The 72,089-nt window shown below is 37.2% G+C and overlaps 2 protein-coding genes across 2 annotated transcripts; one reads left to right on the forward strand and one right to left on the reverse strand.

Moving 5' to 3' along the window:
* Positions 1-14,659: 14,659 nt before the first annotated feature.
* On the reverse strand, positions 14,660-18,498 carry LOC136201964 (cytokinin dehydrogenase 7). Its single transcript, XM_065992364.1, has 4 exons — positions 17,725-18,498; positions 17,332-17,607; positions 16,214-16,476; positions 14,660-15,136 (listed from the first exon to the last, which is right to left on the reverse strand). The coding sequence occupies exons 1-4, from the start codon at positions 18,412-18,414 to the stop codon at positions 14,818-14,820; spliced, it is 1,548 nt and encodes a 515-aa protein (XP_065848436.1). The 5' UTR covers positions 18,415-18,498; the 3' UTR covers positions 14,660-14,817.
* Positions 18,499-27,829: 9,331 nt separating this feature from the next.
* Positions 27,830-29,888, forward strand: LOC136203266 (uncharacterized). The gene is made up of 2 exons (XM_065994388.1): positions 27,830-29,191; positions 29,512-29,888. Exons 1-2 carry the CDS (start codon positions 28,126-28,128, stop codon positions 29,523-29,525), a joined length of 1,080 nt encoding a protein of 359 aa, XP_065850460.1. The 5' UTR covers positions 27,830-28,125; the 3' UTR covers positions 29,526-29,888.
* The last annotated feature ends 42,201 nt before the right edge of the window (positions 29,889-72,089 follow it).

Below are 72,089 nucleotides of genomic sequence, written 5' to 3' on the forward strand. Positions count from 1 at the left end.
GGAGAAGGAAGAATTGATTTATTTACAACGTGAATTATGCCTTAAGCGATACATTAAATCTAAATTAATCTCACTCCCCAAAAGAAAGTTTATTTACATGGTTCGTACCTTAATCGTCGTTGGAACGATTTAGATACGTTTCAAAACCCCGTTAATTTACATGCTTTTCACTCGAATCGCCGTTGGAACGACTCGAGTGTTTGAAAACGTGAAATAAGAAGTTTTAACCCAAAAAACGTGATTAAGCATACAAGTCCATTTATTTTCGTACAAAAACGTTTAGATAGGAAAACGATTCAAAACTCTATCATTTGCCGAAAAGCGTTTTTAATTACAAGGTTCGCTTAATCCGTCCTTGGAAAGGATTAAGGTTTCAAAACGTGATATTTTAGGAAGTCGTTTGAAAATGATAACGAACTGAACCCGTTTTATTTACATTAGAAACCTCTAAAAACCCTTAGTTTAAATAACCAAATTGGAATCTCTTTTTATGATTTGTTTTTCTCCTTTTTCACTCAATTAATCTTTACTTGAACATAATTACAACAATTAACAAATTAAGTCTAAATTCACCCAACCTAAATACATTCGAAATATATACATATAGAAAGTTCAAAAGGTGGATAAATATATATTTATATAAATATACGTTATGGTAAAAATGGTAATAATACCTATAGATTAAAAAATAAGGTAAAAAAAATAATAATAATATATATACTATAGTTATTAACAAGTAAAAATAGTAATAAATATAATACTAGATATGATACACTTTTATTTCAATTTAAAAAACATTTAAAAATAATGGATAAAGTTCATAAATAAGAAAACTACATTTAAACCAAAATAGTTTTTTACATAATAGACATATAGAGAATAACCCATCCAAAACAATAAATTGATATGATTTAAATGCCTTTAAGGAAAACATATATATATATATATATATATAGTCTTTACAAAACCAAACCAATGAAAATGATACCCAAAATATACAAAACAAGTAATTATTAGTTATATACCCCCAAAAATAATTTTAATAAATATATTACATAATCATATACACATATATATAAGCATAAATGTCAAAAAGTTAAGAAAAAGGGCTTAAAATGGTATTTTTTGGATTCCAGCAGCTTTACCGACGGAAAATCCGTCGCTAAACTGCTTTTAGTGACAGAAAGACAGATTTACAGAAACAGTCCTTATACTTTCCAGATTTATTAAAAAGCTTTAGATCTACTCTATTCTATCATTTTGGTCCCCGAACTACCCGAATCGAGTTATAGTCTATAGCGGAGCCTCCCAAAACGATGTTTTTATTTCAAAACGTTAATTAGGAAAAACACTTTTAAATTCTATATTTACAACGTTTTAGTCCCGAACTACCCTCAAACGGGGTCACGGTTCGTATGGGGACTTAAAACGAGGTTTTTTATTTCAAAACAAAACCAAACGTTTATTTAATACGAGACGGAAATTAAATAAATGCGAAAAAATAAATAAAAGTGATAAAATAAATACAATAAATAAAAGAACAAAACTATAAATAAAATAAATAAACGAAATAAATAAATTAAACAAGTCTAGTCCTCAGATGATACCTCAAGATCGGTATCGACAGTCGAAGTCGGTTGATTCCACGAGTTGCGATTTTTCGGTGTTTTTTTGTAAAATATTTAACTTTTGGAAATTTTCAATTTTTTAGAAAAAAAACGTTTTTTCCAAAAAAATTTACTTTTTCTCTTTAAAAATAATTTTTTTAGAAAGAGAAGTTCCCCCCTTCAATGCATGGGGATCCGTGCCTTTTATAGGCACAGATCCCGAGGTTGGGTGTGCGCCCAACCTCCGTTGGGCGGACGCCCAACGCTGTTTGGGCGATGCCCAACCTCAGTTGGGCGCACGCCCATCGTTCGTTAGGTGCCGCCCAACGAATTGGGCGTTCGCCCAACGTTCGTTTGGCGTTCGCCCAATGGGAGTTGAGTGGCCGCCTAACGAACGTCGGGCGTGCGTCAAACGCCCGCTGGACGAGCGTTTGACGCGTCGAGCGCCATGCCTGGCGTTCGTGGGACGCTCGCCTGCCAGGGGTCACCGTTAGCTGCCTGCTAACCGACACCCGACCTCCGGGTCCTTTTCGTGATTTTTTTTAAACTCATGGAATCAACCGCTTTAGCCGTTTATGGTAGATTTTCATCACAGGTCCTCCGACTCGGTGTCTATAGGCGTTTAATGGTGTGAACGATGGTGTATACGCCGATTTGTTCCTGGAAGCCATCCGTCTACCTCTGGAGGATGAATCGGGGAGTTTTTCTTTCTCCTTATCTCTCCTTCGGGATTCGCCTTTCCTTTTTTTGGGAGGAGAAGCAGATTCTCTTTGGATATCATCGACTTCCATGAAATCCTTGCATCTTTCCATCAAGTCTGCAGTGGTCCTAGGCTTGCGCCTGATCAGATCCTCTTGCAAGCTTTTGCAAGTCGTATTCTTTATCACTGCCTCAACAGCAGTGGAGACATCCACATCCACCACTCAGATGCATAACTTGTTAAACTTATTGACATAATCTCTGAGAGACTCATCCTCCTTTTGCTTTAACTCAAAGACCTTTCGCGATGAAACAACGGGCGGAATACTCCCTGCAAACTTTGCACAAAACTCGCTACTTAGCTGATCCCAACTACCAATTGACCCTGGCGGGAGAGATTGGAACCAATCATACGTCGGTCCTTTCAGTGTGGTTATGAACATTCAGCACAAGATTGCTTCACTAGCGCCGTTAATCGCAAGCAACATACAGTACTTCCTTGCATGGGCCTCAGGATTGTCATCCCCTGAATAGCTGGGTATGTTTGGAATTTTGAATTGCCTATCAGTTTCCACATCTTCGATCTGCCTTGTGAAGGGCGATTCTCTATTGGCAAAAGGATTGTGTCTTACATTCTCTTCATTATGCCTATGCATTTCCGCCCGGATCTACTCAGCTAAGAAATTGTGATCCATTCTCGGGCGTCTCCTACTATGGGATCTACTCCATTGAGAGGAGGACGAGCTAGATTCTGATGAAGGATCTGATGGTGACCTTCTACCACCTCTGCCCCGTCCTCTTGGTGGGGGACGTCCGCCTCCTCCTCGCTCTGGTGGTGGCAGTGGTATCTCCTGGCGAGGTGATCTAGTTTGGTGTCCGCCTCCTCCTTGCTCTGGCGGTGGTGGCGGCATTCCTTGGCGAGGTGATCTAGTTCGGCATCTACGGTGGGAGCGAGATCTAGATCTTCTCCACCCATGATATCTGGTCTGCCTTCTATGCCTGCGATCAATACGTCCGCCCTGCGGGTGACCAAGATCCGCAGCCTCATTGATTTGCCCTTGATCAGCCTGCGTTCCAGTTTGCACCGGAGAAATTCGAGGTCCGCCAATAGTGATTCTTGGATTCTTCGTATTCCTTAGGGGAGCCTGATTATTCCTCCGACTTCCTTCTGGATTGTCCTCAAATAATCTTCTATTTGTTGGTAAAGCACTTGCTAGCTCTGGGTTGGTGACCACCAAATCCGTAAGTTGTGAGAGCAAGAATGCTGAGCCGTGATGAGCCCCTAGTTTGAGAAAGGCGGCTTGCCATGCTGATGTGCTTGGCCTAGGCGGGTGACGGTTCAGAGGGGGATAGTCCCTATTGTGGGTCCACCTACAATGGGATTCTCCAGGTAGGCCCTCAATCGATCCGCCATAACTGTTCCATAAATGTTTCCCACTGCTCCTGCACAAATTTCTATGAAAGAATCATGCGACATTTCTCTTTCATCATGAATAATTGGTGCATCAGGATCTATATGGCCAGCATTTGTCCGGGGATTATTGACTGAAATTGGTATTGATGGTGTTGTTGTTCCAGTTGAGGGATTAGACCCTCCACTTGCCATTTTTGTGATTATGAACTAAGTCCTTTTTGGATTAGAACTTCCACGATCACTGCACCAATTGATGACTGGTGGTGAATTCTTGATTGGCGATCTTCCCTGCGGGGGGCACCGTTGGGATCGGCGGGGGGAAGCTCCGATGCTAAAGTCAGTATAATGTAGTAGAATAAACTGTAAGCACAAAGTAGGGTTAAGGAGAGCGTGAATGTGTACCTCAATAGCTTGGGATGCAAGCTATTTATAGTCATGTAGTTGTAACTCTTAGTAACTAGAAAGTCTCCATTAATGCATCATTAATGGCGGTTACTGATCTTATTCAAGTATGACCGTTAGCTCATTAATGGGTTATTAGTGGCCTTTATCGGGAATCGGCTCAGCTGTTCAGGGGGCGAATCGAGGCGTGATGGCGGGTCTCCCGTATGTTTGACTACGGATGGCGTATGGAGGAATCCATGTGATCTGCCATCCAGGTGACTTACTTGATACGCCATAGCTTTCCCGATTGTCTTAATACGCGATCGTTTGGTCAATTGCTCTTTTAGTCCCGTAAATAATATCTGGATGTTATCAGAAGCCCCCCTTAAAGTGTCGCTAAGTCCTTTAGGGCTTTTGATCTTCCTAGCGTGCCGTCAACAGGCGTTATATTGATGGCTGCTCTGTCCCAGGCCATTCACCGAGTGACAAGTGTCGGGGACACACCGTTCGAGGTAAGTGGCGCCTTTCTTCTAAAATTCCTCCATCTAGGTGACTTACTTGATACGTCATAGCTTTCCCAATTGTCTTAATACGCGGTCGTTTGGTCAATTGTTATTTTAGTCCCGTAAATAATATCTAGATGTTATCAAGGTAGATTCAAACTTACAACCACTTGATTGTGAAAAAGCTCTTAGCTACCACTTAGACCATATGTATAAGCTTAATTTTGTGTTATATATTCACATTATATGTATAAGTACTAATTTAATTGTTCTTGAAGGGCTGTTCACCGCTGAACCAATGTTCCTCAGGGGCGGTAGCAAAGACTGAGAGAGCTCCAACCCAATGAGCATTTACAAAAGAAAATGTGTCAAAAAAAAAGTATAATAAAAACAATTATTGAGTTAACCTTTTGTTGGATTAGTTGTATGAAACTTATGGTTGATTTAGAAGCAAAACGCACAATTTATCCAAGTATATGACATGATAGTTTGTTTGATGATAGCCGCATTATAATTCACCCAATTCTTCACAACCCAACATTTTATTTTGGCATTTAGTTGTTGGCTTTATTGTTTTTGTCGAATTTTCTTTTTCGTCCAATTGGAATTCCCACATAATATAGGACCCATGCACTAATTTTGACTACCACCAAAATAATACACATTAATAAGTAAAAAATAGTGATGAAAATACTACTAGGTATAATATGTTTTTATTCTAACTAAAAACATGTAAAGGAAATGAATGAGGTTCATAAACAAGAAAATAGAATTTAACCCCCAAAATGGTTTATGATGAATATGTATAGAAAATAACCCCTAATAACCCTAAAATAACAAATATGTATAGTTTAAATGAATTAAATGGAAAAATCTATATATATATACATATAACTTTATTAAACCAAATTAAATGAAAACAATATACAAACACATTGAGTAATATATATACAAAATATTTAAAAATAGCTTGAAAGTAAATATTACATAACTATACCTATATATATAAATGACCTAATGTCTAAAAGTTGAGAAAGGAGGACCAAAACAGCATTTTTTATATTCCAGCAGCTTTACCGACGGAAAATCCGTCGATAAACAGCCTTTACTGACGGAAAATGAGAAATTACAGACTTAGTCCAACAGTTTCCAGATTTATTCCAAAGCTTTAGATTAGATCTATTCTATCGTTTTGGGTCCCCAAACTACCAAAATTGGATCATAGTCTATAACGGAGATCCCTAAAACGACGTTTTATTTTTAAAACATTATTTAGAAATATTTTCAAAAACTTATAATTACAACGTTTTTTTAATTCCAAAACTACCTTTGAATCGGATCACGGTTCGTATTGGGATATTAAAACGAGGTTTTTATTTCAAAACAAAACCGTACGTTTATTTAACACGTGACGAAAATTAAATAAATACGGAATAATAAATAAAACGTGATAAATAAAAGACTAAATAAATAAAAAACTATAACATAAAAAATAAATAAAATAAAACGAGTCTAGTCCTCGGATAATACCTTAAGATCGGTATCTGACAGTCGAAGTCATTTGATTCCACGAGTTATGATTTTCCGGCGTTTTTTGTGTTTTCGATAAAATATTCAACTTTGGAAAATTTGGATTTTTTTGGGAAAAAAAATATTTTCTCCAAAAAATTAACTTTCTCTCTCTAAAAATGTCTAGAGTGAGAAAGCTCCAAAAATTTCCTCCCCTCAAATGCATGGGGATCCGTGCCTTATATAGGCACGGATCCCGGAGACTTTGGACGACGCCCGATTAAGATTGGGCATCGCCCAAAGCAGGTTGGGCGAACGCCCAACTTGCGTTGGGCGAACGCCCAACCTGGTTGGGCGAACGCCCAACTCTCGTTGGCGCGCGCCCAACAGGCGTTGGGCGTTCGCCCAACGCTGGTTGGGCGTTCGCCCAACGTCGTTGGGCGTCCGCCCAACGGACGTTGGGCGTCCGTCCAACGGCCGTCGGGCGCTCGCCCCACCTACGCTGGGCGTTTGCCCCACGTCATTGGGTGCTCACCCAACGGCCGTCAGGCGCGCGCGCCCAGCGGACGTCAAGCATGCGTCCCGCGCCGCCGGGCGCGCATCCAACTGTCATCGGACGCGCGTCGGCTACCGCTAAACGTTCGCACCACGTCGCTGAGCACTCGCGAGCCGTCCACTCAACGACCGCGACTCCCACTAACTTCTTCCCTTTTTATTATATATTTTTGTTTTAAAACTTCCGGAACCAACCGCTTTGACCGTCTTGTTACAGGTTTTCATCACAGGTCCTCCGACTCGGTGTCTACAGCTGGGGTCGACTCTTTCTCACATTCCTAATAAACACGTCCTAAGTCTACAAAACCTAGAATGGCTGCACACAATTCGGTTAGCATGTGACACTCTATATGGTATGACTGCAATGATTTGTTAAGCATAGGATGCATTATGACTTAAATCTGACTCGACTGATGTATAACCAGATATAAATCCATACGAACAAACTAGTTAGCGAAAATCGTACATAATGCGTAATTAGATCGCAATGAGAGAAAGAAAACGTCAGATAACAATCACAATTATCACATCATCTCTCTTCCATCCTTACTCCTCCACACACTCATTGGTCCAAGTCTCTTTCCTAGGATTTTTGCATGGGCTCACATTGCGGTCCAGAGGATGTGTGATGCCGTCGATTATTGCGGAAAAATAAATCATTCATCAAACAATACAATTCGTTCTGACGTATCGGCGTTTAGTGACTAAAATATCAACCAAATTGGATTGTCCTTTCGAATAACTCGTCTTTTGTTATTTCGCGAGATGCATTAGTTCGGGTTTTGACTCCCTTTGAGCGTATCTCGGATTCAGACGTGGTACGAGTTATTATTTTGGTTCAATCGTTCATTATTGATAATGATTCGTCCCCTTTTATTCGCGTGGGTTCGTGTCTCGATTTTTGGATTACGATGGGATCTTTTGGATCTATCGAGAGACGTAACCACGTGTTTGTTTAGTGATGATATCACTTTTGGATTTTATTTTAGGGAGCGGACTCATCGCGTAACGTGTTTGCTCTAGCGTCAAAACCCGCTGGCTCGTTTTGGCTACGTGAAAAGATGGTGAGTCTTATTCGAGCGCGCGATAATATTTAGCTAGTAACAACTCTTTATTTCTTCCAATTTACGGGATATATCATCTTAGTGTGGTTATAAAAAATTAACGTTTCGTTTAATCGCATGCTTATTCGAAGCAGGGATATTACCGTTCTTTTCATTTAGGCACGAGTTAAGAAAACACGCAAATCGGGCCATATTTCTTATAGCTTTGGTAACGGTCGAAATGATCGAGCCATTAGTCAAACCTACAGTCTCGTCCATATGGTGCAATTATGCGGTTTAGCTCACTTTGGCTTTATGATTTTGAGCGGCGTATATACCAGTTTGAGGCACGTATTTAACGACATTGGTTCATTTTCTTTAACTACTCTCGGGATGGACATATATCGTAGATACGGAATGACTTTGGTCGTTTTTATTTTCTTTTTATTTTCTTAGTCACTTTTGCGGATACGTCCATTTCTCCTTAGAACAACGCAATGCGTAACGTGAGAGCTCATTTTTTATTCGGAAGAGATAGGCCATGTTCGTGAAACTCTTTACATTACAACGGGGTCGTTCAAAATAGAGATGTTCTTCATTTTCGTTTTGTCATAATCTCGCTTCATCCCAACGTATTTAAAGAATGTGAATAACGGCTATCGTTAATATAGTCTTTTGAATCGAGATATAACTATCCTTAATACCAAACCGACTTGTACTAATACGTGCTTACGTCACAACGTATTTCCTGAACATGTGCCTTCTTCGAGACACAGAAAGGGACCAGGCGGGTCGCACAAGTTCATTCATACGAGGTGATTAAGTCGTCTTTAGGTTAAATCGTTTCGATGTTTTGGGGTAGTTTATATATCGGTTTAAGAGTATATATTAACGTATCGTTTCATTTCCTTTACGTATTTTAGGATTAGACACGTATCATGGCAATTTGAAAACACGAATTGATTCATTCATCACACCAAAAATAGTAACGGGTAATCCTATGGCAACTTCTAAGGCCACTATATGCTGACACAGCTGATCGTGGGACCTCACAAGACCGCACGAATTCGCCCCTAATGAATGGATGGGGACCCTTCGGTGCCTTACTGTAAGGGGGAACTTACACTAGCCTCTTTTGAGCGACGATGGACTCTCAATAGAGGTTTCGCAGAAATTACCCAAAAGGTTTGCAATAATGCTTATGAATGCATACGAAAAGAAATAATACGATCTGTCTCCGTTATGGGCTTAATACACGCCTTTCGGAATCAAATTTCTCGCTTCCCCAGCTGAGTCGCCAGTTGTAGGTGTCGCGGCCTCGCCCGAAAGACCCGGGGGGTGGACACCATTGATGATAGATGCTGTGATTGGTGCCGAAAGCAACCAATCGTGAAATCAAGCTGCTCGACAGGGCCGGAGCTCGGAGTATGGAAGAGTCGCCACCCACGAATGTGAAATGAACACTGATCCCTTGCGGGAGACCGGTGAGGGTTCGGGAAATTTGGGTACGAGCCGAGAAGGCTAGCTCCTTTCCGGAGAAAGGCTACTAGGCACCCCGACATCGCCCGGTTCTGAACCACTGACCTCCTACTTAGCATGTTAGGCGCTAACGGACTAATTGCATATTTCTTTAAGTTTAAAATTCATTTGAAACCTTTTCTTTCTCGTTTTGAAAGCCATTTTAAGCATATATTATGGAAAGCCATTTTAGTAAAGAATCACCCATTTACATGAATTAGGATATGTAGAAGAAAGAGGGAGAAGGAAGAATTGATTTATTTACAACGTGAATTATGCCTTAAGCGATACATTAAATCTAAATTAATCTCACTCCCCAAAAGAAAGTTTATTTACATGGTTCGTACCTTAATCGTCGTTGGAACGATTTAGATACGTTTCAAAACCCCGTTAATTTACATGCTTTTCACTCGAATCGCCGTTGGAACGACTCGAGTGTTTGAAAACGTGAAATAAGAAGTTTTAACCCAAAAAACGTGATTAAGCATACAAGTCCATTTATTTTCGTACAAAAACGTTTAGATAGGAAAACGATTCAAAACTCTATCATTTGCCGAAAAGCGTTTTTAATTACAAGGTTCGCTTAATCCGTCCTTGGAAAGGATTAAGGTTTCAAAACGTGATATTTTAGGAAGTCGTTTGAAAATGATAACGAACTGAACCCGTTTTATTTACATTAGAAACCTCTAAAAACCCTTAGTTTAAATAACCAAATTGGAATCTCTTTTTATGATTTGTTTTTCTCCTTTTTCACTCAATTAATCTTTACTTGAACATAATTACAACAATTAACAAATTAAGTCTAAATTCACCCAACCTAAATACATTCGAAATATATACATATAGAAAGTTCAAAAGGTGGATAAATATATATTTATATAAATATACGTTATGGTAAAAATGGTAATAATACCTATAGATTAAAAAATAAGGTAAAAAAAATAATAATAATATATATACTATAGTTATTAACAAGTAAAAATAGTAATAAATATAATACTAGATATGATACACTTTTATTTCAATTTAAAAAACATTTAAAAATAATGGATAAAGTTCATAAATAAGAAAACTACATTTAAACCAAAATAGTTTTTTACATAATAGACATATAGAGAATAACCCATCCAAAACAATAAATTGATATGATTTAAATGCCTTTAAGGAAAACATATATATATATATATATATATATAGTCTTTACAAAACCAAACCAATGAAAATGATACCCAAAATATACAAAACAAGTAATTATTAGTTATATACCCCCAAAAATAATTTTAATAAATATATTACATAATCATATACACATATATATAAGCATAAATGTCAAAAAGTTAAGAAAAAGGGCTTAAAATGGTATTTTTTGGATTCCAGCAGCTTTACCGACGGAAAATCCGTCGCTAAACTGCTTTTAGTGACAGAAAGACAGATTTACAGAAACAGTCCTTATACTTTCCAGATTTATTAAAAAGCTTTAGATCTACTCTATTCTATCATTTTGGTCCCCGAACTACCCGAATCGAGTTATAGTCTATAGCGGAGCCTCCCAAAACGATGTTTTTATTTCAAAACGTTAATTAGGAAAAACACTTTTAAATTCTATATTTACAACGTTTTAGTCCCGAACTACCCTCAAACGGGGTCACGGTTCGTATGGGGACTTAAAACGAGGTTTTTTATTTCAAAACAAAACCAAACGTTTATTTAATACGAGACGGAAATTAAATAAATGCGAAAAAATAAATAAAAGTGATAAAATAAATACAATAAATAAAAGAACAAAACTATAAATAAAATAAATAAACGAAATAAATAAATTAAACAAGTCTAGTCCTCAGATGATACCTCAAGATCGGTATCGACAGTCGAAGTCGGTTGATTCCACGAGTTGCGATTTTTCGGTGTTTTTTTGTAAAATATTTAACTTTTGGAAATTTTCAATTTTTTAGAAAAAAAACGTTTTTTCCAAAAAAATTTACTTTTTCTCTTTAAAAATAATTTTTTTAGAAAGAGAAGTTCCCCCCTTCAATGCATGGGGATCCGTGCCTTTTATAGGCACAGATCCCGAGGTTGGGTGTGCGCCCAACCTCCGTTGGGCGGACGCCCAACGCTGTTTGGGCGATGCCCAACCTCAGTTGGGCGCACGCCCATCGTTCGTTAGGTGCCGCCCAACGAATTGGGCGTTCGCCCAACGTTCGTTTGGCGTTCGTCCAATGGGAGTTGAGTGGCCGCCTAACGAACGTCGGGCGTGCGTCAAACGCCCGCTGGACGAGCGTTTGACGCGTCGAGCGCCATGCCTGGCGTTCGTGGGACGCTCGCCTGCCAGGGGTCACCGTTAGCTGCCTGCTAACCGACACCCGACCTCCGGGTCCTTTTCGTGATTTTTTTTAAACTCATGGAATCAACCGCTTTAGCCGTTTATGGTAGATTTTCATCACAGGTCCTCCGACTCGGTGTCTATAGGCGTTTAATGGTGTGAACGATGGTGTATACGCCGATTTGTTCCTGGAAGCCATCCGTCTACCTCTGGAGGATGAATCGGGGAGTTTTTCTTTCTCCTTATCTCTCCTTCGGGATTCGCCTTTCCTTTTTTTGGGAGGAGAAGCAGATTCTCTTTGGATATCATCGACTTCCATGAAATCCTTGCATCTTTCCATCAAGTCTGCAGTGGTCCTAGGCTTGCGCCTGATCAGATCCTCTTGCAAGCTTTTGCAAGTCGTATTCTTTATCACTGCCTCAACAGCAGTGGAGACATCCACATCCACCACTCAGATGCATAACTTGTTAAACTTATTGACATAATCTCTGAGAGACTCATCCTCCTTTTGCTTTAACTCAAAGACCTTTCGCGATGAAACAACGGGCGGAATACTCCCTGCAAACTTTGCACAAAACTCGCTACTTAGCTGATCCCAACTACCAATTGACCCTGGCGGGAGAGATTGGAACCAATCATACGTCGGTCCTTTCAGTGTGGTTATGAACATTCAGCACAAGATTGCTTCACTAGCGCCGTTAATCGCAAGCAACATACAGTACTTCCTTGCATGGGCCTCAGGATTGTCATCCCCTGAATAACTGGGTATGTTTGGAATTTTGAATTGCCTATCAGTTTCCACATCTTCGATCTGCCTTGTGAAGGGCGATTCTCTATTGGCAAAAGGATTGTGTCTTACATTCTCTTCATTATGCCTATGCATTTCCGCCCGGATCTACTCAGCTAAGAAATTGTGATCCATTCTCGGGCGTCTCCTACTATGGGATCTACTCCATTGAGAGGAGGACGAGCTAGATTCTGATGAAGGATCTGATGGTGACCTTCTACCACCTCTGCCCCGTCCTCTTGGTGGGGGACGTCCGCCTCCTCCTCGCTCTGGTGGTGGCAGTGGTATCTCCTGACGAGGTGATCTAGTTTGGTGTCCGCCTCCTCCTTGCTCTGGCGGTGGTGGCGGCATTCCTTGGCGAGGTGATCTAGTTCGGCATCTACGGTGGGAGCGAGATCTAGATCTTCTCCACCCATGATATCTGGTCTGCCTTCTATGCCTGCGATCAATACGTCCGCCCTGCGGGTGACCAAGATCCGCGGCCTCATTGATTTGCCCTTGATCAGCCTGCGTTCCAGTTTGCACCGGAGAAATTCGAGGTCCGCCAATAGTGATTCTTGGATTCTTCGTATTCCTTAGGGGAGCCTGATTATTCCTCCGACTTCCTTCTGGATTGTCCTCAAATAATCTTCTATTTGTTGGTAAAGCACTTGCTAGCTCTGGGTTGGTGACCACCAAATCCGTAAGTTGTGAGAGCAAGAATGCTGAGCCGTGATGAGCCCCTAGTTTGAGAAAGGCGGCTTGCCATGCTGATGTGCTTGGCCTAGGCGGGTGACGGTTCAGAGGGGGATAGTCCCTATTGTGGGTCCACCTACAATGGGATTCTCCAGGTAGGCCCTCAATCGATCCGCCATAACTGTTCCATAAATGTTTCCCACTGCTCCTGCACAAATTTCTATGAAAGAATCATGCGACATTTCTCTTTCATCATGAATAATTGGTGCATCAGGATCTATATGGCCAGCATTTGTCCGGGGATTATTGACTGAAATTGGTATTGATGGTGTTGTTGTTCCAGTTGAGGGATTAGACCCTCCACTTGCCATTTTTGTGATTATGAACTAAGTCCTTTTTGGATTAGAACTTCCACGATCACTGCACCAATTGATGACTGGTGGTGAATTCTTGATTGGCGATCTTCCCTGCGGGGGGCACCGTTGGGATCGGCGGGGGGAAGCTCCGATGCTAAAGTCAGTATAATGTAGTAGAATAAACTGTAAGCACAAAGTAGGGTTAAGGAGAGCGTGAATGTGTACCTCAATAGCTTGGGATGCAAGCTATTTATAGTCATGTAGTTGTAACTCTTAGTAACTAGAAAGTCTCCATTAATGCATCATTAATGGCGGTTACTGATCTTATTCAAGTATGACCGTTAGCTCATTAATGGGTTATTAGTGGCCTTTATCGGGAATCGGCTCAGCCGTTCAGGGGGCGAATCGAGGCGTGATGGCGGGTCTCCCGTATGTTTGACTACGGATGGCGTATGGAGGAATCCATGTGATCTGCCATCCAGGTGACTTACTTGATACGCCATAGCTTTCCCGATTGTCTTAATACGCGATCGTTTGGTCAATTGCTCTTTTAGTCCCGTAAATAATATCTGGATGTTATCAGAAGCCCCCCTTAAAGTGTCGCTAAGTCCTTTAGGGCTTTTGATCTTCCTAGCGTGCCGTCAACAGGCGTTATATTGATGGCTGCTCTGTCCCAGGCCATTCACCGAGTGACAAGTGTCGGGGACACACCGTTCGAGGTAAGTGGCGCCTTTCTTCTAAAATTCCTCCATCTAGGTGACTTACTTGATACGTCATAGCTTTCCCAATTGTCTTAATACGCGGTCGTTTGGTCAATTGTTATTTTAGTCCCGTAAATAATATCTAGATGTTATCAAGGTAGATTCAAACTTACAACCACTTGATTGTGAAAAAGCTCTTAGCTACCACTTAGACCATATGTATAAGCTTAATTTTGTGTTATATATTCACATTATAGGTATAAGTACTAATTTAATTGTTCTTGAAGGGCTGTTCACCGCTGAACCAATGTTCCTCAGGGGCGGTAGCAAAGACTGAGAGAGCTCCAACCCAATGAGCATTTACAAAAGAAAATGTGTCAAAAAAAAAAGTATAATAAAAACAATTATTGAGTTAACCTTTTGTTGGATTAGTTGTATGAAACTTATGGTTGATTTAGAAGCAAAACGCACAATTTATCCAAGTATATGACATGATAGTTTGTTTGATGATAGCCGCATTATAATTCACCCAATTCTTCACAACCCAACATTTTATTTTGGCATTTAGTTGTTGACTTTATTGTTTTTGTCGAATTTTCTTTTTCGTCCAATTGGAATTCCCACATAATATAGGACCCATGCACTAATTTTGACTACCACCAAAATAATTACTTACTTTGAATCATCTAATTAAATAAAAATGGATATAAAAATACAAAATTGTAGTATTAAGTAAATAGCTGTAGCTAGGATTGAGAAATCCTTGTAAATATTTTCTGTCCCGGTGCTAGGATAGCCTTGGGATCAAAACTATGCTTCCTATCAACAAAGGTGGACCATTGATTTCCAAAATGTCGTTGCCAATCCTCTTGTGAATGGTAGTGAGGTAAATACAACTTGAAATCAAACCCTTTCTTCACACATAATTTCACTATCTCTTGGTTTTGAGATACCATTTTATCGACACGAGATCCGTTCGGATATGGAACAGTGAATCTTAACAACGCAACTATGTAGAAGATTTCCCCTTTCTCTGGTATCACCGTCGACATGCGACTATCCCACCTGATAATATCAAAAATCCCACATTAAATAAATACTTTTCATTGTTACAAATATAATATATATATCTTTTTGAAATGAAGCTGAACCATTAATTTTTATTTTTTACTTTTCCTTTTTGTCAAAAACAGAAATCATTCTCGATAAAGAAACTATCCTCCACCCATTTTCAACTGTTGGTTCTTCTTCCTTTACATAATCATATTTTCTAGGTAGATTCAATTTAGGATTTATTACCCTTTTCTGACCTAACTTCACAATCACACACCAATGTCCACGTCAGTATTTGCCAACTGTCAGGGTAATTTCGTCCAAATCCCTTCCTTTAGCTAAGACAAATTATGGTGTCATTATTACTTGAGTTGGCGTATAAAATCCTTTTGTCGTTTCTGCAACGGCAACACTGACCATGAAAGTTACATCACTCCATATTTCCCATTTTCCACCTAATTAAAAAAATAAATACACTAATTTTCTAAATTACCTAATTGCCCCTCTTTTTTCTACCATCCTACTACTTAGTTTTTACCCCAGCAGAAGACTGTTTTGTTTTTACGACTAAGTGTGGGCCCCATCGTATCTTTGTCCCGCAAAAAGTTATCGATTTCTCACTTCTTTACTATCCTACGTTTTTCGCTTATACGCTAAAGTTCACCTACCGTGACGTGAAGTGGTGAATCTGTACCCATTTAACCATTGCATACATACTTTCACTATGGGAATAATCACCTGCGGCTCCGCGCACAGAATTGCAAGCATCCTAGGACCCACCTCCCCCATTAAATACACTTAATCTATTTGAATAGTCTCAAGTGCATTTGACAGGTAGGTATTTTCAAGAAATTATTATTTCTTTCAAATTATTGAGGTGTCAAGCTATGAGAGGCTCAGGTGATGGATATAATAAGCAGACAAGTGGTAGTGGGTCTATCATATAATACGTGTCGAAAGAAGAGGCTGTTAGCTTCTCTCACAGAAACCTGAGACTCTAATTAGCTTACACGTGGATGACATGCGGGGAACAATACTAACAAACTCAAATTTATGATGCTGGGGTCCAAATAAATGGGGAATACTTACTTGCTACGCACCAATGGGTACACCAGCATGGGCCCACCAACTCCTTCCTTCAAAATGCCCTTAAACACCATCCGATCGAACTCTGCTATGTCTCTCTTTGATACGAATATGTTCAACCAAGGGTGAGGAGCGTCCCATATTCCATTTGCTCTCGCGTGTTCCTCCACATGCTTTACACGCAATAAAAAATCCACGTAGGTAACGTCTACTTGGAACTTCAAATCCTCCACGAATCCTAGCCGTCCAAGTAAACTGTTTACAGCCTGCACAAAGTAGAAACCATTTAGGGGTATTTACGTCATTATGAGTGGCTAAGTAAAATGACGAAATGTATTTTATATATTCCAGAAAAGAATGATGGCCATCTTTGGCCATTTTGTGAAATTCGTGGGACCAGGAAGGAACGTCCTCAAAATCTCCATGATCAGCAAAATCGTATATTTACCATTTTAGCCATTGAGAAAGTTTGGTTTAGTAGAAAATTAGATGATAAGAGGATGAAAAGCACAGTGTCATTTTGGTAATTTAGCAGTAATTGCACGGCCGTTTCTATGGTCTCCAGTGTCAGGAAATCCAAGGGAGATATATAGTCAGTTCCAAATTGTAGTAGGTCACCAATTAAAATAAATTTCATTTTTATGATTATTATTATTTATATTTATTTATTCAAGTTGTTGTTTTGTGAGAGAGGTGAAACTGATTTGCTGGTGGGGGACGAGAATTAGCCGTCCTCTATGGCTCACTATCGTAAACGTGGCTACTCTTTTGACTTTTTCACTGTCCGGCATTACTCATTTATGGTCAACATCTCCTTATGGATCCCACTTAGCAACTACCTAGGTCAAAACTTAGTCATCACTACATCTATTATTGCCTACTTCTTATTCGCTTAATATATCACCCCAAACTATCCTAACTCTACTTAGATTTAAGAAAATTAATCCCACAAGTCCTAATAAAACACTTATAAGTTCGGAAGGTTAAATCCATTTTCAAAAGGCTCCAAATAACCTTAAATTAATTTTATTAATCCATAATAAATGAATGGAGTTGTAGTGAGTTGTTTCGAGACGGGAGGTAAGAGATCGTAAATAAATAAATGAGATGGGATTAGTTACCGTTTCAACGGTATAAGGATGGTCGGTGTTTTGGTAGTGTAGAGCCACTTCGAGGCAGTAAAGAACAGAGCCGGCCGTCGTAGGTATGGCGGAGCAGTCGAAGCCACAGTCCGGGTCGAATGGCACGGAAGGACAGCCATTTACAGGGTCATTGTTGTTGATAAAAACAAAACCTTCAACATAATCAAACGACATGCCGTTTCCCCTACTCACTAACCACTCGGCGTCCCTGCTGAAATCTTCAAATTCTAAATAGACCATTCTTATCCATCTCACCTAATCACAGACATTTTAATAATCATTATATAATCAACACTTTATTAAAATAAAATAAAAAAGTAGAGTGTCTAGATTTTGCAAAATTAATTACTAACAAATTATGAAAAAACCCACCTTATCTGGTGCTGCCTGCAACTTGACTCTAGCTCTGGTAATGATTCCAAACTGGCCGAGACCGCCTAAGGCACCGAAATATAGTTGAGAACTTTCCGTCTCGGAGCATGTCACAATCTCGCCTTCTCCCGTTACGACGTCCAACTCCGTCACGTTTGAGGATTGCGGTCCGTAACGGAAGGCTTGGCCGCTAACGCCGGCGTTGGATAAAGTTCCGCCTACGGTTAAACCGAGATAATCAGTCCATGACCTGGGAGCTAAATTGAAGCGTGAAACGCATCGTTTCAAGACATCTTCCCATAATGCCCCGCCGGAGACGTCGAGAAAGTTTTCCCCATTGATTCTGACAATTTGAAAGTGACTGTGTTCCATGGAGCGCATGTCGATGACGAGACCACGATCGGCCATAGCCTGGCCATTAATTGAATGGCCGTTACCCCTGGCAGCAACGGTGAGATTAGGTGAGCGGTGTGCTGCCTTGACCGCCCTGGCGACATCATCGGCTCCGCCGGGTCTTATTATAGCCAAAGGTGTAGAAGAATACATGCCGCCGAAATCCTTACCGGCTAAAGCGGTGGAGACAAAGTCCATAGCTCCTTGAAGGTCTAGAGAGCGGCATATAGTGGGTAGGTCGTCGTCTGGAAAAGATTCGGTGTCGTTTTGGATATATGGCTCAAGATACGCAATCATCTTCGCCGCCGAATTGAAGTGCAGGTTAAATTGTCGGTAGCTTCTTCTCTCTCTCTCTCTGTAGAAGTTATGTTGTGTTGTATATAGTTGGAGTTGGGAGTGGATTTTAAATAGCGGCTGATTTGGATTATTTAAGGAAAACTGAATTAATTTATTTTTGTTAAAGAAAATATTTAGAGTGTATATTTAATTAATTTTAATTGACGTCAGCCTAAGCTTCAATATCCTGTTGACATTGTGATCCTTTCGACATCCTTTGTCTGCCACTTCTATTTTATATACGAGAAAACGTTTTTCTTTTTCTTTTTCTTTTTCTTTTTTTATCTTTCTATTTTTCCGAGTTGTGAGAAATCTTTGTGTTCAGGCATCCTCACTTTATTGTTATGGACACTCGTTCCATATCATCAGGATAATGTTACCTAATTCGACTTTTAATTTCTTATTGGCTTGTGATAAGAGAGATTCAAGGAGAAAGAAAGAAGTTCTGATTGTTTATTAAGCGTATAAGGAGCCTAAAATTCATATTTCATTTAAGATTTCACATGTTCATGAGACGGTTCAAGCTATAAAACACTACGTTTTTTGGTTCGTTAAGTAACTGAATTGATGAGTTTACATGAAGAAGATAAAAATACAATCGAGAAAATGGAAAGAATACAACATGTTAGAAGATACTAAAGATGGACGCGGGAGGTGCCTGGTTGTCTGGATTCACCCATAACCTGGGTTTGGGCTCATCCTTTTCAACGGAACTTTGGGGTATTCTTTCTGGAGTCAAGCTTGCCAGAAATCTGGGTATTAAAAGGCTTGCTGTGGAGTCTGATAATATGGAAGCTATTAGTATGATCTCTAATAATCATGCTTTTTGTCTTAGTAGTCAGAACCTTATCAAAGCAATAAGAAGTCTTGGCTCCTCCTTTGAGTCCTTAGAGTTCAGCCACATCTACAGAGAACAAAATCGAATTGCGGATCGCTTGGCGGCGGCTGGGCACGAGGGGATGTTAGGTGTTTCCACCCTTTCTGATCCTCCTATCTATCTTTCTTCTCTCCTTTTAGAGGACAGAGTTGGGGTTAGCTTTCCTAGGCTGATCCCAGGTTAGCTTTTGTCTCGGTGTTGGTTTGTTTTCTTTCATGTTTCTACAAAAAAAAAGATACTGAAGATTATTTTCTAAAAAAAACAGATAATACTTATATAAAGATTTAATATCTCTCACCTAATTAAATGCTTCCTATATCTTTATTACAATCTTCAAGCGGATGCATATATTGACAATTTCAAACTTGTTTAAGAAAAAAATGAAAAACTTCAACTGGTAATGCTTTGGTGAAAATGTCTATAGTTTGTCTGGTAGTATGAATAAGCAGATGTTTAACCAAACTAGTCTTGTATTTCTCTCGTACAAAATAGCAATCTAACTCATATGTTTTCTACATTCATGAAAGTTAGAATTATTGGTAAGATAAATGACTGACTGGTTATCACAGAAGATAGGTACAGAAATTCTGTAAGACGGACATAAAGCTTGTAAAATATAGTAGAGCCACTGTATTTCTGCAGTTACAGATGTCATAGTTTTGTATTCAGCTTTGGTAGAAGATCTGGATACCGTAGGTTGTTTTTTGTTTTTTTGTTTATCTTCCATGAAACCAAATACTGTCCTAATAAGATACAATAACCTGTGATAGACCTTGTGTCAACAAGTAGCCCAATTTGCATTTACAAAGGCCTTCAAAGAAGTTTTCTAATTTTGCTGAATAAAAAAGTCCTTTTCATGGGTCTCATTTGATGTACTATAAAACTCTTCTTGTTGTTTGAAGGTATATACGTGTTGGCAGGGGGGTAGGGGAGGGTCTCTCGACCCTCCGGCCCCGTCGAAAAACCCCTAGGAGGGGGTTTTAACCCTGGCTCCACCAGGGGTCGCCATGGCTGGAGCCTTTCCATCCATGGCGGCAGAGGAAGAAGAAGAACTCTTATTCTTCCTCTGCTGTGACCTCATGGATGGGAAGGGCAATTTTACCCTTTCCATCCCTTATATTTTTTAAATGCACATTCTCATTTAAAAAATATAAGGGATGGAAAGGGCGAAATTGCCCTTTCCATCCCTGCACCTAAGAGGCTCTTCTTCTTCTTGTTTTTTTTTTTTTAATCTTTCGTCATAAAGAGAAAGTAAGGTAATGGTTTGATTTGGAAAAATTTTCCAAATCACTCCATACTTTATTTGAAATTTCAATTAATCAATTATTTTCTATTTTCACTCAATTTAACTCTCAACTTTCTCCAAGTAAGTTTTGTATTTTTTATTCTTTATTTTATTTCTAGATTTGGGTATATGATTTCTAAATTAGGGATTGCTAAATTATGGATTTTTTTTTTTGAGAAAAAAAATAAATTATGGATTATTACTATATTTTTTACTTAGTAATTGCAATTAATTTAGAGAATTCTAATTTATGATTTAGTTTAGAAAATCTAATTTAGAGATTTCTAATTTAGGGTTTAATTATTTCTAATTTAGAGTATAATTTAGATATTTATATTTACTTTAATTTAAATTATGATATTTAGGTGTTTTGATTAAATTGAATTGATAATGTGATAGGGTTTTAAGGATCTTGATTAAATTGAATTGGTGGATTAAATTGGATTGAATTGTATTTAATTGGTGATATTTAGGGATTTTAGTTTAGGGATTTTGATTAAATTAAATTGGTGAATTGAATTAAATTAGTGATATTTAGGGAATTTGATTGAATTGGATTATTGATGTTTAGATATTTTTAAATTTTTAGTTCAATCAATTACTAGTGAACAATGAATATATCGGAAAAAATTCAAAACAACTTTTTTATAAAAATAAATTTGTAATAGGAATCAAATTCTTGAGTCGTCGCACGAAAAAAAATTCTACGTACAATAGAGCCCCCCCGAGGTTTCAGTCCTGGCTCCGCCCCTGCTTGTTGGTAGGGATGGCAACGGGTAGGGTACCCCGCGGGTAGTGCCAATCTCAAATCCTTACCCGTTTATTTTTTAATTACCCGTACCCTTCCCATTACCCTAACGGTATATGTTTTGCATCCCATGCTCGTCCCATTTAATTCACGGGTACCTGCGGGGTACCCTTACCCGTTAAGAATCAATAAATAAAACAAAAAATATTACAAGTTTAACAAAGTATAAATTTAATAAATCATCCATGTAAAAATTGAACAAATTGAACCTTAATCAATAAAAATAAAGCAGCTTAGTGGTATCACTTAACGGTCGAAGAATAAAAGATTGGTGTTCAATTCTCACATCTTACATCTGAAACACAATAATATTTTCTAATATATAAAAAAGTTATGACGGGTAACGAGGGGGATATTTCCATACCTGTCCGTAATGGTTTTGATCCCATATCCATCTGATACTCTTTTATACAGGGTACATGTAGTCCCATTAGGGTCGGATAGTGCCAAATACCTACAGGTAGAGTACCCGTTGCCATCCCTACTTGTTGGCCTAGAAAAAAATTGGCTCCGAGTATTAACAACATAAGTTATGTCATGTCTTGTGTTGGTGAGATAAATGAGCCTCCCAATCAATCTTCTATAAACCGCTGCATGTGACAAGGGCAATCCTTCTGTCTTAGACAATCTAATTGTAAGATCCATGGCGTGACTGCTAGCATTCCTGCATCTTCCAGCAATTCCAGTGCATATTTCTTCTGAGAAATGCTCAATCATGAAGTTGTTCTTGTTATTTCCAAGCCTAAGAAAAACTTCAATATACTTAGATCCTTCAACTCAGAATCCAGATTAGTTTTAACATTATCAATTTCAATTATATCATTCTCTATCATTACAATGTCATCTACACATACAAGTAAGATTGTAACATAACTATCATTAAGCTTGATAAAAAAAAGTGAGCGATCATATTCACATTGTGTATAACCAATTGGATAACCTAGAAACTATTTCCCACTAGCATGTTTTAAACCATATAATGACTTTTGTAATTTACAGATTTGATTAAGTTGAGCTAAAGGCAGGCCATGAGGTGTTTCCATGTATACCTCTTCATTTAAGTCTGCATGTAAGAAATCATTATTGACATCACATCGATATAAAGGCCAATTTTTGCCTACAACTTTAGCTAAAATCAACCTAACATTGCTTAGCTTTACAACATGGGAAAAGGTAAAATAGGGTGTAGATAGGTTTTCAAAGTTAAACTAAAGAGTGATGGAACCTTAGACAGATATATGACTAGGTTAGTTGCAAAAGGTATACTCAATTCACCATAATTAACTCTAAAGAATGTGAGACCTGATTTCAAAGGTTACCAGTATTGTCTGAAGGAGATTGGTGGAAGGAAATATGATCATTAAAAGGAAAAAGATTATCTTATGAATGCTGTAATAAATTGTGAGTGATAAAAGGAAAAACATACCCCACAAACTTACATCCCCAGATACTACATCTGCATTTGTTTCCAAATTATAAACCTTGTAGCCTTTAACTTGAGGTTTATAACTAACAAAAGCACAAGGTATAGCCCTAGATCAAATTTCTTCTTCACTAGCTTCAAATTTACAATCATTCCTTTTGCGATCTAAAAAAAATTTAGAATCATTCCCTTTACATTTTCTTAGTTTTGGATTTACCACTAACTTATCTAATCTCATTGCATAATTCTCCTTAAAGTTTTCCATTCCATTTCATCTCTCTTACTAATTTGAACCTCCACCATCCTTATAAAATTATACTTTAGTCTCTATTTTGTTTTTAATTTTTATTTTGGTCCATATATTTATTTATTTTTACTTTTTTAATCTTTTGATTAATTTCACTTTTGATCCTTATACTTATATATTTTTAATTTTTTCCTCAAAAAATATTTTTAACTAGATTTTACTTTTTCATCCTTATACTTATTGTTGAGCGATTTCCGCAAGTGCACGGTATACGCTTGTAGTAATAAAAGATATCGATCCCACAGGGAACATTTTTTAACAAAAACTTATTTTGAATCGGTTAAATTTACTTATAAGAATTATAGTAAGGAAAATCGTTAAATCGGTTTTGGTTTTGAATCTGCTAGAATAAGAATTAAATTAGAGTATGAAAATGTTAGAAAATATTCTGATTTAAGAATGAATTTGCAAGACAGGAACGCTTAGTACTTTTTAGAAAAGTAAACAAATGTATTTGTTTGCATTAAGCAAAGAAAACAACTTTAAACTTTGTATAAATTATAAAGATGAAATAAATGACGGAACCTCTAATTTTTAGGCTTTGAACGCAACAATCCTCCTAACTGGTTTAGATTGCTTCCTTAACCAAATTAAAACTCTACCGAGATAATAATTTGTCTAAGTGTTCAACAAAGTTTCCTTGTAAAGATTTTGAATTAAACTACGTTTTAATGAAAACACCAGCATCAATCCACTTCGGATCCTTTACCAAAGTGCTGCATAAAAATCTATCGAATAGAACAGACTTTATTAGATGAAATATAAATTGATACAAGTTTACAGAGAACAAGGAGCATGGAAACATTCGACGACTTGCAAGTGAACGGGTTGTCAATCCTATCCTTGGGTTTCGTTAGAGTTTTTCAGACTCAGGGGCGGATCCTCTATTCAATCTTCTCGTTGAATCTTCGTAATAGAGACGGGGTCTGTCTACTACCAAAATGCAAACTAAATTTGAACAATGTCTAAACGCTACTGTATTTGTTATTATTGAATAAACAATGTGTGTACATCATATTGTTTTGAACAGAAATGAAATCTAAATTCTGAATCACTTGACTCGGAATTTCTGCATAAATTCTATACTAATCTCTTTCTTCTACATCTCTTCAACTCTTCATCAACTCTTTATTTATAGATGTTGAAGAGTTGTGATTGAAGTGTCGTGTTCGTTGTGGAGAGTCGTGTCCGCTGTGAAAGGACGTCTTTATCCACCCGAACGAACGCGTTTCGTCGAAAACGAAAGTGTGCAATTTGGCTTCTACAGATTTTCTGCTCTTACCGAGAATATTTAATTCTCGGCCGAGAATGGGGGAGCATCATTTTGGTCTTCGAACGAAGGGAAGGAGGAGCTGAAGGGAGCGTGTCGCGACCGAGAATTGGGGGAGCCGCGGTCGCGGCACAGAACTTTTTCGCTTCTTTGGCTTTCGTTCTCGTCCTCGATTTGGCGTTATTAATTTTCGTCGTCTTCGACTCCTTTTGTAGGGTTTTTCTTCTGTTTTTGATCCTTTTTCACTCCTATTTGGATGTTACCAAATATTTATGTACCTTGCATGAAAGAAACATATTCGAGAGTAAAAGTATTCTAAACAGATATAAACAGCACAAATTCATAGCAATATTGATGTAATTATTGATGATATTTTAGGTATATTTTGGGCTTAATACTTATATATATATATATATATATATATATATATATATATATATATATAGAGAGAGAGAGAGAGGAGAGATCATGTGTGACACATTCCTTATGGTGTGACAAGGCTTATTGTGTGACAACAGTGGCTTTTTGGTAATTGTTTAAAAACGGAGGGGTATATTTATAATTTTCCGCGCTTAGTATAAATAGTTGTTTAGTCAGGGGTATATTTGTAATCTTCCATTTTGTCTTCGGTTTTTCTTTCTTCTCCGGTTCTTCTCTGATATTTCTCTCCTTTTCTGATTGCCCTGTTTCATTTCTGATCATTTTTTGTGTGTATTTTTTCATTCGATTTCTTTGTTCCGGCTCTCCTTTGGTGTTTTTGGGAAGATATCGGTGAGTTCCTCTATGTTTTCATGTTCGTTTCATCGTATTTCTATTTGTTATTTGTTCATTTCCGTTCGTTTTTTTGTTGAATATTTTGTTCGACTTATGACTCTCATTTCCTGTATTTTTTACTTTATCGGTAAGTTCGGCTCTCCTTTGGTGTTTTTGGTGTATCAGTGAGTTCCTCTGTGTTTTCTTTGTTCATTTTAGATATTGTATTATGCATGTTCTTAGTTTTTTTGTTTATATTTTTTGTTTAGGTTTTGTATTTTTTTTTTGTTTTGTTTCTTATTTTTTAGGGTTTCAACGGCATTGCATTTTGATTTTTCATTCTTACCGTCTCTGATTAGTTAGTTTTCTGACTTGTATATGTGTTTTTTTTTGTTTTCCAGTATATATCATAATGTCTAAAGCTACTTCTAGTAGGAAAGATTGTTTGCGTGAGAATGTTATTGATCCTTCGTTGCTTGATGCTATAAACTCTGAATATATAGCAGATGATGAAAACAGGTACTATTTGTTTACTTATGTTTTCATGGAATAATATATATTTTTTTGGAACAATATATGTATTCGTTTGGAACAATATATGTATTCATATGGAACAATATTTTTATATTCGTTATGAATAATATTTGTATTCGTATGGAACAATATTTTTGTATTCGTTATGAATAATATTTGTATTCGTATGGAACAATATATAAATTCGTTTGGAACCATATATGTATTTTGTTGATTTTAGTATTGTTGTTAATTTTGTTATTTGTTATGTTTCAAGGGTCTTTGAAAAGAAAAGTGATGAAGGAAGTAAGAAGAGATTTGTGAAGAAATCTGATGCTTTGAGGAAAAAGTCATCAAATATTGATATGCCTATTGATGAAAGTTCTTTTGATGCTTTGAAGGACGTAGAAAGTTGTTCTGATGCAGATGACAGTTCTTCTGATGCTCGGGATAATATGAATGATCCTGATTTTGTGATCAGTGCGAGTACACTATCTGAAGAACAAGGAGAAGATGAATATGTTGTTTCTGGCAGAGATGGAAAGAAAAGAAATGTTAGAGTTAATTTGAAGGGAGATGGTTCTTCTAGATTGAAGAGGAAGAAGGTTGAGGTTGTGAAAGGATATGGTGGTTCTAGATTGAAGAGGAAGAAGGTTGAGGTTGTGAAGGGAGATGGTGGTTCTAGATCTCGTTCTAATGATGTGAACCGTAATTCTGAAAGAAGGATGGTGAAGAAGGACAGTCTTTATTCTGTTATGGAGGAAGATTTTTGTGATGTAGGATTGAATCAGAGGGTTCATCCAACAACTTTTATTAAGTTTGTTAAAAGTATGCCAGAGACATACAAAGCTGCTATTAGGAATACAGGCTTTGGTGGTTTTTTGTGTCTAGATATTGGCAAGCTCAATGCATTGTTTTGTGCCAAGGTTGTCGCTTCTGTGGATCCTGACAGATGCTGTTTTATTCTTCCTAGAAATGACCATATTGATTTGACTGAAGAAGATTTCCATTGTGTTTATGGTCTGCCTTATGGAGGAAAGGAAATCCAGGAAGGGGATAATAACAGTGGGGATAGTTGGTGTAATTTTTTAGAGACATGTAGGAAGTCTTTTGGTCTAAAGAGTGGCAGTCATATGGATAAAGATGTGCTTGATAGGCTGTCAAATCTGTTGATGGTGGATGTTTGCGATGAGTTCATTTGGAACTTTATTGTTATTGCTGTCAATTGTTGCATTCGATCAACAAAGAATAGGGCGTTGTACAATAAGTTTTTATTCAGTTGCATAAATGTGACTGAAATTTCAAAGTTGGATTGGTGCCATTTTAGTTTTAAGCATCTTATAGATTCTGTTCGTTCTTACAAGAACGATTCTAAGCCATATTTTTTCACAGGCCCTCTTCCATTTATAATGGTAATTGTTTTAATGTGTTGGAATAGTTATTGGAATAATTTATGTATTTTCTTATAATTTGTTTTTCTCTTTTGTTTTATTGTAGATATGTTATTTTGATCGTTTGCAACGTGGTGTTGATTTGAGGTCACGTTTCTTTCCACTAACCTCTGTGTGGAATAAGGTTTTAATCTTTGAAAGAATTAAGTTGGAAAAAGCCAGTGGTTTTGGCAAGGGGATTGTATTGAAGAGATTATTGGAATCTGAGGCAGAGGTAGAATGTGAAGGCCCTAAGGTAGAAGGTAAGAAGAAGAAGAAGAGAGAAGAAGAGAAGAAGAAGCATGTAGAAGAAGGAGAAGAAAAAGATACTCAAGAAGGAGTTTCTAGTTGTTCCAGTTACTTCATGGTATGCATCTCTGTTTTTCTTTTATATAAAAGATTCTGTTTCTTTTTGATAAATTAGTAAATAGTGTTTTTCTAAATGCAGGAATTCATGAGCAAGTTTAAATCAGTGGCTAAGAGTTTAGCTACTGATGTAACTAAGATGTTTATGTTGCTGGATGAAGCAGAAAGTATGTTTGAGGAGAATTATTTGCCTGTACGAATGAATACTGTTGAAGAATGCTCACAATGCAATTGAGAGCCAAAACGCAGAGTTTTAATCAGTTAGAGATTTTTACTTTTTTGTCCCTAACATCTCTATATAAACTTGTAATACAATTGGGTTAAAGACATCGAATATAAGTTTCTCTCCATTTTCTCTCAATTTCTTCGATTAACATGGTATCAGAGCAGGTTTAATCAAGCCTGGGAATTAAGCTTGGGATGATCGATCCGTTGATTTCTGGAAGGAATGCGTCCTCAGAAGTCAAAATCAAGATCGTTCGCTGAAATTGTGAGCAATCCTATTGCAGAAACTGATTCTGAAGATTCCGGTGAAAGCTCCGACGAGAATTACAATCGGAGTTCATCTAACGTCCATAGCAACTTCAACGAAGAACCGAATCGTGAAAATCAATAACCAGATCTTCATACGGTTGCTACAATGGCAGGAAATTCTCAAACTACTCAGGTAACAAGCATCGACAACCCTAGTATGATACTTGTTACAAGTGTGTTGAATGGAAACAATTATATTGCTTGGAAGAGAGCTATGATGTTAGCTCTGAGTGCAAAACGAAAATTGAAGTTTATTAAAGAGAATAATGAACCTGCTGATGAGAAATCAGAGGAGTATGCTAAATGGAAATGGGATGATGACCTTGTTTTCTCATGGATTCGAAGTTCTTTGACCAAAGAGCTAGCAGATGTATTTCTGTTTGCTAAATCTTCATACTCTTTGTGGCAAGAGATCGAACAAAGATATGGCCAAAGCAATGGTCCTTTGATCTATCAATTGAGAAAGGAGATCAGTAGCTTATCTCAAGGAAATCTAAGCCTTGTGGATTATTTCAACAAGATCAAGAGGAGATGGGATGAATTGGCTGAAATTAAGCCTTTGTTGAGTTGTACATGTGGAGAAGCAAGAAGGCAGGCTCAGGATCAACTTGAGGAGGAGCAGTTGATGCAGTTTCTTTCTGGTTTACACATTGATTTTGACAATGTGAGAGAGCAGATCTTGATCCAGGAGCCTCTTCCATCAGTCAACAAAGCTTACTCCATGTTGATGAGGATTGAAAGGCAGAGGAGTATGAGCAATACTGAGATGAAGGATGATTTTGTGAATTTATCAAAATCTCAAAATAACAAGTCAAACACAAGGAATGGAGGTAAAAAGTATCAGAATCGTGGTCAATCTAGTGATACTAGCAAAGATGACAAGTTCTGCACTCATTGTAAGAAACCTGTCCATGAGAAGGTTGATTGTTTCAAGCTGGTAGGGTATCCTGATTGGTACAAAGGAAAGAAGAGTGCTCCATACAAGCAGCAAGCTCACATGTCCAAAGAAGAGTCTAATCCTTTGGCTGATACTGACTCCGAGAATGAGGTGGAGGATAGTAAGATGGAAATGATGATTGAAAGAGCTCTGCAGAAAGCGTTGAAGAACAAAGGGAGCATTGACAACAACAAGCACCACGAATTCTCTGCATTTGCTGGAATGAGCTCTGCAGGTAACATACATAAACTTAAATCATTGAAGAATCCTGAATGTGCTTGGATCATTGACTCAGGGGCAACAACTCATATGACATATGATGATAACATGATGCATAATGTATCTTTATTATCAAAACAGCACAAGAAAGTGTTCTTGCCAACAGGCACGTTTCAAACTGTGCTGAAGAAAGGAGATATTAACCTTGACAGTGGTCTTATCTTAAAAGATGTATTATATGTGCCAGAATTTCATTATCATTTGCTTTCCGTGGGAAAGTTATTGCAAGATCAGAAGATTAGCATTAGATTCTTTGCTAAATTCTGTGTTTTGCAGGACCTAGCAAGTGAGCAAGTTGTTGCTGTGGGGTTTTTGGAGCAAGGATTATACTTACTCCAAAGGCAGTCTTTCAATAAGGAGATAATAAAGACACATAGTAATACTAGTTCTCTTAATCAAATAAATTGTAGTTTGATTGCCAAAGATGATAGTTTAGATGTAACTATCTGGCATCAAAGGTTGGGCCACATGTCTAGTAGTGGTATGAAGTATGTAAAGCCATTACAGAATAGAGGAATTGGATTTTTTGATGATTTTTCACATTGTGATGTCTGCTTAAGAAGCAAGTCTGTCAGACACTCCTTTTGTAATAGTACTACCAAATCTATGAAATTGTTTGAGTTAGTTCATATGGATGTATGGGGTCCATATAAGCAAGTTTCTCTCACTGGAGACAGATTTATACTAACTATTGTGGATGATTTCTCTAGAGCAATGTGGATTGTTTTGTTCAAGTCTAAAGATCAGGTGCCTAACTTGATTGAGAACTTCATTAAGCTGGTTGAAAACCAGTTTGAAACCAGGATCAAGACAGTAAGAACAGATAATGGGACAGAATTCACTAGTCAGAATACACATGTGGTGTTCAAACAGATGGGAATTTTGCACCAGAAATCTTGCATACACACTCCCCAAAAAAATGGTATTGTAGAAAGAAGGCATAGAAGCTTAACTACTGTTGCAAGAGCCTTGTTAAAACAAGGACACCTATCTCATAAGTTTTGGGGAGAGGCAATGTTGCATGCAACCACCCTGATAAACTTATTTCCCACCAAACTTTTAGGTTGGAAGACTCCTTATGAGATGCTTTACAAGAAGGAGCCTGAGTATGGGAAGTTGAAGGTTTTTGGCTGCACTGCTTATGCAGTTGACACAGATGTAAAAAGAGGCAAGTTTGATGATAGAGCTTTCAAAAGCATCTACTTGGGAGAATCTCCAGGGCAAAAAGGCTGGAAATTATACAACCTGCAAACACATAAAATCTATGTGTCCAGGGATGTTCACTTTATTGAGAATGATTTTGTGTTTGCTAATTCTTCATCTGTTTTAGCAGGAAAAGATTATAAGCAGTTGTCATCAGATACAACTATGTATGAGCAATTCACAGAAGTCCCCATTACGGTAGCAGACCACATGAACAATGACAGTGCTACACCTGAAGAAAGTACTATTGAAGCAGATTCTAGTGCAGAAGTTACAAGGGTTGAAACTGCTCCAGAAAAAGAGCATGTTGCACCAGAGGTAGCAGTAGACGATGTTGTAGAAGACGTTGTGACTAAAGATGTACCAGTGCTGAGAAGGTCAGGCAGAAGCATTAAACCTCCAGCCTGGACATCAGATTTCGTTAAATGTGCTACTCATAGTGCTAAAAGGATGGAGATGCCACCTTACATAGACGATCATGCTGCATTTTTACTCAATATAGCCAAAATACCTGAACCAAGCTCTTATGCAGAAGCTAGTAGAGATCCCAATTGGGTTCAGGCAATGCAGGCAGAATTGGATGCACTTGAAAGAAATGAAACATGGACTATGTGCACACTTCCAAAGGGAAAGAAAGCAATATCATCCATGTGGGTTCTCAAAGTGAAGTACAAAGCAGATGGCAGTTTAGACAAGTACAAGGCAAGACTTGTAGCAAAAGGGTACAATCAGAAGTTTGGGATTGATTACCATGACAGTTTTGCACCGGTTGCTAAAGTTGTTACAGTTAGAATGATCATAGCGCTAGCTGCTCATTTCCAATGGGAAATTTACCAGGTGGATGTAAACAATGCATATCTGCATGGTTACATTGAAGAAGAACTTTACATGCAACCACCTGAAGGGTATAATGCTAAACCTGGAGAAGTTTGCAAGCTCAGAAAGTCACTCTATGGGTTGAAGCAGGCAGGAAGACAGTGGAACAAGATGTTCACTGATACATTAGTCAGTATGGGGTTTCAAAGATCCATTCATGACTACTGCTTGTTCACCAAGAGGGTTGGTGGAGATTTAGTTGTGTTGGTTGTGTATGTTGATGATGTATTGTTGACAGGTACTTCTGTGTACATGATCAATGATGTGAAAGCAGCTTTAGATAAAGCTTTTACTATCAAAGATATGGGGGTTGCAAAGTATTTTTTGGGTGTAGAGTTATCCAGGTCAGAGGAAGGCTATGTGATATCTCAACAAAAATACATCAATGACATGATTTCTGAAGCAGGTTTGCAGGATGTCGAAGCTGTGTCAAGTCCACTCCCAGCAGGGATTGATTTCTCAGCTGACAGTCCACCAATAAAAAATAGTGATCAATACAGGAGGATCATAGGTAAACTACTTTACCTAGGATTCACCAGACCTGACATCAGTTACACAACTCAACAGTTGAGTCAGTTCCTTCAAAAACCAACTAAGGTACATTTTAATGCAGCTGTGCATGTGTTGAAGTACCTAAAAGGTACTGCTACTATGGGAGTGTTATATGCTAAAGATTCTAGTTTAGCATTAAGAGCCTTTTGCAATAATGATTTTGAGGAACAACTCAAAAAAGACAGGTTGAAGATGACTGCTTTTAGTGATGCTGATTGGGCAAGATGTAAGGAGACTAGGAGGTCAGTGGGAGGCTATTGCATTTTCTTAGGAAAATCATTGGTTTCCTGGAAAGCTAAGAAACAGCCAACAGTCAGCAAATCATCTGCTGAGGCAGAATATAGGGCTATGGCCACTGCATCTTGTGAAGTGAAATGGATCACATTTCTGTTGAAAGAGTTACAGTTAAATGTGGAGAAGCCTGTCCCTTTGTACTGTGACAACACTGCTGCAATTCACATTGCAGAAAATTCAGTCTTTCACGAGCGCACCAAACACTTAGACATAGATTGTCACATAGTGAGAGAACACTTGCAGAGTGGACTATTGAAAACTCCCTTCATCAGTTCTGAAGAACAGTTGGCAGATATACTGACAAAACCCCTCAATTATAAACAAATGCTTCCGGTTATTGAGAAGATGGGAATTGTTAATTGTCACAAAATTAGATCACTCAATAAGTGAATATAATTGCATTGGTGAAGAGGGGGTGTTGAAGAATGCTCACAATGCAATTGAGAGCCAAAACGCAGAGTTTTAATCAGTTAGAGATTTTTACTTTTTTGTCCCTAACATCTCTATATAAACTTGTAATACAATTGGGTTAAAGACATCGAATATAAGTTTCTCTCCATTTTCTCTCAATTTCTTCGATTAACAAATACATTTGTTGAGAATATTTTTATGAAGTACAGAGTGAGGAAGGAAGAGAGGATGAGCCATCGTTCCGAGCGAATGGCAGCAAGTCAGCATTCGGGAAAATTATTTAAAGAATCTGATGAGGATAATGATTTTTTTAAACTTCCTGGTTTTTGGAAAGAATATAATGATGTTGATGAAGAATACAACAAGCAGGTAGAGAGAAAGAGAGCTGAAGGTTTAGAAAAAGAGAGAGGAGCAGAGAAGGAGAAGAAGAAGAAGAATAGAGGAGTAGTGAAGAAAGTTAAAGGGAAAGTAGAGTTAGCTGAAGGACTGAAGTTGAAAATAAAGATGAATTCTGCTCCTCAATTTGAGTTGTTAAGCCAGTGCTTAGCTGATGAAGCTGTTTCATCTGAAATGTAATTTATTTTGTTGGAATAATTCGTGTTTTTTGTTTTAGAACAACTCAATTAATATTTGTGGATTAATTGATGTTTTATGTTGTTTGTAGGCCTGATGATATAGTTTGTGGGCCTGGTGCTTTAGTTTGTATAAATGAACATTAAGGCGATGAGGTTGTTGATTTTACTGATGAAATTGTGTAAGTGATTATGTGTGGAACAAATGGTTCAGTTGTTTGGAACCTTTCTTATATATATGTGGAACAATGTATTTTTTTTGTTATATATTTGAGTTGTTTTATATTTTCAACAGTGATATCAATGATGGAATTGAGACAGAGATGTCCGATGATGATGATGATGATGATATAGACTTGGAGTCTTTGCCTGAAGATGTTCCAGATGAATTTGCATATATGTGCAGATGGGCTAACAAGTATTTATGTAATGGAAGGATAATTTTCACCACTTTTGAAGATTACATTTTTGGTCATGCGGTGAATGCAGTTATTTTGAGGAGGGATATTCATGATTTGGCTGATCTAGCTGCAATAGGGTGCGGCCCAATTGTTTATTACATGAGGTATTTTTTTAATCTATGATTCCATGTTTGTATTAGTGATTATATATATTTTTTGAATGACATGTTTACTGTATATGTTTTGTGTGTGTTTTGTACAGGCACCTCTATGATGTGATTCTGAATAATGATAGATTAGATACCACCTTCTCCCTTGTTGATCCAAACAGAACTAATAAATTTGAAAGAGTTAATACGATAGGGGAGAAGATCAAGTTTTTGACAGATAGATATGAACAGTGCGGCATCAAATGTTTGTATCTGATACCGCGAAACAAACAGTATGCATTATTTATCTATACTGATGATTTATTTTATTTGGTTAATAATGTATTTTAGTTGTACTAATGTGTTTGTTTTCTTCAGGTATCATTGGACTTTGACCGTCGTTGATCTTGAGAGGAAACGTGTTTTTCTATTGGATCCATTGAAATCTCGTTTGGGCGTGGAAAATGATCAATGGAGATTTGTTGTTGATAAGTATGATATATATATGAATTTGTTTTGTAGATCTATTAATTCTTTTTATCATCAGAAGTTTTTGGTACAATGGATTTGCCCTATGGTATGTCTTTAATTTGTATGTATATTTGTATATTTTTGTTTTATTGTTTTGAAGTTGTTTGTATTTTATTTTGCAGAATATTCCAACTCAGACAGATACCACAAGCTGTGGTTATTATGTAATGAAGTACATGCATGATATAATGTCTGAGAAAGTGTTGAAGATTGATAATATTGTAAGTGTTTATTCTTTGAACAATTGATGTTTCTTCTTTGAACAATTGGTGTTTATTCTTGGAACAATTAGTTTTAATATATGACATGTTGAAGTTATAGTTTTGATGCATAATTTTAATTGTGATATGTTTTTTTAGTAGGATACGGATCGTAGGAGGTCGGGATACAGTATAGATGTGATAAACGAATTACGTCAAGATTTGAGAGAAATTGTTTTGAAATATGGTCTTGATAATGAAAATGGTGGAGGAGGGCGTGTAAAGAGGACTGTTAAGGAATCTAATGAAAATGAGATTTTATCACTTTCTAGCAATGATCATTTTGTCAATAATATTGTGGATGCCTGAAGTTCAATTTTGAACAGTGAAGAATTGAAGAAATATAATGGAAAACTGAAAAGATTTTTTTTCAGTACCTATGCTTTTGTATGTTTCTTAACTTTGTAAGTTTGTTTTTTGTTTTCATTTTGTAAATAATTGTTGTGCTAACTGTTATTTTGATTATTTTATAGAATCTTCTGTTTTCTAGAGTTAGTAGATCAAAAGAACGTGATTTTAAGGAAAGGCTTCAGACTGAACTTGATTTTTTCAATTTTAAAAACTTGGTTGGTGTTGAATTGGTAAGTGTTATGGTGGAACAACAGCAGTTGAATAGTATAAAATGTATTGAGATACTAATGTATTTGGGTGTTTATTAGGTCTTTTTCCCTGTTATTTTTCATGCACATTTTTATCTGATTGTTGTCAACAATCTTTCAAAGACTGTTGAAATATTGGATAACAAAATACTCCCTCGTAACATCAATCGTGTTAAGAAGTATGGGGATTGCCCACAACAAATGGTATGTTGGAACATGATTTACTTCATGCTTTGGATTTTTTGCATATGTGATAACATATTTTCTGATTTGTTTGTTGTAGTTAAAATCCTATGCTTATTTTGTTTTAAAAAATGATGCTTCTTCATTCAAACAAATGTGTGCATACAAAGTGCATGTCCTGAAGATGAAGTGGAGAAGCAACAGTAACAACAATGATTGTGGTATTTTTCTTTTGAAGCATATGGAAACATACATGGGTCAGAGTGTGAATGAGTGTGATATTGGATTGACAAAGAATTTTAAGGTATATGTTGTAAATTCTTTATGTAACAGTTTGTATTACTATTATTCTATTTTCTTATATCATTATTTTTTTTTGGCATGGAAAAGATTTTAGAAAGCTTAAAGTTGATTATTGCTGGAGCATTCTATTGAATCTAAGAAATGAGCTTATTGATGAAATTGATAAGAAGTCAAAAGAATGGGCTGTTGGAGCTGGACTGAATTTAGAATAACATATTTGTATCTTACATTTTTAAATATATTTTAGAATTTGTAAATATACTTTAGAATTTATATATATTATTTTATATTCAAAAAGGTTTTTGAAATTATATTTGTTTAGTGTTAACAGATGTCAATAGTTTCAATATATAGCAGATATAATTTACTCGGAACAAACCTTACATTTAGTTTTTTTTACTGAAAGTTGGGACGCGAAGGAGGGTCGGACATCCCAGCTAGGCTGGCACCCCCGACACAACCAATAACCCGAAATTTATTGATAAAAAAAGAAAATTACAGAGGGGGAGGAATAGAAAAAAGAATCAAAAAATGTAAAGAAAATAAAAGAATAAACACAAATTTACAGAAAGCGCAAACAAGCTACATTACATAGATCATCGACCACTAACTCTTGGCAGAAGTATGGAGCTGAATGCCACCAGCAAGTAGATGTGGCTGATTGCCCATGATTGCCAATCGATCCGCAGCTTGGTTGCCCTCTCTGTAGATATGCGATGCTTGCCAGTTCATAACAGAAAGCTGATTGAGACAGGTTTGCCACTCCCTTCGAATTCTCCAAGGCATATCAGAGCGACTGTTTTTCAACGACTGAACCGTAAAAGTTGAGTCTGATTCAATCCAGATGTTTCTCCAGTTTCTTTCCCACGCGGCATTGACAGCAAAAACAATTGCTTTTAATTCAGCAATGATAGGAGATGAGCTCCTGATAGGAAGAGCGAAGCAGCCGACGACAAATCCTCTTGCATTGCGGAATAATCCCCCAGCTCCCGCGTTGCCTGCAGAACTCGCAGCACCATCAGTATTCACTTTTATCCAATTTGCCGAAGGAGCCAGCCATCTCACTGTCAGAAAACTCGATTCCGGAATCTATCTTCCCGTACTAACAGCAGAGCCGCATCCCTCCCTAATCAGCGTCAGCCGCAAAACCTTTCATTTAGTTGGAACAAATGGTACATTCATTTGGAACAAATGATATAGTTACATGGAACAAGTGGTACAATTTGGTAGAATTCAGTCTACAGCCTTTGTCAATACTCACAACCACTTCATGGTACATTAAGTTGGAACAAACGATATAGTTATATTAAACAATTTGTACAATTTGTGTATACCTTTGGAACAATATAAGAGCATATCCAATGGTTCATACTCACAACCACTTTATATACATCATCCATTTAATAAACATCATTTTATTAAACAAATTGTGTTGGAACATAGTACTAATTATGTTGGAATGGGAAATGAGTTTAGATCAGTTAAAGTAATTAAAAAGAATGTAACTATTTCTGATGGAACAATTTAATATTTATTCCGGAACAACATATATATTCGGTTTGAACAATATAGTTAAAGGAATGGAACAAATTATATAGACCGTTGGAAGAATATAAGACTATATCCAATGGATCAGTAAGTTTGCTTTTGAGGCTTCATCCTGTAAAATAGAAAATGAAATGATATAGTTACATTTGTTTCAGTAATAAGGGATCAATAAGTAATCACTGTTTGTTTGAATATAAATAATACATGGTATATGTTTCATTAAAGTTGTAATTGTTAATAAAATTAATACAGATTTATTTTAATCTGATTTTAATTCATCCCCTTTGTAATAATAAATAAATGAGGAAATAATTACTGATTCTGATAATTTATTATTAAATTTCAATTAATATAGGAAATAATACCAATAGTTTAAGAGACTGATTAACAGATTTATTTTAGTTTGCATTTAATAAAAAATTTGATATACGTAATAATCTTAAGACTGCTGAGATTCCCAATATATATTTATTTTGAATGAAAGGACGTGTTTCATTGCAGAAAAAGTAGAATTTGAAGAGACTCAATAAATTAAAGCTGCTGAGTTTCCCAATAGATAATCATTTGAATGAAAGAAAGCGTGTTTGACAGTAGGAAGTTGAAGAGACTAAATAATATTCTATAAATAGTACCGTTCTCTCTATTGTTCGTATTTTTTTAGTAGAAGTTGAATTGAAGCAAAGATGTCAGGAAGCAGTTTGAGTTCATTGAAGAGAAAGAGGTCTTCTTCTCCTGTTAAACAATCAGTACGTAAAGCATGGAGTGAAATTCCTGATGAGCTATTTAAAGTTATTGAAGATATGGAGGAAACTTTTATGGAAGGGGATATTGACGATATCATAAAGAAGCTGAAGGGCATGAAGGCTTTCATGTCTTTATTTTGTGACTCAATGATGTCTTTCATTGAGAAATGAGAGGAGGAGAAAGCGGAGTTGAAGGAGGAGCTTGAGGAAGTGAAAATGAATCTGAAGAACAAGATTCAGCAATATAACAATGAGATTTTAGGTCCTGATAATGATTTTATTTAATGTTTTTTTATTGTGAACAATTGTTTTGATTTTTATGTTTGCATGTTCTTATGTTTTTTTTTATTTAATGATATATTTTGTTATGTTTTTACTTATTTCTCCTAGAAGTTGCCATGTTTTTACTGCTATATATTATTGATGTCCATATATTATTAATGTAAACACATGTTGTTCGAAATTAAAACACAGGTTTTCGAAATGAAGTCAAATAAGAAAATATACTGCTAGAGGAAAGAAAGTTTAGACATAGGGAATTTACCTTATTTCTTTGCTTTTTCTCGACAGTATCTAATGTCGTGGTGGCACAATTGATTACAACCTTTGCACATCCTTTGTTTTTTCTGTGTTTGTTCAATTGCTTTCTCTTTTTCTCCATTCAATCTTTTATCACTGTTTGTAATATGAATCATTGTTCCTTTGTTTTTTGAAATTTTAGGTTCTTTGATTAGAACTTCAGAGGGACGATTGTTCCAACCAACATCTCTATGTCTTGAATTTTAGTAGAATTGTTGATGTTCTTTCTTTTCTTTGCTTCCAACTCTATCCTCAACGCTTGAATGTTTCTTGTGAGATTATTTAGGTCATCTTCATCCCCTTCAGCCAAGCACACAGTCATGTGAATCTCAGACCATAAGTTATTCAACATTATTTTCTTACCCATTGTTCTAGCACATTCTTCTATAACATTATTATGCAATGTTATCTCTAGTAAGATTTTCCATCTGTTTAGGACATACTGCTCAGGAATTCTCTCCAGCATTCTATCTTTCTATACGAACACCATATGTCTACAGGGAATTCCTTCTCTATTGAACATCTTGCACGAACATGTTGTGTCACTGTTGTCTGTATTATAAACAACCTGATATGTTGTTTTTTTTTACTTTTTTCCCTTACAGTGATTATGCATTTGTCATTGTATTTCTGTATATCATCAACCCCACAATTAAAGGAAGCATCTAGCACTTGTTTTTGAAATTCATAAAAGATTGTTCTTGCAAATACTTCTGATCCATGTTTTTCAATAGGAATTGGTGTTTGAGATATAGGTATTGAGTGTTTGGAATCATTGTCATTTTTACCTTGTGCATGTCTTTGTGCTTCCATTGCACCCTCAAACCGGAGGAGGAATTCTATGAGAGTTAAATGACTTTTTATGAAAGAAGTGAAGAAGTGATTTTCACTTTCTGACCTTGATGTTGTTTTCATTAAGCCGGCTAGGAATGAGTCTCTGAAATAAGCAGGAATCCATATTGATCTTATATCATACATGTGTTTCAGCCATCCATGTTCTTCTAAATTGAATTCCAAAATAATTCCCATCCATTTTTCCTCAAACTCTTCTGGTTCCAATCCTACACTCCACACGCAAGAATTTATCTTTGTGATAAAATCTGTTTCTTGCATTGTTTGTCATCCTGTATTAGTAACAAAAGAGTTTTAGAAGAAATTGAATGTATGTATATTAAACAACACATATATTCTGTAGGAACAATTTATGTATTCTTATGGAACAACACATGTATTATTTGGGAACATTTTATTTATTGAATGGGATAACAGAAAATAAAGGGCGTAGAATGATTTTTCATACCTATTTTGTCTGACATCTTCTTCATAATGTGCCACATGCAAAATCTGTGTTCTGTTTTTTTGAAAACATTTTTTATTGTAACTATCATTGCTGGATCTTGGTCTGTTATCAAGCAAGTCGGCTCATTGTTGTCCATTGCTTTAAGAAATGTTCTAAAAACCCACTCAAATGATGTAATATCTTCGTTAGCCACGAAACAAGATGCAAATGTAATACATTTTTTTGTGGTTGTCAACCCCAGTAAATGGTCCAAATATCATATTGTACATGTTCAGTTTAGCATAAAAATAAGTTTTTTGTTTGAAGAACATGACATTTGTATTGGAACAACATAAGTTTTATGGGGCAACACTAGTATATAAAGGGCAGAAACCAATAATTTTATGTCAAATATTATTATGTAGTACCTGTTTGTGCTATATATGGTGTCAAATGAGACCATATCACCATAAAGAGCATAATTTTTGATACATACAGGGTCTGCCCATAAAGCTCTACAGATTCTGCCATCTTGATCTACTTCAAATTCGAAAAATAATGCACTCCATAACTCCTTTTCTTTTCTGAAAATTATATACGAACATTTGTGCATCTGAATCCTTAATATAGGCTTTCAAGTCTCTCTAGAAGTTTTTAAAATCTATCTTCGATGCACCAATATTTTTATATCCTCCATAAAGTTCCTTTGCTTGTCTATAAGTTTTCAGAGGACCAACATTCATCTATTCAACCAAATCAGATTTTTTATTTTTAGATGAAATGAGCAAAATTATATAATTAATCAGTTTAGTATTTACAATGCACAACTATTATGAAGAAGATGGTTTACCTTTGCATTATTAACTACCATCTTTTTGAGTAGAAGGTTCATGTTCTTGCCCTTTTTTGATATTGTACACATCCTGGAGTGTAAAGAATATGATTATGTTCTTCTTTGAACTGTGTCACTTCATAGATTCCATTGTGAGAAAGTTTGATAATCATTTTAGCACTGCATCCTACACGACTGAGTGTCTTTTTTCTGGTTTTTACATCACTGGATGTCGCTTTTTTTCTGTGATATTTGTAACCTTCTTTATTGAATACAAAAAATTGTTCTTTTGTAACACCTTGTTTTTTTCTTGATGTTGCTACCCTACTATTAAATCCAGCAGCACATGCATATGATTTGTAAAATTCTTGAGCTTTATCATAATTCTGAAATATCATTCCAAGAGCAGATTTTAACTCATTTGAACAATTACGCACCCATAATTTTGTTCCGCTAGGACTGAGTCTTGTAATTACTTCTGGTGTGTAAGGTACAATTGCAGTAGAAGAGTAACTAGGCGAAAGCAAATCTACAAAACAGGTAAGAGAATCGAGATTATGACAAAGATGTACTTGAAACAAATGGTACATTATTTCGGAACAAACCATACATTTATTTGGAACAATTGGGCCATTCATTTGGAACAAATGATATAGTTACATGTCAACTCCGAAATCAGCTATTATTCAATAAAATTGCATTGTGTCACATTTTTATATCTTTAACCAAATATCCTAAAACTAATCATAGCTATTATTCAATGATATAGTTACATGTAACAAGTGGTACAAATTGTTAGAATTTAGACTACAGTTTTTGTGAATAATTAGTGTAAGAAATCTATTATCAAGACAGTGAATAAATTGTTAATGTAAACAGATGTCAATATTTTCAATATATAGCAGATATAATTCATTCGGAACAAACCATACATTTAGTAGGAACAAACCATATATTTAGTAGGAACAAATGGTACATTCAGTTGGAACAAATGATACATTGAACAACTGCTACATTCAGTCTACAACCTTTGTGAATAATTAGTGTAAGAAATCTATTATTAATGTGAACAGGTCTCAATATTTTCAATATATATCAGATAAATTTCGAGTTGCAGATATAAGCAAAATACCAGAAGATGATGTTGTTCTGTGTGTCATTTTGGACTGATTATGGTCTTCATATTCCATATTTTGGTGTTCGGATTCCATATTCAGAGTGAATTATATGAATACAGATGAGAAATCGATCGATAATGTTGAGGATAAGAGAATCGATCAGTAATATTGAGAGAAGAAAATCGATCGATAACTCAGAGGAGAAGAAAATCGATCAATAATGGTGAGGAGAAGAAAATCAGAGAATAATCTGAATACAGATTACAAATCGATCGACAATGGTGAGGAGAAGAAAATCGATCAAGCATGGTGAAGAATGAACTTTGATTCGTGCATTTTTTTATGTGAGGAAGGCAGGAGAATGAAGTTGACGCGTGTTTTTTGAATTGAATTTTGTTGCCAAAATTACGTAGTTTTATTATGTCACACAATAAGCTTTTTGTCGCACCGTAAGCCCTTGTCACACTAGATCTCACCTATATATATATATATTGATCTTTGTACTTATTTGTTTTTATTTTTTTGCCCTGAAAAATAATTTTGACAAATATTTTTCTTTTATCATATTATTCAGTTTTAGTATTTACTTTTAATTTTTTTTAAATAGAATATTAATGCATTTTCTTTGATTTGTTTTATTTCAGTTTTCTTTGTTTTATCGACTTTTGATTTTAATGTTTGAAGTAATTGATTCATTCTTATGTTTACATGTGGTTTATTTATTTATTTATTAATACAGACACATGTATGTATAGAAATTATTGTTAAAAAAAACAACTCTGGTTTATTACCTCATTTGAATCAACAAACATAAAGGGAATTAGGGATATTTCATTCCCTTTGTGGAACTGAAACAAACAGACAATGGAATTCCAAGTCATTCCATTCCTTTCTCCTTGTTTCTATTTCTCGATTCCATTCTGTTATCCCTGCGCGAACCAAATACCCCTTAAGTAATAAAACCTCACATAAGTACATGCTAAAACCAATACAAAATCCACGAATGGAAGAAAGACTTTTAAGAGAAAAAAATAATCATAAAAGGTACAACATCTGCAATCCAATCTTCATCATTTAGGCCATTCTAAACATTGAAATCTAAATCATTTATTTGCAACCATGTAGATTTATAGATCTACGGACAAGACCGACAATTTCCGCTCTTACTAAATCCGAAAAAGGTGCAAATGAAAGAATTATAGAGGACATGTGTGGTTCAGACGGATAAAAAGATCCGATAAAATATATGAACCTCAACTAAAATAAAATTAAACAAATAAGGAAAAACCTGGAAACCAAATTAGTGGTATGATGAAGAAGGAAGACAAGCTTCTGTCTTCCCTCTCAAAGTAGATCTGTAAAACATGAAAATTTAAGGCTTAGTAGATATTGAGAAGAAGAGCAAGAGCTTCAGTTGCGCAAAATAGAAGAACGACGACAACAGACTGTTGCACAACGGTTAGTGATTCCGATGAGTTGTGGAGAAGAATAGATAAGACAGAGGGTTTAGGTCGGCAAGATTCACATAATATAAAAATTGAACAATGTTAACCGGAATGGAGATAGCTGCAATTGAGCCGAGCCAAGCGGAGCTTTGACATGCTCATGTTGAGTAGTCAGAAAAATGACGAGCTTGAGTTCGAGCTCGAGCTCAACATTCTATTCGTGAGCTGCTCAGGAGTTGTTCACAAGTTTGTTAACGAGTTTGTTCACGAGCTTTACTTACGAGCAGTTTGATAGTTCATTTCATGAACTTTGCTCGCGAAGAACTCATTAATTATGTTCATTAATAATATTGATTTGAAATTTCTTTAACACAAAATTACACAGTTTTAAAATTTACATAAAGTTACGTTGTTTTACATTTTTTCCTCTATAGAAATATAATTACTAAAAATAATAATCAAACCAAGCTTGCTCACGAGCGTGTTCATAAACATTATAATCGAGTTTGCTCATGAACCTATAATCGAATCTCCTCGTGAGCTTTTGAACCGAACTTCGATGTAATCAAACTCGACTTGTTTATAAATCGAACTGAATATCAAACTGTTCATGAATAGCTCGGCTCATTTACAATCCTAGTAATAGAAAATGGGTGACAAATATGTAAATGAGATGGATTGAAATTAAAATCATATTTATTGTTAGAATTGAGATCTTCCTTTATAGTATATAGTATTAATGGTCAAGTAATGATTCTGACCCTTCGAAACGATACAAAGAATGGGTCATTATTAATTGGTTCACTATATGTTTAGTATAATATATTATATTAAAGGGTAAATAATTTATATAGTTTATAAATTCTCTATCCCTTATCACATGTAAACATTTTTATCTTTCTGTTTTTTTTTTTAAATTTTGATGACTAGTGGAGAATTTCCGATTGACTTCCGTCTCTGTGGGAGCGTCGTTGGGTTCGACGGGGGGAAGCTCCGATGCCAAAGTCAGTAAAGAAGAACAAGAGAGCGAACTGAATTGACAAAGGGTGAGTGAATGTGTCCCTTGATAGCTCGAGATACTAGCTATATATAGTCATGAAGTTGTAACCTTTAGTGACTAGAAAGTCTCCATTAATGCTCCATTAATGGCGGTTACGGATCTCCTTTAAGCATGTCCGTTAGGAAATTGATTGCTTAATAATGGTCTTTATTGCGGGATCGGCTCAGCTGTTTCAATAGCGGATTGAATGTTTATGGCGATTCGCCTCACAGGCTCGCCCGCGGATCTCTAGTGGTGAGGTATTGGTGATCCGCCTATCGGATCCTTTTGCTCAATACGCCGTGATACTCCGGTATCAGGTGATCAACACGTGGCGTTTTAGGCGAATATCCCTTTTGATCCTTGGGATAATATCACAATGTTATCAAATTTTTAATAGGAATAAAAAAATAAAAGAATAATATGACCATTTTATATTATATTATGATTTTTCTGAAAACTAAAATATGTTTGGTTAAAAAAAAAAACACAAAAGGATCAAAGAGTTAACGGCGATAAAAGATAAGAACCTTAGAATGTGTTTTTAAAAACATGAGGAGTAAACCGTATGTTACATACAAAAATACGATTAATAAATTATTTTTCGATATATTAATAAGTTGAATCTAAAAAATATTAATAATTTGTATGACAAAGTTAAAGTATTGATTATATAAATATTTTTCTTTTGTAAGAAGTGAACATTGGTGCTAGGGATTTTTTGTTTTTATTTTTCGTTCTTCCAATTAATGAAAACTGAAACCTCAACGGGGTGTTTGTTAGAAGGGATATAAGAGGTGGGATAGGGATAAAAAATACGAGATAAATTATCCCGTGTTTGTTTGGAAGATAGAAGAGTGAGAAGAATGAGGGATACGCTTCTTATCCCTCAAATCCTATACCCAGGAGGGGGGTGGTATAAAAAGGTGTGATAAGCTCATGCGATTTTAATAGGATGAAAAAGTACATCTTATCCCTCAAATTAATGTTCTGTAGTTTAAATAACGTTAAAAATAGTAAAATGTATTATTTTATCCCCATCCATATCCCACTGATAACCCGCGAAGCCCAAAACGGGTTATATTCATTTCGCAAGCCCAGCCCATATTAAAGCCCCATGGGCTAAGATTGGACGGGACCCGAATGAAGGAAGCGGGCGCAGCGAGTAAACCGTCCCGAATTCCTAAACGGAGCGTCAAGACTCCCACTCAGAACCACGTTCGTTGCCATGAAAGCCACGAAAGGGACATGGCCTAAAAAGGGGTAACCGCCCTCAGAACGTGGCCCACTAAGGAGTAACCGCCCTCGGCGGTTACCTAAAAAACACCTATAAAAGGCCTTAAGAATGAGGGAAAAAGGTACGTTCACATTTTTCCCCGCAATACTATTGTCAAATTACCAACCTTCTTACAAAAACTGACTTGATCGTCGGAGAGTTTTCCCGGAGATCCTGTCTCCGGTTCTGTTTTGCAGGTAACTCTGGCAGAGAATATCAAATCGGATCCGGCAAGTTATCATTGGTGCGGTGAGCGTGGACCTTTTTTACCAACATTTGGTTAAAGGTACGCGAAGAACATGTCAGAACCATCACGAACGACCGGCGTTACCACTAGATTAACCAGTATGAACTCCATGGGACCACGGATTGCGAATTCGCAACCTGCAAGTACACAGCCTGTGGTGCCTAGCTCATCGGGTCCTTCGGGACAATTGAGTCCCTTATTGGAAGTCCAAGTGCAAACTGAGATGGAAATGTCCAATAGTGATTTCGTGCAGATGGCAGGACAAGTCTTGGCTTCGAACATGAGCCAAGCGGCTGGAGATCGAATGATTAATTTACTAACTGCCCTCGACGAACACAATACCGCCGTGGCGGCTGCTCCTCAAGAACCTGTGGTTATCTCAACACAATCACCGACTATCCCTGTCATATCGGCCCTCCCGCAGCCATCTCAGGCGCCAAATCAAGTGGGCCAGAGTAGTCGCACAAACCCACACAGCCACCCGAGCAACTACTCGCACCCAAATCTCATTACGACGATACATCCGACCTGGCAGCCATCCCAACCGTTGCCAGGAGTGCAAGGCACTCTTCCGCTACAGCAAGTGGAACCTTTCCCTCACAGACATTCGGAGTTGATGACTCCTGGGCGAGAGCACACATGGAACTTTGATCCTATAACGGGACAGCGGTTAGTCCCCCAACAGGCACACGTCTCAACACCGATGGGCAGATGGATACCACCCAGAATTCACCAGCAGCGGATGGAAGAAGTCCGGCGAATACCCGATATTGACTTAGAAGATCAATTACGAAGCATGATGGAGCGAATGGGGTACTCGCCTAGGCCGAGAGTAGAGGACCAGAGCGATTCACCTTTTGCCCCTTCGTTGCGGGAATTCATTCCAGATCACAGAATCAAAGCGCCCGCGATACCTAAATACTATGGGGATCCAAATTCTGATCCTGAGGCTCATGTCAGGAACTATAGAGAACTAATGGATGTTGCAGGAGCGAGTGAAAGCATCATTTGCAGGTTATTCTCGACAACTTTGGGCGGAGCCGCATCTGATTGGTTTCGATCTTTACCCGCAGAATCTATTCACAATTGGCATCAATATAGTCGGGATTTCTGTGCGAAATTTTTGGGCTGTAAAGCAGCGGATGTGACGGATAGGCAGCTAAAGGAGATCAAACAGAGGAACTATAATTCCCTAAGGGAATTTGTTGTTGCATTCAACGATATTCTGGTGCGATTGCAAAACCCGGATATCGTGAGCATCCGCAACATCATGGCAGATGGAACCACAGATTGGAGTATGCGGGAGAAAATCATCCGCAACAAGCCGCGCACAGTGGCCGAACTCATGAAAATAGCAAAGGAATTCATGGAAGTGGATGATGTCAACAGGGAACATAGGGCTCAAACCCGGCGAGAAAGAGATGCCGCTAGATCCACTTCGGACAATCGGCGCCAGACCCAGTCCAAAAGTAATTTTGTTCGAAGAGGCGATCGCCCCTTTCAAAGTGGCGGATATCAGACACCATTAAACACGACTCGCCAGGAGGTGTTACTTTGGATCGAAAAGAGCCCTCTAAAGAAGGATGTGCGGTTCCCCGAGGTAAAAGGTCGAACCAGTTTGGGGCGACATCCTAACAAATATTGCAGGTTCCACAAACTGAACGGCCACGACACGAACGATTGCTATGAATTGAAGAAGGAGATTGAAAGGCTGATTGAAAGGGACAAGCTGAATCAATTTGTACGAAAGGAGACTAGTGACGAGAAAGCAACGTTACCACATCAAGAAGAGGCAAAGCCCGAAAAGAAGCAGAAAAAAGGAGTGATAAACGTGATAGCCGGCGGGATCTATGAGCCTCCAACAAAAAGAGCTCGCCGTGAACAGCGAAAAAGCAACACTCATAGGGGGGATGCCCTCAATTACTCATTCGCGCGGATCACGGAGCCGCATGCGGATGCTTTGGTGATTACAATGGCTGTAGAAGGATGGGACGTCAAGCGGGTCCTTATTGATACTGGCAGTTCTTGTAATGTTATTACTCGGACTGCATTCAACAAGTTGGGAATTAATGACGAGCGAGTGGAACATACATTCATGGATGTAACAGGTTTTGGGGGTCAATCCTCTCAAACAAGTGGACAGGTGGTGTTGGAGGCAGAAATGGGCGATAAAAAGCTAAAATGGCGAGGTGATTTAGAATTCGCAATTGTTGATCTCCCATTGGCCTACAACATAATTCTGGGACGCCCATTCCTGTCAGAAACGGAGTCGCTCATCTCAATGAAGCATTTAACATTACATTTACCAACACACCAAGGGCGAGTTATAGTTGAAGGTGATCAACTTGTATCTCAACAGGCCTATACATTGTCACTTGAACCAAAGCCAGACGAGGAAGATAGGGTAGAGGAGAAGTTGCCAGCGGAAGCATTGGGAGAAACGGAACTATTCGCCATCTCAAGCGACAAAAATGTGCGAATAGCGACGGGCCTCCCCGAAGAAACGAAGAAAGCCATTGCCGAGGTGCTGGTCCAATGTGAGTCGGTATTTGCCGCCCCAAATGAAATACTGAAAGGAATAAGTCCAGACGTAGCAACCCATCGTTTGAATGTAGACAAAGGTGCAACCCCAGTGCGACAGAAAAAGAGAGGACATGCTCCTGAGCGGCAAAAGGCGATTGAAAAAGCAGTGGCGGATTTGCTAAAGTCAGATGCAATTCGAGAAGTCACCTATTGATGCGGATTCCGTGAAGAACCCGATCTGAGGGATAAGTGTACCCCGTCGTTATCAAGTAATAAATTTCTGGGTTTAAGTCCAGGTTATCGTCCACAGGATTTATTTCTACAAGTACCGAATTACTAAGTCTCGGATGTTATCTAGGCTTAGGGGGTTTTGAGTTTGGTTTTGTTTAATTACTCTACTCCTAGGTTGAATTATACTAATTCTAATTAAGTTATCTAATTCTAGCTAAGTTATTCTAAGCCTAATTAAATTACTCTACCCCTAATTAAATTAAACTACTCCTAAGTGATCTTTTGTCAATGCAATCATCTAAAGGATCATGGAGGGATACGATGATAATGGAAATAGATTGTTTAAACAATTGAATTAAAATCTAAGTCACTTGTGTTCGAGGCGATTAACCCGACCTATCCTCCTAAAGTTCCTAGTTCGTGATTCCCTTGTAAGGCCGAAACTAGCTCTAAGGCTCAGTAATTTGGGCTTAATCTTCTATAGGGTCGTCAATCCTATAGGCACTGACTAGGTCAGATTCAGCTCGCAATATGTGCCAACTTGATTTTGGGATTATCGAATGAGTTAAACCAATCAAACAAAGCGTAGGACAAAGATTCAAAGCATTAAAACAATTGAAGAAACAAAACTATTATATTAATCAAAGATGGAGAACATTGTCACGAAGTTACAATAAGCCTAAGATTCATAGTATGTATCATAGGATAAACAAGTTATAAAAGAAGAAAAATCCCTTTCAGGGAACCTGTCAACCAATGCAGGCGTCTTCCTAGGACTTAAGGATGGAGCTCGAGCAATCCTCGGTGAATGGAGCTTCGGAGGCGTCTTCAATGGAGGTTTGAAGGTTTTTGCAGGAGGTGGAGAGGATTTCTCGAGGTGGAAGATAAGAGAATTACAAAAACAAAAGATATCTAATTTACAATTGAAAATTCCTATTTATAGACGCGTCTTGGGCCTCGTTTTGACCTAATTTCGTGTCCTTGTTGGTGTAGGAAGACGTGGGGCCGAACGTGGCTTCGTGGGGGCGGAATTGGTCTTTTTGACCAATTCCCGCAGGTCTGCTCGCCGAGCAGGAAAGGCTGCTCGCCGAGCAGAATTGCGACGAGCAGCCCCTGCTCGCCGAGCAGGCGCCTGGTGGCCTGCTCGGTGAGCAGGCCCCTGGGTGCCTGCTCGGCGAGCAGGCACTGCCTGCTCGGCGAGCAGGCACACTGCCTGGGCAGTGCCTGGGCAGTGCCTGGGCGCTTCCTGGGCAGTGCCTGGGCGCTGCCTGGGCTGCTGCCCGGGCTGCGTGCCGATGCTCAATTCGCCGAGCGGCTGCCGGGGGGTCCTGCTTGCCGAGCGTTTTCGCCCGAAACGCGCTCGATCCGTGCCGGATGACTTCTATACCCTTTTTCGTCCGAACTTACACCTGCACACGCATAAAAACTCCAAGAAACATTAGTCTAAAAGCCAAATTGATCCGTCAATCGCTTATTTTGAGCAAACGCTTCGTTTGGTGCGACTTTTGACGGACCAATTAGCTTCAAAAGATAACGGAATTCTAATATGCATGTTAGTTCGGCCGTATTTGCCTAAATTGATCACAAAACGAGCCTAAACAACGAAAAGTAAATAGAACGTTTCCAATTTCTAACTAACTCACACAAAAGCATTTAAATGCGAGAATTGCTCGCTTATTAACCAAATTACTCTAAAAACCGTCCTAAAACCGTACCCAAAGATAGGGGTTTTTTGACCCCTATCAAACCTCCTCGCACTTAAAACTTTACTTGTCCCCAAGTAAACTAAAAAAACTAAACCCTCCACCACAAGCAAGCTAGAAAACCTCCCGGTTTGACTGGGTGCTTGACACAACTTCGAACATCTGTAATTACATGGATTCGGAAATACAAAGTAGAGACACGATATCCAAAAGCCGCATTTCAATTATCATGGGTCATAGTTTTAAGCAAATGGACACATGTTCAATTAAACGAGTTTAAGGGGATTGCTAAGTAAAACACCTCACCATAGGTAGTTCACTCATTCACACAATTTTTGGTGGCTAAGGTGTTTACTCTCGGCTTATGTTCTTGCTTAGGATTACGCTGATTTTGCACGTTCATCCGAGTTCCTCTACTATGCTACATGACTCCGATGATATCAAAAACAGCCTCTAATTGGGGTTGTAATGTGGTTAGAGGGTTAAAGGTACAACAAAGGTTAAAAGCTCTAGCGCTAAAAAAACAAGGTTAAAATGGCTTTAGCAAATACGGAGTGACTGAGCTTTTTATTCATCCCTTATTTTAGATTTCTTTTTGAGACGTTTTTATTTTTAGGAACTGGGGAATGAAGTTCTTCCCTTTTGTTCGTCTCTTTTCTTTTCTCTTTTTTGTGATTTTTTTTGTTTTTTGTTTTTTGTTTTTTTGTTTTTTTGTTTTTTTTTTTTTTCTTTTGGGATAGTGATGCTCATTCACCTCTTAGCCTTTTGGCTTGCTACTATAATGCCATAAACAACGATAAAGCGCTAGAGAAAAACAAAGGCTCAATTCGAGCTTTGCAAAAACAAAGGTTAAGTAGCGAACCAAGTTGTGGTTCGCAAAAACGGGTTAGAACGAAAGAAAAATCTACAAACTACAAAAATGTCGGCTCAAAGGGGCTTCCTAGAGTGAATGAAAAAGAGAAAATAAGGTAAAGAAAAGGTTAATTCTAATGAGGCTGATTCATCGTTTATCATCTCAAATCATTGCATGTAGGTTCAACACAGTATTAGGTGCAAAATCTGTAATCTTCCACAAGTCAAAGCATTCACACAAAAATGTCAAGAAAAAAAAAAGTTTTTCGATATTCGCTCTTAGGCTCAAATTCAGCTCACAATTCTTTGGGTTTCAATTTTGTGTTTACTAGTTTTCCCCAAACTCAAGTTTAACATCACATGCCTTCAATTCTTAAATTATCTACCTAAGTAATGATTTTAGCATTTCTTCAAAAGTATGGTCTAAATGCAAACCTTAGCTCATGCTTTTACAGATACAAGAGTTGTGTCCTACACCTAAACTAGTTGTCATGCAATTTTAGATTCGGTTCTCAGCCCTCAAAGACAAATAACGAAGTTCAGATTCGAAGGAGGTTCACGGTTTTAGGTCCTAAACATGCAAAAACATAAACAAAACACCAAAACGCAAACCTAAACTAGACACGACGCAACAAAAATTAAAAATTTATACAATTTTTGTAAGTTTGTCTACCCCTCCTCCTCACACTAAAATTATGCAATAAGTTCCAACATTGCATCATAAATCATGAAGTACGAGTGTAAAAAGTTAGGGTGGAGAAGAAAACTTACGGATTTTATCGCAATCGCAAAAGCTTGACGATTTGCGGTGGCAAATTTTATTTATTTATTTATTTATTTATTTCAGCTTCGTTCGGGAGAAAAAAAAAAATCTCGAAAAAAATTCCTTATCGCGGCCGAGCACCGCCGCTGGGCAGCAGTGCCCAGCGGCGGGCTGGGCGCAGTGCCCAGCGGCCAGCGGCAGGCTGGGCGCAGTGCCCTGCTCGCCGAGCTGGGCGGCAGTGCCCAGCTCGCCAAGCTGGGCCTCCTGGGGCCAAAATTTTTTTTTTTTTTTTTTTTTTTTTTTTTTTGAACCTAAAAACTTAAAAATAAAAAATAAAAATAAATAAAATAAAACTAAACATCTAAAAAAAATATTTATTTATTTAATTATTTATTTATTTTTTTTTTCTTATTTTTTTTTATTTATTTTTTTTTTAACGAACACTTTAAAAAAAACGTAAAAGAAAACTAAAAAGACTAAACTAAAGGATCAATGTATAATCTAAATAAAACAAACCTGAAAAGTTTTATTGAAACTTGGGTTGCCTCCCAAGAAGCGCTACGTTATAGTCGGTGAGCTCGACATAGAATTCCCGCCTAGGTGTATGCTTCTACTCGCGTTAGAAATTCAAATTCCTGAATAAATAATCCGTACCTACAAAACGGATTAAGAGCCTCTAATAAGTTTAATGAAAGCAGGAGGCCGAATTTAAACATATTATGAAAAAGTTTGGTTTGCTCCCTTTTGGATTCTCTTGGTAGGTCGAAGAGAATGAAAACTTCTGAGCATGAAACAAACCTAAACTTTTCTAATGTTTGAGGAAAAGGTACTTGAGATACACAAGTTTTGATTTGATCTTTTATCTCTACCACATGATTTAGAATTTCAGATTTTGAACCGGGGTTGCTTACCGCTTCCGGTTCTTCACTTACCTCGAGTGATGCATGTGATAGTGGACTTGGTTCTACCTTTTTGTCATTCCTCAAAGAGATGGCTTGAGCTGATTCCCTTTGTGGGATTTCTATGTTTTCCTTTATGCTTGGGAGAGCATCTCGGGATTGCTTTTGCATCTCTTGGTTTATTTGAGCCAGTTGGTTGCTCAAGTCCTTGCAAACCTCCTCGTTGATTGTAAGTCGGGCTGATATTCCTTTCAAAAGGGACAGCACCTCATCTCGTGAGCTAGAGGGTTGTGGAGGAACTTGGCTTGCTTGTTCGTAAGGGAACATTCCCAATTCGTTTTCCCTGTGCTCATTAACAAACCTATTTGGAGGCCTCAATATGTTAGGGTTCCCGTAGGACAGATTTGAGTGTTGAGATCTCCTCCAATCACTACCATAAAAGCTGTAAGAATTAGGGTTAGAATTATACCTTTGGTGATTACCCACAAAACTTACACTTTCATTGGTGTTGAGGCTCAGATTTGCCATCAAGATATCCATTTTCTCATTTAAGTCGGCCATGGAGGGATTGGGAGCCTCATTCTCCAGGGTATGAATGTATTGTCTTGATGGGATAGTAAACTTTTGAGCTTGCCACTCGACTTTTTCTTGCCAATTCATTGATCAGAGAATGCTGAGAAAAAGTGAAGTTCTAGCACAAAAGTTGATAAGTAACAGTATACAGATATGAACAAGTATAGAAACGTATAAAGAAATCATATATCAACAAGTATAAACGATATAAACAAAGATATTCACAATGAATGCCTAAACTAACAAATCAACCTTTGGTTCGATATTGCAGAAGAAATAAATCCCCGGCAACGGCGCCAAAAACTTGATGCGGATTCCGTGAAGAACCCGATCTGAGGGATAAGTGTACCCCGTCGTTATCAAGTAATAAATTTCTGGGTTTAAGTCCAGGTTATCGTCCACAGGATTTATTTCTGCAAGTACCGAATTACTAAGTCTCGGATGTTATCTAGGCTTAGGGGGTTTTGAGTTTGGTTTTGTTTAATTACTCTACTCCTAGGTTGAATTATACTAATTCTAATTAAGTTATCTAATTCTAGCTAAGTTATTCTAAGCCTAATTAAATTACTCTACCCCTAATTAAATTAAACTACTCCTAAGTGATCTTTTGTCAATGCAATCATCTAAAGGATCATGGAGGGATACGATGATAATGGAAATAGATTGTTTAAACAATTGAATTAAAATCTAAGTCACTTGTGTTCGAGGCGATTAACCCGACCTATCCTCCTAAAGTTCCTAGTTCGTGATTCCCTTGTAAGGCCGAAACTAGCTCTAAGGCTCAGTAATTTGGGCTTAATCTTCTATAGGGTCGTCAATCCTATAGGCACTGACTAGGTCAGATTCAGCTCGCAATATGTGCCAACTTGATTTTGGGATTATCGAATGAGTTAAACCAATCAAACAAAGCGTAGGACAAAGATTCAAAGCATTAAAACAATTGAAGAAACAAAACTATTATATTAATCAAAGATGGAGAACATTGTCACGAAGTTACAATAAGCCTAAGATTCATAGCATGTATCATAGGATAAACAAGTTATAAAAGAAGAAAAATCCCTTTCAGGGAACCTGTCAACCAATGCAGGCGTCTTCCTAGGACTTAAGGATGGAGCTCGAGCAATCCTCGGTGAATGGAGCTTCGGAGGCGTCCTCAATGGAGGTTTGAAGGTTTTTGGAGGAGGTGGAGAGGATTTCTCGAGGTGGAAGATAAGAGAATTACAAAAACAAAAGATATCTAATTTACAATTGAAAATTCCTATTTATAGACGCGTCTTGGGCCTCGTTTTGACCTAATTTCGTGTCCTTGTTGGTGTAGGAAGACGTGGGGCCGAACGTGGCTTCGTGGGGGCGGAATTGGTCTTTTTGACCAATTCCCGCAGGTCTGCTCGCCGAGCAGGAAAGGCTGCTCGCCGAGCAGAATTGCGACGAGCAGCCCCTGCTCGCCGAGCAGGCGCCTGGTGGCCTGCTCGGCGAGCAGGCACTTCCTGCTCGGCGAGCAGGCCCCTGGGTGCCTGCTCGGCGAGCAGGCACACTGCCTGGGCAGTGCCTGGGCGCTGCCTGGGCAGTGCCTGGGCGCTGCCTGGGCTGCTGCCCGGGCTGCGTGCCGATGCTCAATTCGCCGAGCGGCTGCCGGAGGGTCCTGCTCGCCGAGCGTTTTCGCCCGAAACGCGCTCGATCCGTGCCGGATGACTTCTATACCCTTTTTCGTCCGAACTTACACCTGCACACGCATAAAAACTCCAAGAAACATTAGTCTAAAAGCCAAATTGATCCGTCAATCGCTTATTTTAAGCAAACGCTTCGTTTGGTGCGACTTTTGACGGACCAATTAGCTTCAAAAGATAACGGAATTCTAATATGCATGTTATTTCGGCCGTATTTGCCTATTTGATCACAAAATGAGCCTAAACAACGAAAAGTAAATAGAACGTTTCCAATTTCTAACTAACTCACACAAAAGCATTTAAATGCGAGAATTGCTCGCTTATTAACCAAATTACTCTAAAAACCGTCCTAAAACCGTACCCAAAGATAGGGGTTTTTTGACCCCTATCACCTATCCGGAGTGGTTAGCCAATGTGGTGCTAGTCAAAAAGCCAAATGGAACGTACAGAATGTGCGTCGACTTCAAAGATCTGAACAAGGCATGTCCGAAGGATATGTATCCGCTTCCTAACATTGATATATTGGTAGATGGAACTGCAGGATATGAAGCTTTATCATTCATCGACGTGAAATCCAGTTACCATCAGATACCCATGGAGAAGGCGGATGAAATCAAAACATCGTTCATAACTCACCGGGCGACTTATTGCTTCAAGGTGATGCCCTTTGGATTGAAAAACGCGGGAGCAACATACCAGAGGATGATGAATAAGATATTTTTAGACAAATCCGGCGAGAACTTCTCGATCTACGTTGATGACATGATCATCAAAAGCAAGAAAATGCAAGACCACCCGCAGGATATCAAAGAATCCTGGAAGTGCTAATCAAAATATGGCCTCAAATTAAACCCAGAGAAATGCACATTCGGAGCAAGAGCGGGAAAGTTCATGGGTTTCATTGTTAGCGGCAAGGGAGTTGAGGCGAATCCCGAGAAGGTTAAAGCAGTAATAGAGATGAAAACGCCGAGGAGCATAAGAGAAGTACAGAGACTAAATGGGCGGTTGGTGGCATTAGGGCGATTCATATCATGCTCAGCTAGGAGATGTCTACCTTTCTACAATGCCATCAAAAAATCCAAGTCCTTTGAATGGACGCCGGATTGTCAAGAAGCATTCGAGGGGATAAAGCGATTACTGTGTTATCCGCCCTTAATGAGTAGGCCGGAGGATGGAGAAGATTTATTTCTCTACGTATCCGTCACCAATATGGCGATATGCACTGTGATGGTGCGAGAAGAAGAAGGGCAACAATATCCAGTGTACTACGTGAGCAAAGTCCTGAAGGATGCCGAACTCCGGTATTCGAAGTTGGATAAAATGGCCCTTGCAGTGATAACCACGGCGGCTAGATTGAAACCATACTTTCAGGCGTATACTATCATTGTGAGAACTGGCATCCCAATGCGAAAGGTATTACAGAAACCTGACGCATCCGGCCGGTTGATGGAATGGTCAATTCGCCTGGGAGAATTCGATATTCGCTATGAAGGGAGACCAGCGCTAAAGAGCCAAGTACTCGCCGATTTCGTGAACGAATTCACCTGGGATGACGATGAATGTCCGAAGGCACAAAAAGAAGAGTGGAGCATGTACACAGATGGGGCATTATCTACAGATGGAGCTGGACTGGGAGTCGTCATCAAGGGCCCGGAGGTTATTCGCCTGTGCTATGCAGCAAAATTAACTTTCAAAACTACCAATAATGCCGCAGAGTATGAAGCAATGATATGCGGATTGAAGTTGCTCAATGAACTCACCTCGGAAAGAGTGGTAATCTACAGCGATTCCAAACTCATGATAAACCAAATCACAAAAAATTATCTGGTGAAACAGGAGGAGCTAGTAAAATACCATCAGGTAGTCGGCAGATTGACACAAGAGTTAACGCACAAGGGAGTCGTTTTGGAGATGGTGCATGTTCCGCGAGGCCAAAATGCAAAAGCTGACGAATTGGCAAAAGCAGCGGCAAGTAGAGAACCATGGAGTCAAAAAGCATGCAGCTTGGAAATAAAATCGGCACCAGCATTCGAGGTTGATCAGATTATGATCATCGAGGAACTGGAAGACGATGAAGATTGGCGGATGCCAATCCGTCAATATCTGGAGCAGGGAGATTTGCCGGTTGATAAGAGCTTAGCTAGAAAAATAATTGGGCAGTCGGCACGATATTCAATACGGGATGGAACTTTGTATCGAAAATCGTACACATGTCCATGGTTGAAATGCGTTAGTCGCAATGAAGGAGACTATGTGCTGCGAGAACTACACAAAGGAATTTGTGGCGCGCACGAAGCTTCGGCGGCATTGGCAAGAAAGGTCAAACTGATGGGATACTACTGGCCCAAGGTGGTGGAAGATTCCCAGAAGATGGTTGCGGAATGTCACAACTGTCAAATCCATGCGAATGAAAAGCATGTTCCCGGAGCTGAACAAATCACTATAATGACGGCGTGGCCATTCGCAACATGGGGAATTGATATAGTGGGTCCATTCCCAGAAACAACAAAGAAAAGGAAGTATTTGATAGTCGCAGTGGACCACTTCAGCAAATGGGTAGAAGCGGAGGCAGTAACCGCACAAACACCTGAGCGAATGATCGAGTTCTTACGAGAGAACATTATCATGCGATTTGGGATCCCGCAGAAGCTTATAACCGACAATGGCACCCAGTTCAACTGTGCCAAGTTCAAAATATACTGCGAAAGCATGGGAATCAAGAATCATTTTTCTTCTGTAAACCATCCCCAATCAAATGGTATGACGGAGGTTACCAACAGGGCCATGGTTCAAGCATCAAGAAGCGGCTAGGTGATAAAAAAACAAGTTGGGCTGATGAGATACCCCATATGTTGTGGGCATACAGAACCTCTGTAAAGGCAGCAACAGGCGAAACACCTTTCTCGCTAGTTTATGGAGCCGAAGCAGTCCTACCTGTTGAAATCAAGTCACCCACAGATCGGACAATTTATTATTTCGACACACAAAATCCTATCAACATCAGAGATGCTTTGGATTCTGTGGAGGAACGAAGAGAAAAAGCTTACATGCGAATGGCAATGTACCGCAATAGAATCAAGAAATACCATGACAGAAGAATGCGAAAAGTAATAATCAACGAGAACGACTTGGTCTTGAAAAAAGCGGATAAAATACAATCCAGAGATGGCAAAGGCAAGCTGGGCGTCAACTGGATCGGACCATACAAAGTATCCAAGAAGCTGGGACCAGCCACTTTTGAAATAGAAGAAATGAGCGGAAAGAAGCTCCCGCGCACCTGGAATCTAGAGAATCTACGCCTATATAGAAAGGCCGAGTAGTTCGAGGAAATGACGAGTACTCTTTTTCCTTTTACGAGTTTTTCCCACTGGGTTTTCTGATAAAAGGTTTTAATGAGGCTTCGATCCCGCACAATTGGTGTACATATGTAATAAACTTTTTCTCGTCATCAATAAAAGTTATTACATTCACTCAGTATGTTACAACAAAATGCGGATTCTTTACAAAAACACATAAATGTGTTGCCTCTTAAAGAAAGGCGGATGCATGATTACGCATCACTCGCAAAAAACCTTAGGGTTAAAATCAAAAACACATAAATGTGTTGCCTGTTAAAGAAAGGCGGATGCTTGATTACGTATCACTCGCAAAAAACCTTAGGGTTAAAATCAGAAACACATAAATGTGTTGCCTGTTAAAGAAAGGCGGATGCATGATTACGCATCACTCGCAAAACCTTATGATCAAAACTTATGATTATTTTCGAAAGAAGAATTATAAGTTAAGGCATAAAATTAAGCGAATAAACGAGTACTCAAAATTGCAAAAAGGGTCTGGCCACCCTAGCTATGAAGAAACACAAATATGGAGTCGGCAAAAGGACAAAGGGCACATATAAAGGGCAAAAAAGTGACAATCACACACATATGAAAAGCAACAACCGAACGAAAATATATATATCAGAGCGGTTTGTTACATGGTTTTTACATACAAAAGTCCAAATATAAGTTAAGCTATGCTACAGCTTCCTCTCCTTCGCCCCTAATGCCCTCCTGGACTGCGGCGACTCCCTCATCTCCTCCGGTAGGAGGATCTACTTCAAGCGAATCCTCAACCCTTGAATCGGTAACCGCTTCAGTAACCTCTTCGGTGAGAGGTACCTCTTGCACAGGTTGAGAAACGGCTTGGGGTGCCTCTCCTTCCGCGGGCTGAATAGGGATCTCGCAGCTAATCGGAGGATCCTGAAGACTCTTCCAATCTAAGAAGAGTACCTCATCCATATCAGCATCCTCGGCTTCCAGCTTATCCCACTCCCCAGTTAAATCCTTTTCAGGGATGGGAACTTTGGGGCGGTTAAGTACTAGACCCTGATGCCCGTGCTCATAAGCCGCATGAATCCGCTCCCCATACCAATAGATGCGGGCGCCATCTTCAGCCAAAATCTCCTCAACCCTCTTCTTTTGGGCCTCCTTGAAAGCAGCTAGGTCGTCGAGGGCTTTTTGTAGTTCATCGGACTTGGCCTGAAGGGATTTAAGGGCCTCCTCCTTCTCGCCCACGGCCTTCTGACAGGTGCCCTCTAGGACCTTCACCTTCCCTTGGACATCATCATAAAGCGACTTCTGAGTCGCCAATTCCGCACCAAGACTTTCCAACTCCTTGGCTCGCTCTGCATCCCTTCGGAGAATGCCCTCAGCGAAATTGATAATCTGCATATAACACGTCTCACAAATAAAAATGGGCGAATAGAAATATGCGGTTACGATGAACACAAGATATTTGAAAGAGAAGGACAAAGCAATAATATACCTCTACAGAACGCTTCTCGATCCCTTCCACAGCAGTAGGGAGCGGTACTTGCTCGCGCACACGGGAGGCAGAGGGAAGTCGCCCGAGGACATTGCATATGGAAGATACAATATCCTTGCAAGAGAAGTTCACGGCCAGGCCGAAAGTCCTAGTCCACCATCCGCTAATATCGGGGATTGGCTGCAAAAGCATAAAGAAAAATATCAAGAGAACGACAGATAGCTCATGAGGAAAAAGTAGCAATACGAGAGGGAGCAGATCAAGATACCTCATGAATGGGGGTACTGCTCTTTCCTTTAGACGAGGCGGATACATGTGCGCCGCCAACAGTAAGGGACACAGAAATGTTCTTCTTTTTAGAACGAGAAGACTCTGTATCCGCACTTATCTTCCGCTTCCTGGTTAAAGGAAGATCCTCGGAGGCAGAAGCGGGACCTTGTGAAGTGGAAGCCCTAACCGGGGAAGCCGCCCCAATAGAAGGAATCGTCCCTCCAGAAGGATCCGCCCCTACAACGGAAGCGGTTTCCGTCATCCGCTTCTTTCTTCTCGCCAGGGCTTTAGCCTCCCGATCTGCAGCGATTTGACCCCTGCAAAGGGTTAAAAGAAACCATCAACTTGGAAATAAAAAGTACCTTGCATAAAAACGCGATAAGGAATATAGACAACGCGATCCCCCTCGCGGTACGCAATCGCTACTCGGCTCCTTATCATATGAAAGGCCTGATCGTATGTCCATACAAAAGGAGGAGTGCTCTTCAAGAAATTGATAACGGCGGATTCTTCCTTGCTGGGATACCGGAAGTTCAAAATCTTTACGTTGGGTCGGCTCCAGCAACGAAGGAAGTTCAGGTTTTCCTCATTAAACTTGATAAAAAAGTAAGATCGATCCCACTCGCGGATCTTGTTCAGCTTCTCGTCAAAACCATAGTATCCGCTCTGGCGGATGAAAGTGAAATACCCCGCCGAGCTTTTGAAATGGTGGAGCTTGGAGAAGATTTTGGGCGAAAAGGGAACCTCCAAACAATCCGCCAAGAATTTGTCCAGAGTCAAATCGGCCCAGCCGTTAGGATGCAATTGCCCGGGCGCGATTCCGTAACCGCCTAGGACGGAAGCAATCTCATCCGCCAGCGGATAAGTGAAGCCGCAGATAATCTGGGCCACGAAAATAGTGAAGTACCCCTTTGGGTAATCGCCCGGTCCCCTATCCTCCCCAGGAATGATAGTCTCGAGACCTCGGAGCCAGGGATAATGCTCCCGCAAATCATCGATTGTCTCTTGACAAACCAGACTTCCCGACCTGTCCTTCTTTGGTAACAAACGAGGGGTTGGGACAGGTGGCGGAATCAACTTTTTGGGGTCAAAACCTAAACCCTCGTCGGTTGTATTCGCCAGATGAAGGAAGTCGGCGGGATGAGAATTACACCCAGGAGAGCTGGTTGAAGCTTCCTCAACCATCTCTTCGACCTCGTTAGAGACCTCGCGGACATAATCGTCGTCAAACGGCGCGAAGTCGAGGTCTGACATGATCGATAAAAGGAAAACAGAAGAAAAAAGCCGAACAAGGAACAAATGTGAAAAGAAAAACTTACATGAAAAAGACAACACAGTGAAGTGACGGGATTAAGAGGTCAACGCCGGAAAAGAAGTAACGGAATTAAAAGGTCGACGCCGGAGAAAACGAAAGAGGGGAAATGCACAAATTCAAAACTTTGAAATAATCGGACAAAGACGAAGCGTCCCCTATAAAAAGACCCTAAAAGGGCTCTTGCTAGACCAAGGGGGGGGCATGTGATAACCCGCGAAGCCCAAAACGGGTTATATTCATTTCGCAAGCCCAGCCCATATTAAAGCCCCATGGGCTAAGATTGGACGGGACCCGAATGAAGGAAGCGGGCGCAGCGAGTAAACCGCCCCGAATTCCTAAACGGAGCGTCAAGACTCCCACTCAGAACCACGTTCGTTGCCATGAAAGCCACGAAAGGGACATGGCCTAAAAAGGGGTAACCGCCCTCAGAACGTGGCCCACTAAGGAGTAACCGCCGTCGGCGGTTACCTAAAAAACACCTATAAAAGGCCTTAAGAACGAGGGAAAAAGGTACGTTCACATTTTTTCCCGCAATACTATTGTCAAATTACCAACCTTCTTACAAAAACTGACTTAATCGTCGGAGAGATTTCCCGGAGATCCTGTCTCCGGTTCTGTTTTGCAGGTAACTCTGGCAGAGAATATCAAATCGGATCCGGCAAGTTATCACCCACATATCAAACATTGAATAATAATTCTCGATTATCATATTTTTATCCTTATCCCAACCATTTATCATTATCCCTATCCATATCCCAATAGAATACCAAACATCCCGCAAAGTCCATAATTTGAAGGAAAATTATCATTTTGTTAAACATCAAGCAATACAAAAACTAATCCCAAACCGACCTATACTTCAAGCTATAGAAAATTCTACGTATACTATACAGTATTCTTATCAAAATTTGTATCAGACAAAGCATGGTATTTGTTCACAATAACAAAAAAATACTAGTATTTACACCTCTACTCTAATGAATTCAACTACACTGAATTAATTAAATTTGATTAATGGACTTTGTGATTCATTAAATAATTCATATTAAATTATGTATATATATAGTTAGTGTTGACAATACAAATTTAGAATTCAAGCCGTACCGGATACGTTATAAGCTATATTCTCCACATAAAATATCTGATAACCTTAAATTAATTTATATGTTCTTTTCTTGATTTCTTAGCATTTCTATATTTCTTTCATCCCAAAATACGCTTTTGACTATTCGATTACATCAATAATTTTTTTTGGGTAAATAATTTATTAGTCTCCATATTTTTACGTAATACACTATTTAGTTTCTCTATTTCGAAAAACAGATTATAAGGTCTCAATCTTTTATCAATATTAGTCATTTGGTCATTTTGTCTATTTTTTTTAGATTTTTAACCGAACATAAATAGCCATAATATTATACAAAATGCTCATATTACTTTGTTATTTTATGTCTATCTGTTTATTCCAACTATAACGGTTAAAAATCTAAAAATAAATAGACAAAAGGACCAAAGAGTTAATACTGACAAAAGATAGTGATCTTATAATGTGTTTTTCAAAATAGGGGGACTAAACAGTGTATTATGTAAAAATGAGAGGACTAATAAATTATTTACCCTTTTCTTTATTACCATTATATGGCTGGATGACTTTGAAACAATAACACTCATTAATGACATTATTGTAAATATTTTAGAGTGGTAAGGACCTTTCCGATCTCCTTTTCTTACTTCTAACCTCCTTCTCCAATCTCCTTCTCTTATTTCTGATCTCCTTCTTCATTTTTCTGTTTCTTTCTTTTCTTCGTATGCTATTCTTTTCGTTTCTTTTATTTATTTCTTTTCTTTGATGGTTCTATTTCGGTTCAGATATGTCAAAATTGATTATCGACAAACAATGGTGAAAGACGAAAGTGACAGACAAAATTTGAATCATTCGTTGTGTTGCTCATATTCTGGATTCTATCTGTTTCAATGTTATGCGTAAAACTTTTTAGAACACATGCTATAACATATATAACATTCTACTTAACTTTTTTGAACACATGCTATAAAATATAGAACCTATACCTCAGCATATGTTATAAAACTCGTGTTTTAGAATATTTTACTTAACTTTTTCGATTTCAGACTATAAAATATAGAATATATAATCTAACCTATGTTCTAAAACTACAGTAAAACCTCGATAAATGCATATCCTTGGGACCGGAAAAATATTCATTAAACGAGATTATTTATTTATCGATAAATGAATAAATTATTCATTTATCGATAAATCAATATTTATTATTTTATAGATAATTTTTCATCATAAAATGCATACAGACGAAGAAATTATCCAGTCAATAATGAAAAATGATGATGGAAATGATCCAGAGCCAGATGATAGTTGTGTTGTCGCAAATATATCATCAAAAGAGGTCTTTCAAGCGATGATCACCTTAAACAACTACTTGCTATAACATGAACAAAATATACAAGAAGTTGTGTTTGCACTACAAAAAGTTAAGGATGATGTTCATTTTTGTTTAGGTGGAAAAAACAATCAACTATAGATGCATTTTTTTCAAAACAAATGACTTCTAGTTGATTGATTGAAAGGTTTTGGTCTATATATATATTTACATATATATTGTATGTAATTCAATAATTATTAATTTATATTTTCATTGGGCCCTTAAGGATTTAAATATTTTTATTACTTAATGCATTTAGCGAGGTTATTACTTTAGTCCATTGGCCCAAATCGGGACCGAAAGAATTTATTATATGTTTGGCTCTTTTTTCGTGTCCCACCGAGCGTGCCAATTTTTGTTTGGCTCTTTCGTAGGAAATTGCGGGCATGCCAGATAATTATAGTATTATCAAACTATGGAATGAAATTGAGTGCGCTTTCTAACTTCTACGTAACAAACGATTGTAAGGAATAAAGAGATCGAAAATTCCTAAAAGATTCGATTATCAAAACGATACCGACCTTACAGAAAATTATTGAACAACAAATAAAATAAAATTGTACTGGGAAATGAATGAATTTTGGAAATGAAAATTGAAACTAAGGAAATGACTGTGAATTCTAAAAATGCTGAAGTCTAGAGGTAATTTGCTAGAGTTTTTGCTTGGGTTTTGTTGAGTTCTTGAGTTCTTGAGTTGGGTCTTTGCTTCATCGTGATTCCTTCCTTTTATAGATGTTGGAGGTAACTTCCTGCTTCTTTTCACTAATCCACGTTCTCCACCATATTGAGTAACCTCCACTTTGACTTCCACGATAGATTGATACGTACACTTCCTGATTTTTCCTGCTTTTTAATTGGCTCACAAAAACACGTTAAAATATTAACTAGCACTTGGTTCCCCTATGTTTACCTCAAGTATCCCATGATGTTCAATCTAGGAAGTTGGTTTCCCACGAGGTACACTATATAGGAAGTTGGTTTCCCCTGAGGTACACTATATAGGAAGTTGGTTTCCCACGAGGTACACTATATAGGAAGTTGGTTTCCCACGAGGTACACTTTTTGAGATGTTTCCTCCGAGAGAAACTGAAGTTCACACTCTAGGAAATCCTTCCTCTAAGGTACACTTTTTGAGATGTTTCCTCTGGGGGAAACTGAGGTTCATTCTAGGAAATCCTAAGTGAGCAATGTACTAGAAAAATATGAAAAGTTTCTCGAAATGAAAGTTTCCTAAACAGACCTTTTAAGGAAAAGTTTCCTAAAATGTTCTTTTAAGAAAAAGTTTCCTAAAAAGAAAAGTTTATCCATGAAAAGAGTAAACCAGGGTATGCATTAGGAAAATTTTATTTTTGGTGCAAACAATTGCCCCCCTCAAGCATGAATTTGAGGAATGTCAATTTCATGCTTGATTCTTCATAAGCCGTGCTGTTAGCTTTTAAAAGTGTCACACCATATTTCTTTAGGTGACACAAAAAGCATAGGCCGTGTAGTCGGCCTTTGTGTTACTTTCATGCTAATATTTCATTTCCTCAATTGGAGGAATGCTCCTTAGCCTCAACTTCAACTCTTATTTCTCCCTCGACTTGACATCTCATCGCTGCTTCATTTTTTTCTTGCTTATGAAACTCAAAGTGGCCAACTTGACGGAGGCCATACTCATATGGTTTTTGGACAGCTTCTCGGATGATCTCTGCAGTAACTAGGGGAATCTGCTGAGGGATGCCAATTTGTTGGTGAACATAAGGCACATTAGGAATTATAGTGTTTCTCCCATTTCCTCTATAGTTGTCCCTTATCTCTTCAACTATAGATGCATTTTTTTCAAAACAAATGACTTCTAGTTGATTGATTGAAAGGTTTTGGTATATATATATATATATATATATATATATTGTATGTAATTCAGTAATTATTAATTTATATTTTCATTGGGCCCTTAAGGATTTAAATATTTTTATTACTTAATGAATTTAGCGAGGTTATTACTTTAGTCCATTGGCCCAAATCGGAACCAAAAGAATTTATTATATAAACAAGGTTATTACTTTATTGAACATTCGTTTATCGAGGTTTAACTGTAATGTTTTATGTTCTAAAACTAATCCGTTATTTTTAAACTAATTTTTTATATTCTACAATAATGTCATTAATGAGTTTTTTCACATAACAACCATTCTCACATAATGAAGATGTTCTCACCTGAGCCTATATATGTATAATAATAATAATAATAATAAATATTGTGGTAATGATTTGTTTAAACTTAGAATTTTTAAATTCGAGCCTTACGTACCTATTAAACCTTAGTTGAAAAATGAGTTATTTAAATGAAATTTAAAAATTGTGTTTTCTATCCTTCCTCTCTCTTTGTTCATAACTTACCCTATATTTGAAACCAATTTAGTAATAAGAGACGAGGCAAGAAGGTGGTAGTATTTGATGGAAAAAATATGACAAAATCAAGTAGTGTTATCAGATTAGCTCTTCGAGGATGGATAACATTTAATGTGATCAGTATCAAAATGAATCCCCACAATCTTCATATTATCAATCACGTTTCTTAATTTATGATTTTGTGAATCACACTTTATGACTTTTGCTTCTCAATTTTTAATTTTACAAATCTCATTTTATGATCTTGAAAAATCAATTTATGAAATGCAATTTTTCTATTCATAATATCTGTAATTTTAACAATTACCCTGGGATTTGTTATTCTGTGTGAATTTTACGGAAACAAAGAAACCATTGTTTTGTTTCCCCTGGATTTGCTAGTAATTTAATGCCCCCGATAAGTCAAACGAAACAAAAGTCAAATAATTATAAATAGGCATTATAGTTGACTATATAAACAAAAACTAGCACACGAGCAGATTCATGAAACTGATTACACAATCATACAACTTAATTTAATTTAGAAAAATGAAAGTAAAGGGCCCAATTAATTAATTAATTAATTCTGATAGTAATGCTGTGTCAAACATTTGTAAGTTTATCCTATAAATTTAAATTTGTATATAAATTAGTCAATCAATTAATTAGGGGTGCCGGCATGCCACACCTCACATTTTAACTACAATATTTCATATTTTTTTTAACGAAAAATATTTCATATTCTTTTGAGTGATCAACAACTACACTTCTAATTCTTTCAAAAAAAAAAAAAAAAAAAAAAAAAACTTCTAATATATATAACATATTCTTGTACTTATTTATTATCATAAATTTTTAGTCAAAATGTCAGAATCGTGCAAAATGTATAAATTATTTTTAATCTTAGTATTTCTTTTTTTTTTGAAAAGTTAATCTTAGTATTTCTAAGTTTTCAAATTCAATGCTTCGTTGATGTTAATTAAATCTTTTAGATATAAGGTCAAATGCCACGCCAATGTTTTTGGGAAGTGTAAATTTGAGAATAACTTCCAAAATGATATAAATTTAATTTTAAATTGTTAAAGAAGATAAATTTTAGCTATATCTAATAGAAATTTAAAAAAATTAGTTTAACAATTATTTGACTATCCTATCAGATTTTCTAAATAAATTTGTTGATAAATTAGAGCAATTTTGTACACATTTTGTTATTTAGTTTTGATAACAATACTTTTCTCCTCTAGTGGTTCTGCTAGTGGATTTGTTGGGTTTGGCCGTGGGCACTCCAATGATAAAATCTATATATTAAAAATAAGAGAATATTGTTAACTGATATATAATTATTCAAGTTTTTCTTTTTATAAAAAACACTATTCATATCGGCATATCAGTGCAAATACAGTATCTGCAAAACATTATCATTATGTTAATAGGGTTAATATATTTCTACTCAACGATCAATATTTCGATTGGGTGGTGCAATTATTATAAACTGTTAGATTAATTAATAAATTTGTAACTTTAATATTTATGCATTTAAGAGTTATGAAAAGTTAGAAGGGTTTTAAGAGTTACTTAGAAGTCATTTATAATTCTATTAATTCTTAAAAAGTTAGAAGGGTTTGAAGAGTTACTTAGAAGTCATTTATAATTGTATTGATTAAGAATTAAGCTTCTAAGAGTTACCTATATTTTCTACTATAAATATGTAAGTTGATATCACAACCCCAAAATAATACAATTCTAACAAGTTTTCTCATCTATATACATTCTTTCTTCTCTCACAAAGGATATCTGAAATAAGGAAGGTTATCTAATTAAGCAATATGGAGAAATTATACAATGGGTCATGATCACTACATCAATTCCAATAGTTTATTGACACCTACACATCACAAAATTTTAATTTTCTTAGATTTGGTAGCTGACAAGCTTACATATCCCAAACTTATGGGAATTTGCAGAGAAATTGAATAAGGAACCTCACCAGCAGTTGGAAGGAAGGAGGAGAAAATATCAAACTAGAAAAAGGATTAAAAAACTGAAAATATTAAAGTAAATTCTGATTCTGATGTGTATTAGTTAACCAGGTGTCAAAAAACTATTGGGAATTGATGTGGTGATCTTGGCCCATGGTAAAATTTCTCACCAATATCAATATGTTGTTAGGATGCTGTTAAAATTATATTTATATAGGATTTTGATGATACAGGTTTTATTTTGGTTGTTTGTAGCAGGCTGGTTAAGATACTATTAAACTCTAGAAATTCTATTATGATTATGATCTATTAAGCTTTACTATTTTGAAATATAATAATTATATATATACTTTTTACACCATTTATTTTCTATTTATTGGTCGATTCTACTGTATCACAACATAGTTGTCTTCAAATTGTTGTAATGATCATATCCAGTCTTGATCATATATAGTATATACGAAAGATTTGTTTTTTTTTTTTTTTTTTGAGAAAATATATACAAGAATTTCTCAAGATCCATAGTTAATTAACATGTACTATTATTATTATTAAATCTTGGACTGTAACAAAAAAAAAAAAAAAAAAATCCTGGAGCTCTTACAGGTATATATCATTTTCAGTGGTGAATAATATAATATAAATGTTTGGGGATGGAGCTCTTAAAATTATCAAATCTTGTCGCATTACAGTGAGTAAATTTCACATGTCGAACAGGGCCAGCTTTGGGCCTAGGCCCGGAGTGCGCAGGCCTTATTATGCGTTGGCCTTATTATGCGTATGGATTGTAAAAAGGGAAAATTACCCAGAAATTTATGTTTTAAAAAAGGGTTCTTTACATAAAAATCATAAATGAAAAAGTATTTATTGTTTTCTCAATATTAATAACTTAATTCTCAACCTATCAAAAAGAGTGATTTTTATTAAGCCTATATCGGTACTATTTTGTACATTAAACCTATATTTGTGCTATTTTGTATACGGACAGGGGCAATTTTTATCAATTTTGGTTGATACCAAATCATACATTTTCTTTTACTTTCTCCCTTCTAATTTGGATTATTTCTCTTCTGCTAGCAGTTAAAGTTAATGGGGTTGTTCTGCAATTATGAAGTTTTAAATTCACTGAACTTGAGATGCTGATAACTAGACTCCTTTCTTCATCTCAACATAAATCGGCTGTCAGTGGGGATTTTAGAATCAGACATAGTTGAATTAAGCACAGAGGTACCATAACTTATACTTCCTTTTAAGTTACCTTTTAATTGATAGAGTTTTGTTTGTGAATATAAACTTTATATGAGAATTGGTATCAATGATTGAAATGTTAGAGAGCAATTGTTAAGAAAAATGAAATTTTGGGAATTGCCTAATCGAGTTTCAACAAGTACAGAATTTTGGTATTAATTTTTATAAATCGAGGGCTGAAACTATTGCTGCTCACATTAAGTACACACATTCAAAGGCTTAGTAAGTAATCTTTGATAGTAAAATCATCTAAATATGGTCTTGACAATATTCCTGAAATAGTGCTGTGAATATTAACAGTATTGTGTTGGATATATACACATATACTCTATTAATTGCATCTTACACCTCATTTATCATATGGATTGGAATCCTCTCTCCCATAGCAGTAAAACATGAGATAATCTGTTTTAGCAATCTAAGCTCTTGATTACCTTTTAATGGCTTGGATAGTTAAAATAAATATCAGTCCTCAATTTCCAGTTCAGGCTAAGACTCAATTTCCATGCCTTACTTTAAATCCTTTAGAAATCCTCAACAAAGTGGAGTGACATAGTTAGGGATCTAATATAATATTTGGCTTATGCATCGAGTGAACAACTTCAACTAATCCAAATTTAAAGCTATTTCCTCATTCAACTTTCTTAATCCAAATGTTTAATTATCCTGGAACAGCTCCAATTATTTTTTATGTATTTTTTCTACCAATTAAGTTCATACATGATATGCCATTGATGGATTATCTAAAAAGTAGTACTTAGAGAAATTAAATGTGTCAATCTCTATGATGGTTTGCAATATATTTTGCATACGAATTTAGTTAATGAATTCTGAAAAATGGAGCAATTTGAAAGACAAGAGTGGTGTTTTAATATGCAGGGGTGTCCAGTATTCATTAATAATTAGAATTATGTGGTTTGTATGATCTCACGTAATTAGCCTGTGATTATATAAATGTTCGTTAATTAAGCACAGATTAAGTACACAATGTGCTCAATTATCAGTAATTAGAGTTAGAGGAGGATTTTCTCTAAAAAAACACAATCTCATATGTGTCTGATGTTCTTTGTAAAACATGAGTTTTACAGTACAGTTTAATTTGTCACTGAACTCCGTCACGTAAAAAGTTTGAAGTTATATGTTTTTAAGGGTCCGTGATCATCCATTTTTTGATATTCTGCCTCTCTTTTTCTTTTTTTCCTATAGTTTGATGATTTACATTACTATAGCACCGAAATTATAACAAATTTCATAGGATTTTGCACCATGATTTCTATTATACATGTATTGATGTTTAAACTCCTTGAATTGGTCACTGAAATTTCGTTTGCTGCAAAATATAAAAGGTGAGTATAGCCAATAGTCAGACACTTATACTTTTAAAGCAAGTAATTTTGAATTATCTTTTTAATGTTGCTGATGTTTTATTGAGAGAAGGTGGACAATGAGATTGGTTTTTCAAATTTGGTTTGTTTATGTTATTTTATAGGAGTAAGGAACATGCTAGTCAATTTCATGATCACTTCTTGAAAGATATATGTTAATCATGTTCATTTTATGTTATCATGACCCTATTCATATATTTGTTTATCCTCTTTTCTTTTCTTGTTCTTATCAAGGAGGGAGTTTCATGATGACAGTGATGATCATTGAATGAAAGTGGAGTATAAAAGAGGAATCCATGCTTGAGAGAATAGACCATTTTTTGTAGTTATCTAACTTGTGGTTATAATTTTTGTGAAATTCATACTCAAGCCTTTTGTAATCCTTGAAATTTTTGGACTATGTAATTAGATATGATGGTTTATGTAGATAAGAATATATATTAATTTGGTATTTAATTATGGATATCAATTAACATTCTATTTATGGTGATTATTGCATTCCATTTTAGTGTTGTCATGTATATATAGTTGTTAAATTTTATTTTGCAACAACAATTCATTGCCAAACATCAGAATATATGGCAACAGTAAAACTTGTTAAAACATCGGAATATATAGCAATGCCAAACGAGTGTTGCTAACATCAAAATATATGGCAACGACAAACATTGTTGCAAAACATTAAACAATATGGTAAAAATGGAAACGTATATAGCAACGACATAAACTATTGCAAAAACGTCGTACTATTTGGCAACGACACCAGTTGTAGCTAAACCTTATATTTTTAGCAATGACATACACTGTTGCAAAACATCATAATATTTGGCAACGGCTTCAGTTGTAGCTAAATCGCATATTTATGGCAACGACATTCATGTTGCAAAATGTAAACATATATAGCAACGTCATACAATGTTGTAAAAGATAAATTTCATCTCCTCTTCTACGCACCAAATTTGGCAACGCTAGTTTTTTCGCAACAAGGATGTTGTTGCCAAAAACCGTTATTTGGCAACGACAGATATGTCGTTGCGAAACCCTTTAGCAATGGATCTTCTCTTAATGAGCAATAGTCGTTGCCAAAGAGGGAAAATCGTTGGCAAAAATATTTTTAGCAACGACTTTTTACGTTGCTAAAAAGCAATTTTCTTGTAGTGAATCTAAACCGCATAATGTTTTGAATCTCCACCGTAAGATTCTAATAAGCCTATATCTAATGGTGAATGACCAAATTCACCATGGTCATTAAGGTCCATGTGATAAAAACCGGTTAGATAAATTACAAGAACAGACAAAATTTGATATATTTTTTTAATTGAGGAAACATAATTTGGTATCCAAAAATATATTTTTAGAAAAATTTTG

Source organism: Euphorbia lathyris, chromosome 8 (genome assembly GCF_963576675.1).
Source record: "Euphorbia lathyris chromosome 8, ddEupLath1.1, whole genome shotgun sequence".
NCBI classification, from domain to species: Eukaryota; Viridiplantae; Streptophyta; class Magnoliopsida; order Malpighiales; family Euphorbiaceae; genus Euphorbia; species Euphorbia lathyris.

Excerpts from the sequence above, each read along its gene's own strand:
- LOC136201964 (XM_065992364.1), bottom strand. The coding sequence starts at position 18,414 with ATGATTGCGTATCTTGAGCCATATATCCAAAACGACACCGAATCTTTT. Across the intron at positions 16,477-17,331 it reads ATCCTTATACCGTTGAAACG|GCTGTAAACAGTTTACTTGG; the intron begins GTAACTAATCCC and ends TACTTTGTGCAG. Across the intron at positions 15,137-16,213 it reads TACCCATTGGTGCGTAGCAA|GTGGGATAGTCGCATGTCGA; the intron begins GTAAGTATTCCC and ends TGATATTATCAG.
- LOC136203266 (XM_065994388.1), top strand. The coding sequence starts at position 28,126 with ATGGCAGGAAATTCTCAAACTACTCAGGTAACAAGCATCGACAACCCT.